Genomic DNA, 72,089 nt, shown 5'->3' on the forward strand with positions numbered 1-72,089 from the left:
CTGTACTTCTGAACGTTTGTCGTCGCACCGGTCTGAAAGCTCCTCACTGCGTTAAAATAATATCGTAGATGGAAGAATTGATGGCAAGTGAGCAATTGATGAGTACACTGTAAAGACGCGGACAAAACAAAACACAATCTCTGTGTCGGGAATCTAAGGAGCAATGCCGCGCATGAGGAGAGAAAGCGAGCAAAGCTGTGCATGCTACTGCAAACCCCTCCATGCACTCACATTCCCTCTCATGCGTTCATCGGTCGAGCGCTCTGGAATCACTAATTGCGCAGGGATTCGCTGAACAGAGTATGTATTGTGTGAGTCTACACGCCAGAGCCTTGTTAGTCTATAAAATGTCGGGGATGATATTGAAAAGCAGAGAAGCGGAGTAAACATCACAAAACAAATTACAGATCGCAACAGAGTTTCAAAGGCACTGCCAACACTGCGCCTCTTGATGCTGAGGGTTGCGGCCGCTAGAGAAGGGCATGCGCTGGGAGCGACGGATAAAACTTCCCTCAAAAGCGCCTGAGATGTAGTCTTCCCGTTACGCGACAGTGTAGGATCGGGTTGCCGACCAACAAGGCGCTATCCCCGCCACGCACTCGAGATGAGAACGGCGTTCTCCGTAGCGCCATCTATGTAAACCCCGTTCATCCTCAGGCGAATAGGATCATGGGTAACACGGCTCCCAAGGTGAAGGCCAAGGAGGCGGAAGGGTGCCCGAGGAGCGATTCGGAGAAGAAGTGTGCGGCGGAGCATTGTCGTGACGAAGAAGTCCAGAAAGAGCCAACGAACGAGAACGGCTCGCCGCGCTGCGAGGACGGTCCGCAGCTCTCCGAGGAGCAGAAAGAGTTGATAAAGGAGACCTGGGTTATCCTGGAATCCAACGTCGCCAAAGTTGGAGTCATAACCTTCATCAGGTAGGTGCGGAAAGAACACAAGGGTTCATTGATTTGGTTTATTTTCCTTCACTTTTCTGCCACCTTTGGCTAATCGCGAGGACTAATCATGACATGATGAAACTGACGAAGGGATACTCGCAAAAAGGCAATCATACCCAGGCCGGGACTCGAACCCGAGACAATTGGCGTTAGAGCGAGCTGTGCTAACCACTCCGCCGCTGAGGGTTTGACTACACTCTTGTGGTGGCGTGTACCTTTCCCGTAAGTACCCAAATGTCAACCACTCTATCCCGTAGTACACACAGGCCTCCCCGATGGCGCAGTGGTAGCGTCGTCGCCTTGTAATCAGGGGGTTGCGGGCAGTGGCGTAGCAACATATCGCGAGGCCCCCATCTGTTCTTTAATCCTCGCTTGGTAACATACATTTGACACCTTTCGCTGGTAACGGGGGGTTGGTTATTCGTCACCCCAGAGGTTTCCTAAACAATTGAAATATGATACACATGCCAGTTCTTTCTAAGTATTAACATATGATGCATTACTTTAATTATATTGCAATTTGCTTCATTTTTACAATCTTGAAAGTAAAATTAAATAACATTGCTCTTTTGCAAGCATTCATATACCACATATCTGTTTCGTGCTAGTTGGAGGTACTTGATTCTTAACATATTAAAATCGGGAGTGCTTTTTATTCAAGAAAAGAATAAATGCGTAAACCTGTCCAAGTAAGTTATCGTGAATTTTTACGTAAATATCCCATACGAGAAATACGACAATATTTTTTTACTTTTTTTCTGACCCCTTACTCGAAGGACCGGTACCCCCCGAAATTTGTTACGTCCTTGGTTTGACGTATACATTCAAATTATAACGTTTAGAATTTAAAGTCAGATAAAAACATGTTTTAATTTTTTGCCCAGAGAAATTAGCCTTTTCCATATTTTTTCTCACTTCAATTTTTTTACATTTTTCGTATCAACTCGCGAGGCCCCTCCAGCCGCGAGGCCCTGGGCGGTCGCCCACCCCTTGCTACGCCACTGGTTGCGGGTTCGAAACCCTGTGAAGGCACACAATGGTTCGGATCCTACTTCAAACTGTCCACGCCAATCAGCCTATCTGTGCATAAAAGTGGACTAAAACACAATCAAACGTGTTACACCCTGTACTGCATTTTGAAGACTAGCGAGTCTCTGGCGTCTGGACTCACAGCCAGTATAATTCTCTGTGGGCCTTGTGTTGTCTCTTTATCCATTTCATCACTGAACCTCATCGTCGCGATTAGGCAAAGGTGGCAGAAAAAAGCGACGTAAAATAAACCAAGCCACTCAAACCATACCGACAGACCGAAACAATGACAGTGGTAACAGTGAATTTGTGCCGCGTAGTTGCATACCTACAGAATGGAAAATAGCAATTTTGGGGGGCTCGTAGCGTCTAAACGAGGCTTCAAAGAGCAAAACGTTATTAAGTGTCGATCTTCCTGTCCTGTACAAGCTTTCAAATTCTGTCGGTGTTGTGCGGCGTCAAGTGTGTTAGTGGTCCACAATCGACCCTTCACCACTACCCATTTGGGAAGGGGTGGGGGGGGGGGTAATCTCTCCCTTGTGTGTTCACTATGTAACTTGGTCAAGTGTAGTAACGTGTAGCAGTTTTGTTTATGTTCAGTGGCGGAAAGATGGACTACCACTCCCCCAAACAACAATACCTTTAGCTTTCGAAATTCCGAGGGCTCTTGTGCACCCCCTCTCCTCCCCTTGCGTCATTCTGCCCCCTCCTTGGCCCCTCTTCTAAACTTTCCTGGTGTTGCTACTGTCAATGATTTTAAACTCCATGGAGCAACAGCCCCTAAGTGCCAGGGCCTGCCAGAGCGGCTACTTTCATTGGATGACGCGTGGTCAACGCATGGAGTCCCATCGCCGCCGTCTTCTGGCTTTCGAGACCGGACCCCACCGCTGCTTCTTTTCAAGCAGCTTGTCCTCACAACGCTGAGTAAACTCTGAAATTTTGGGGTCTCACATCGGGCTCGCCCCAAAGGCTGGACTAAATTAGGGTTAACATTGCGTTTTGTCTGTCACTTTCGGCCAGATTGAGGATGAATGATGATTACATGAAACTGATTAAGGAACGAGACTCGATCACTGAACCTTCTTGGCTACCAAGGAGACGTTTTGGTTGATTCCAACAATTAAGTTTTCCTGCACAAGTTTAACATGAGCTAATTTTTACGTAATCTGTTTTGTAATTCGAGGCGAGAACGAACCAGATTTCGTCACAAGATTCGTCTTGGTTCTGTCCTTTGTAATATTTACGTGACGTACTGTACATGTTAGCGCGTTTACCCAATGTTTTTCATGTATATTCTATACATTAAGCTTTAATATATGGGTAATTGCTCAAACTCCCACGCGTGATTCGCTCGAATATAGAAAACATCAAATATCATTTCAATGGAACAATAATCGTAGAATTATATGTGTAAAATTCGTGCTGGTAGTTTAAGCCCATAATCATCTATTCATTTTCATATATTGCTATGTATTGATAAGATAGGCTACATTACATTTTAACATGGAGATTATGACTATGTTCACTTTAGTTTAAATTTCGCTTCGTCTTTCACTTCACGAAGCATATTTGAAGGCCCACTGCCACAGACAAATTACGGTTTTACATGACTTACTGGGCTTCGAGCGTATATCGATCGTTTGCCTGTTCGAGCGTTATTCGCTCGAGCGAAGAAACAGTCGATTCCGTAAGCCATCTAGCGCCATCCGTGCTATTAGACGATCGAGTAAAAAAGCTTCCATCGCAACCTTCTGATGACCAGGCTTCCTCCACGGGAGATCGAGGGACCCGAAGCGAGGGGATGTTTAAAAACACGCGACCTGTAGCGTCAGTGTTACCGCTGCAAACAGCGTTGGCGGGAGATAACTGCTTGTTTCTTGCCGCTTTCTGTGCCGCGCTTGACAGAGGCAGTGTTGCTACTTGAAGGGATTTCCCTTGGTGCAGGGATATCTATGTAAAAATTTACGGAAAATTTGAAGTTGTCGCTTCTGTCTTTGTTTTACTGGCAACACTGCATGGGTGTTTTATTTCTAATATATCTAAGTAATATATAACAAAAATGTACAATTTATAATAATTGTTCGGGTAAATCAGGTCAAATTTTCAGAATACGCCACTGACTGGCTGAAGTAGGTTGATAATTGGCTCTGACGTCATCTCTCATTCTCTTTCAGTTTGTTCGAAACTCACCCCGACGTACAGAACGTGTTTCTACCCTTCAACGGAATCGAACTGGAGGAACTGAAGCAAAGCAAACAGCTGAGGGCGCACGCTTTGAGGTAAGTGAACACCACCATCCCACCAAAAGTTTACGAATAATTGTTGAACTCTGAAAAAAGGAACGGCTCAATTTATTCGAATCGTTAAAACCCAAGTTAGGTGCATAACAGGTGAGGCAATAAAGGATTTCGTCAGAGTCCGCTGTGACGTAGATTGTTCGAAGTTGCCATGGCGCCTAGTTCTGGTGTGTCTTGTTAATTATCAAGAGATAATAATAATTAAGTTTATCCACAGGTGGAGAATTAATTTAATGATTATGTAAGATTGAATTATGCAACGTCCCCCCCGGTTGCACACCAGTCGTCACAAAGTTAGTTGGCTGCTACTTTTGTCGGGAACATGAGACGCTTTTATCACTCCTCAGGGCTTGCTGGGTACAAAAGAAACAACACTGTTTTCAAAGTTAAAACGCAGTTTTATAATCGCGTATATTTCATAATCACTTACCAATAAAGCACTAGAACATTCAATACTAAAAGTACATAATTTTTTTTTTATAAAATATTTATTGGTTGTGGACAAAATCCATGCACCAGTTAACAATTTATCAATTGGTATTATATACATGTATGCACATAATATTTACTCACAATTATTCCTTTCATAATAAATAATTTCCAAATTTCATTACACTTTTACAGAATTATATTAGACTTATTAAGATATTTTACAGTTAGAAACTTTTTTTTTATATATAAATGTATATTTGGTTGTAGCTTTGCTGCTATGCACCAGTTACATTTGTTTTACATTTTATAATTTTACAATTTCATAATTTTACAATTTTATAATTTTACAATTTCATAATTTTACAATTTCATAATTTTACCATTTCATAATTTTATAATATAATATTTTCTCTCACAATATAGTTTTTAAGTACATATATTATTTTCTTCGTTGGGTTCTTCAAAAGTGCTGACAAGGCGTATGCGCCATTATATCCTGCTTCTTTTAGATCTCTTAAGAAACAATCACGCGTAGTTACATTAAGGCGACATTCAAATATAATGTGATCAGGTGTTCCTTCAGTTGCACCACACTGACAGATTGGGGATTGAACAATCTTCCTAGTATACAGGTCTTTAGGTGCTAGGGTGTAATTTAGCCGACATCTAAGAAGACTTGTTAAAGAGTTTCTTGAGAGGTTAATGTCTTGATACCAAGGTTCTTTTAGTACATAATTATTTGCTTACTTTCAACTTATCGGCAAGAAGAAAACTCGAAAACCCAAAAACTATGCTTCAATTCTCTCCGTTTCCAAGTTCTTATTATTTTTTACCTTCACCTGTTTTTCAAACTCAGTCTGTCGTCAGGTGAGATACATTCAGGTTGGTTCACTTCCTCTGCTGAGATGAGAAAGTGACGTCAACACGAACAGATTTTGATGTATTTATGAACATATATAAAAGTTCCAACTACAACTGTATCAGTCTAACTATAATTATCTGTGACAACTTGCACATTATTTGAAGTAATAAACATTTTAAAAATCTTAACTTGTTACAAATATAAAACCTTAAACTCTCAGGTTCGTTACAATTATGATTCTTTACTTTGACATGAACAATAATCGAAAAATAAGTGCAGAAATACATAAGTTGTATGTGAGCATTATCACCATACTATTACCGTGCAAATTGTCCATCACCATGTTCGTGCACTTTATTTGACCCAATAAGAGCTTCAAGAATTAAAAGAAAACTCAAAACAAGCTGTCGACAAGTTCCTCACCATCGCTTAAAAACACATAGGATGTAAGAGAAAAATTAATGACAATAGTCATGGACAATTCGCCGAGCAATACTAGTGGATCCCACTGTGCCATTTTCTACTGGCGGATAACCTTTCGTGCCAATCGCCTTACGCTGGAGCAGATGGCGATCTCAGTAACGCCATGTTGCCAAACTTAATCCTGCGTTTGCTTCTAGCTGTGTACAACAAATGTCCTTCGACCGTTATCCCTCAACAGAACCATCATGTGCCTCCACCGAGCATCAAACTCGGGACCCCTCGATTACAAGCCGACGACATTACCGCTACCACTACCCCGCATTTTGTATATGTTGTCAGCGTAAAGAATTTATAAAATATAACGAACTTACTTTGCAACTACAGTGAAATATAACAATAAAGGTTCGATTTGATTTTGCCACGTCCCGGAGAGGGTGACACAAGTTCGGCTTAGGCCAGGGTAAAACATGAGATTCTCAGGGCAACTAAAACTGATTGATAACTTATTTTAGAAAGGGAACAAAGGAAACAACTTGTTTAACCTACTACGGAAGATACAATGCACCGTATATTCTTAATTTTTAAATTTTAAAATTTATATACAGGATTGTATTTAAAGCTGTGTCTGTGTTCCTTGATCACATATATCTCTATTAAACATATTTCATCTACTGGAAGGCTTCTTCTATTTATGGATACGTGATGGACTTCTTCTTCTATTTGGCTAATAAGATTCTTCTTCCAACCTTGATTGGTTAATGGACTTCTTCTTCTATCGGCTGATTCGTCTATTGGTTAAGAGACTTCTTCTTCTATCAATTGGTTAATAGGCTTCTTCTTCTATAGATGAAATCATATGCCTCTCATATATTTATTCTTCTAGTAAATATATCCTTTATTTACAAAAGCTCCTATATCCAAATTCCTTCATTTATTAAACATTGGATTGATTCCCGTATCTTCCCTTCTTTTTTGGGCTTTGTCAAAAATACAACAATAATTCAAATCAATATTTTTCTGCACGATGGCTTAATTCAAGCAGAGAAAAGGGGTTAATCGAGGATCGCCGCCTGTCCCGTGCTCGACCTCGATCCGGGACAGCAATATATGCGCTACACCGGAAAAAAAAAAGCCAAAAAATGTCTAATAAAAAAGCTCGTTCATACTAAGACGGTTATTATTAGAGCCCGGAAGTTTGGCAAAATGCCTCTTTTTATCTACTGCATATATTGATAAACTTTTTCCGGATGTATGTTTCTTATGTTGTTTCGAATGTTTTGGAAGCCTTTTCATTTTGCCTATTTTGCCTATTTGGGACCCCACTGCCCATTTTTAATTATAATGCCTTTTTTTTGCCTTTTTCAATGAAATTTGACCATTTTTTTAAACAAAAATGTGTATACAAATTATTTTTCTCCCAAAAAACGTTGTTGGCATTTATTTTTCTTCCGTTTATTATGTGAATAATTTTCGCCTTATTTAAGTAATATTGAACTCACGCATGTTTCAACATTGCTGAAGGAGAAAAGTGTGAGAAAAATGTATTTCATGCTCAGTTAGGATATTGCCTTTTGGTTAACATTTCTTGTGCATGATTGACTGCTGAAGTGGACAGGTTGATTTCGAACACAAAGAAGATATTTCTCCCTCTCGAACCCGAAAATTTAAGTAAGTTGCATCTGAGCTTAGTTTACCTCCGCAACCAGTCTTGACCAGATGGGGAACCTGGATATCAGGAGCTATATATTATGCTAACAACCTTGAAAAAATCAGTGAGGTGATCGATGCTCTTCCAGAAAATGAAGCGGCTTCAATTCGTGAAGTGAAAAAACTCCTGTGCTATTCAAGTTTTTTTTTTTTTTGCACGTTATGGTGCATTGCCAGAGACAATTACAATTATAGCATCCATGAAAATCTTCGAGGAATCTATGTAGCAGATGATGGAAGTGCCAGGGGAAAAGGAGTCAGCTGTTGCGGAAAAGTGCAGACGGGTAGTGAGTGCAAATTAGGACCTGAAACAATTGAAAACAATTTGTGATATTCTAAAAGGTGAAATGCTGTTACCGAAATGAGTCCAGCTACGTTAGCTTGTTTTATGTATGCTCCAATAACTTCTGTCGAAGTAGAAAGATCATTTTCTATTATGAAAAACATTCTCTCTGACAGACGACTATCAATGAATGTTGAGAACTTAAAAAAACACCTTGTAGTTATGTGCAATCAAGACGGAGAAAATTGAAATGCTCTTCCCAATGTAGATTTTAACATTTAACATGTTGCCAGAGATTATAGATAAAAGTAAGCGACTTCAAAATGTGCCTATTTTCCACATTATAAATGCCTTTTTGCCTGCCTATTTTAACGAAAATAAATGCCTCAACTTCTGGGCTCTAGTTATTATAAAATTGTTATCGCTTTTTAACTTCATTGATCCTTACATACAACCACATATGCTGTTACTATAATCTGCGATCCTAATATTTCTTCCGCGTGCTACCATCTATGATTTCTTATTTCAGTCATTGGCCATATGGTTTACATGTGCGGGTACCAGGCGCGGTTGGCCCTATAGCGCACAGGATCAGTGAACCCCCAGTAATATACGATAATCACCTCGAGAATGAACAATGAACAATGTCTTTAAATTTTCACATTATTTCGCTAAAAATTCTACACAATAAGTCATGTATTTGTGCCCGTAACACGGCGAACTCTCTTGCTGAGAAGAAGAAACCGCGAATCGGCCGCCCTGATACAGACCCTCAGTTGAACCCCCACAGGACAGCTCGTGCCATTGTGAAAGCTTCGTGCGGGAGCAGAAGCGCGAGGAGGGTATAGGACAAAATACATGGGAGATGAGATTCCAGAACCTATGTCTCTACCCAACGGTCATGCGCAGTTCGTTCTCTCGCAGAAGCCGCGGGACAAGGCTCCTTTCTCGCTGCTTCCTCCCTTCCAGTGTTGCTGTGTGCGGTTCAAGTTTGAAGCGCACACATTACATATTCAATCTTCTCTTGTATCATTTTTGCACCGAACTTCTTGGAATAAATGCAAGATTGTGTCAGAGATGGATGAGTGGAAACAAATAGAAGCTGGAATTAGATGCGATGAATTAAAATAAAGGAGATACATTACCAAAATACCTTGTGCATGCATTCAGAGGTTTTTCCTTAAAGGTGGAAACACTTCGGGTTTGCGAAAGAGAAAGAATGGCGCGAAGACGTGACTCGCTGTCGCTCGGTGTCAAAGTCTCAAGTTTTTTAGTTTTTGAAGTGCTTGGATACTTGTTGGAAAGTATTAAGTGATGCTGCGAGTGAAACGAGGGATGGACTTTACCTAGGTTATGTCATTTGATGCAGTGTAGGCGTTGCTGTCCGCGCAGGTAAGAAATGACCGATAGAAATGCACATAATTAACGTAAACAAACTTCCTTGTCCACTGAAAAAAAGCGTGTGCTGGTCGACCAGCCCCAAATTTGAAAAAACCTGTCGCGTATAAATGAAAGGGTCTCAGGTTCGATTTCTAGTATGCGCATGCCATTAGTTGCCATTTCCCTTTAACAAATGTAGGACCAGTTCTGATTAGTCAGCATGGACGTCCGGAAGGGGAAAAGGGGGCCGCCCCCCCATGGAAATTGAATGTAAACTAAAAATTATATATTACACGCATATAATTTAATTTCAGTCACAGTAATTTTTGGTAATTATTATAAAAGCGTTGCAGTAACTTCAGACTGAAGGAGTGTTTTTTGCTCCTCGTGGGGAAAAAATATATTACTTGCCCCTACTTGAGGACGTCCATGATATTCCAACAAAACTCAACTTTTTTCATAAAGGCACAATTTATTGTAGTTTCAGCCCTAAATTTATTCGCACACCCCTACTACAAAACCTTATACTCCCAGATAAAAAGAATTCTTGACAAAGCTTTTAAACCGTCCCCCATCCTTTTGTTGGGCAAAGGAAGTATATTTTGCGGAAAGTGAATATATGTCACATCACTTCAGTGAACCCCCGGGTAAATAATGCACGAGCCGCGCCTGGCGGGTACGTAACAATTTGATCTTTGTTTTTAAGTCCACTTGATACACAGATAGGCTAATCAAAACTGCACCTACAGTTTAAAGTGAACCACTATGTATCTCCACCAGAAATACAAAATATATCGAAAGATTGCCACATATCAAACTCAACATTTGCACGCGTTTTTGTGAACGAATCTATAAGAAGTAACTCACGATCGCTGTTGGCTTGACTCTTGATTTAAGAACAGGCCTATAGTATGAGATGCGAGAAACAATGGATAGGAAACATTCAGCTCCCTCACCCCCTTATTCGAAGAGATATGTTAGTACTTTGTTGCAAGGTATCTCTAAATGGACAAGCTAGATAAGTATTTGCACAGATGCAACTGTATTTGCTGCTCAAGCTATGTTAAATGCAAAAATCTAATGAAGCGCCATTTGTAATCGGACGGGGTTTCGTGCACTAGCTAGTGTTGCGTATGCACCAAGGCGTATTGATTTAAATTAGGTTGATTTAAATAGTGATTTGAACCAATATTTAAATTAGTATTTTTTTAAAATCACTCATTTGAATCACTTTAAAGAAATAATTTGTAGATTATCGTACAAATGAAATTTCAAGGTATGAGATTCACTTTTTGTGAAAGTACATTAATCTTATAATCATTAAATAGTGTTTATTAGGTTCTAAGGATGGAAAAGAAAGGAAACAAAATATATATACTGATGTGGTGAAGCTGATACTAAAGGAAATATAAGATGTAAATCGTAAATACACTTAAATTTATCTTGATTTAAAATTCAATAAATTTTATAGGCAAGAAAACAAACATTTTGTGCAATAATATAAAAAAACACTAATTATGTTAAACCGTAAATAGCGTCAATCATTAAGCTGTAAACAAACATGGCGGCTGATACTTTGCAAACTTTCATTAAGGCGAGGAGGGATAATTACGCACCAGTTGGGTATTTCAATATCGTCGGATTGGGCACTGCTATTTAAGAAAGGGTTTAGTATGCAAGAGACTATGCATTTCTCTCCATGTCGAAGTGGAAACGGTTTTTGAAGTTGATTAGTAAGCTAGACACGATGTTTGAAAAATATGATTAATAAGTATTTACAGAATCCCATGTATTCCTTATGGGAAATCAACTTCAACTTCAAATTACGGCTAATCAAATGGGAGTTTCGACTTTTCCTTCTACTATGGCATAGTTCAAAGTGTCCTTTCCCGTCCATGTACTTTTCTACGTCATTGGATGTTTGATATTGCCGAGAGAAGGAATAAAATAATGGTCCCATAAACCTAATCTTCTCCTTCTCTCATAGGGCCATCCTGGCAGTGTTGCCAAACCTGATGTCCATAAAAGAGCTACATTTCACCATTAATAGAGCTAAAGATGACTTTCAAGGAGCTAGATTAACGAAGGCTGCATAAAAATTTTAGGTGTCAGAGGGATGGGGGCACTGCTATTACCGTTAGCTTTAAAGTGATGGCAATTCGTTCTTAGTTTTCACCACCTAGATCTGGCGGCATCACCCATCTCAATAATCCACTGATGCTCATATGAAATCGAAAATAAAGGATTCCAGGATAACAATATTGTCATCTTCACCTTAGCCAGGGCGCTATATTAAAGCAGCTGGGGAGGTAAGAGGGGATGGTTGACGCAGCCAATATAACAATATCACGTCACGTGCAAAATGTACACTCATGGCAAAGGTTGGTCTTTATGGGTCGGAGCCAGTGGTGGCATCATGGTAGGGCAGAGGGCGGGTGTCACAGTTCACAGCCAAACGAGTGCACGAGAGAGCCAGATCTGGCTCCAAAAGAGCGAATTTGGCAACAGTGATCGGCAGCTGCCGCAGCGAGAATAACGTAGGGGAAATTGTCCCTCTCCCCCTTAAAAAATCTCCAAAATTCAGCTACAAAGACAAAAAACATTAAGTTACAATTATATAGTACATAGAGAATGTTTTATTTTCACTGGAACAAAAGTTACTGAAATTATTATAGCTTCAATAACACACTCAACAAACATTTCCATAGTAGGTTCATATGTACAGTATCAGAAACTGAAAAATGTATTAATTTTTTTAATTGCTTCAATCAAACTGTTCAAATATTTAAAGGTCCGTTTATCAGAAAAAACCTTTTTATACAAGAGATATACGTATCTATATGCATAGTGCCAAAAACATGCACTTTTAAGCGTGTATTTTTCTTTAAATCGATTTAAGGGCATGCGATACAGTCTCCGCCTGGCTTTTCCCTCCGAGTCAGTGTTGCCAACTTAGCTCTCTTGGAGCCAGATCTGGCTCTTTCGTGCACTGGTTTGCCTGTGAACTGGGGCGCCCGCCCCCGTGCCTCACTATGATAACATCACTGGTTCCGGCCCACATAGATCAAGTTTTGCCATGATTATACATTTTGCACGTGACGTGATATTGTTATATTGGCTGCGTCGCCCCATCCCCTCTTATATCCCCAGCTACTTTTTTTTTATAGCGCCGTGTTGACGTGAAATTGGCAAAATATTGTTATCAGGAAATCCTTTATTTTCGAATTCGTACGACCATGAGATGGGTGATGCCACCGGATCTAGATGGTGAAAACTAAGAATAAATTGTCATCAAATTAGAGTAAACGGTAATAGCAGCGCCCCACCCCCTTTGCCAACTAACATTACTCTAGGAAGCACTTCGTAAATGTAGCTCCTTGAAAGTCAGTTTTAACTCCATTTAAGGTGAAATTTAGCTCTTTTATGCGCACCAGGTTTGGCAACACTGCCAGGAGGCAAGGAGAAATGCATTGGGCATATGGGAGTATTTTTTGATTTGTTATCTTGGGAATATCAAACTTTCGATGGAATAGAAAATGATATCAACGGGAAGAGGGCAGTTTGAAGAAGTGATTGCCCAGCAGAAAAGTCGAAACTCCCATTTGATTAGGCGTAACTTGATGTTGAAGTTCATTCCCCTTAAGGAATACATGGGATTCCGAAAATTCTTATTCGTCATATTTTTTACAGGTCGTATCTAGCTTAATAATCAACTTTGAAAAACGCTTTGACCTGCCGCATGTGGAGAAATTCATACTCTCTTGTACCTCCACGTTTTTCTTCAGTAGCATTGCCCATTCCGACGATATTCAAATAAATGCACACATGGTGTGTAACTGTATCTCCTCGCCTTAAATAAAAAAAATCATCAAAAAATATTTTTTAAATACAAATCATGATTGGTATGCACAGAGATGTCCAGACATATACGAATCTGATATAGGTACAGAGCCGGGTCGACAATAGTAGTTATCAACAAAATATCACGGGTAGTAATTTTTTGCCCTGTATATGCCGGAATGTCAAGTAAATTGTAAAATATTGGAATCCTTGCAGAAAAGGATACGGAATTTTTCCACTGGATATATCTCGATACCAGTGCAAGATATGAAAGAAACTGTAAGAATATGTTTTGTTCAGTTTTCAATTCTGAACAAAACATGTCTATGAAAATATGTCAAAAACCAATTCTAAAGGAATTATGATCGATTTCTTTTGTTGGTGCGTGAAGCGGCGGCCATCTTGAATTTATGGGCCGCTAGAAAACTTGGGCCCGATATGCCAGATGTCTACCTGATATTTTTTTCCTTTCTTTAGACATGCCCTAACAGGATCAAAAGAGAAAATTCGTGCACCTCAAAATTTCTGGGGGACTTACGCCAGGGACCGGATTATTATGGGGCCTGTAACCAAAATTCTTAGTTCTGAGAAAATCAGAGATTTTCGTTCCTTGGTCAGAAGTTTAAGTGCACTATAGAATCACATTATACACATTAGTAAAATTACTAAACAATTTATATATTTCGTTTTATTGCTTAAGAGCAATGAGAAGAACAATAATTATACGAGGCTAATAAAAATGTCTACCTATCAAAGTGACAATTTTAATAAAATACAATAGCATTTAGTTTACTTTTCATTGTTTTTTTACTGTAGTGATTTTTTTTTCATATAAAATATAATTATCACTTGTAACAGTCGGATTGACCATTACTGGTTTTGGTAATATGTTTATTAATTGCTGGCCAACTACAAGGTGTAGTTTTAGGTAATATGTTTCCATGAGTGTACGTTTATGTTATTATTGCATGTAAGTGTATGTGCTTATTGGATTATGCCTTGCTGGATGTTAAATTCCCCTGTAAAATTCCCCTGTATTTTACCTCCCCGGTTGGGGGAGCTAGCTGTCTTTCAAAACACCGCTGCAGTGGAATTTTCCAACGGTACGGGGTCCACGTCCACGGACGTTTACTCCGACTATAAAAAAGGCCAGTGGGCTTTAGCAAAAAAACAGTTTTCCCCATTGATCGACGAAAGAGGTACGTCTCCTCAAGTTTAGTCCACTTATGGTGGCTAAACTGGATATAATAATGTAGCATCTGGTTAAGCCAACCCCTGTTGCTGTCCCAAGTCCCCTATTAGAAAAAGCTTTGGATATGTGGATATTTCCGTATTGAATAATTGATGCCCAAAAGAAGGAGTGAAGGCGTAAGGAAACGCATTTGTAATGAACGGAATATCATTTAAGCTGAGGATAGGCCCACAGAGATAGTTATGCTAACTCTGCGGTAAAGGAAGTGCCGATGGTTATGCCATAGGTGCGCTATTATATTTATTTAGAGATTTGGTAATTTGGTCTATGCAGACACACATGGAAACGCTATGTAAAATATGTATATATATAACTACGTATAATAAACCAATATATCCTACGAGAATGTTATGATTTCAAGAACTACGGTACTGTCCATGTAACCAGTTGTATATTCACTTTCTGTACATGTGTAAACGAACCAGGGACATAAAAATATAAATTATTGTGTGAAACCCCCCTTTCGTAATTCCGGCACAAATATAATCTGCTCGCTTGGCACCCAGGGTGAGGTGGAAGGAGAGATTCAGGGATTAAGGTAGGAAGCAATCCAGAGGGCCGGATAGAAACGAGGGATAGGGGGGCCGAACTTTCACACACTTTATGATTTCATTTTATAAACGAATAGCGTATTATTTTTGAGTGAAATATTTCAACAGGATTTTTTATGTAGTGCTTTCTTTAGAATATGGTTTCAATAATTTCGGATATTTTTAAATACAGTAATACCTCGTTAATCCGGATCCCGATAAGCCGGACTTCGCTTAATCCGGACAGGCAAAAGCACCACCCCCGCCCCACAAAGCAGAATGCAAGGTTTTAAATGTGGCTGGAAGTCAACAAGAGAACTTCCCAAAGAAAAGGCAGTCAACCTCTGATGAAATTCTGTTTCCTGCAGACATTGTACTGTACTGTATAGTGTATTTAGGCCTGTGCCCTTTAAATACACCATAATAAACGTGTTTTGTTACTATAAACGGAGTTTTAATGCATTTTCTACTGTTCCTTTAGGTTATTTCAGTTAATTCGGACTGTCGTTAAAACTTATCCCCCCATTAGTCTGGATTAACGAGGTTTTACTGTATGTTAAAACAATCCATGAAGTCAGATGGCATAATTTGGGACACTACTGTAGCGTCCTATAAACTTGTAATAACAAGAAATTATTTTATCTGGCGCGGTGCTTCTTGAAGCGCGGTGGCCTCAGACGAGTACCCGAGTCACCCTGGGACCTGCTCAAAATTGAATGTTTTAACCTCTGGAGAGTTGAACATGTTAAAAGTAAGTAGTTATAGAGCGGGCACGAGCAAACACCCCCCCCCCCAAATCTAACAATTTAATAGTGAGCTCTCTTAGTGTAATTTAACTGAAAATCATGATTTTAGCTGATTTTCCAAGTGTAAAAAATTGAAAATTTGTTTTACGCAAGAGCTTAAATTTCAATTTTATTGTATAAAAATTCTAAGATTTAGATAATTTCCCCTATAACACCCAATTTTTTAAAATTTCACTTTTTTAAATAACTAAAGCGAAATCCATTACTTTTTTAACTGTAAAAAATAATTGACTCATGTGAGTCAATTTTAATTTTTTTTACAAAATACCCCAGTATACATTCGGTCCATTTATATCTGAACCGATGATACCGTACTTTTCATCAGGCATTATACTAGGCTAGATAGGAACACAATTATTCAGGATAGCATTCACAGGATATCTTCTGTACGTATTTTTAAAATTTACTTCCTTTATTATTATTATTATTAATATTATTATTCCTATCATTACTGCTATTATTGTTTCTATTTTTGCTGTTGTTTTTATTATTATTATTACATACATTAATATTACTAATAATAGTACATGTGTTTTTCTTTAAAATTACATACATGTGTATTTTCCATATTCTGTATATCAATACAATTCGCATAACTGAACTTAACATTAATTCATGTAGGACAAAAAGCTGTTTTTTATAGTTAGATAATTAGTGTAAAATAGACTAAGCTTAAATGTAACCCTACTTCAAATAATAATAGTTGTTTATTTTAAAGTACAAAGAACAGTTAAGATAATAAACCTTATACAGAACTATGTCACAAAGAGTAATATCAAAGGATTAACTCATAATGGTTCTTACAGTAAATCTCATCTTATACCTAAAGAAAATATTTTAATGAAAGTCATAGTTAAAATCATCAACTAATATTTTTATAAAGTCACTACCATTTTTCAAATTTACTGATAATAATGATTTTTTTCTTGTTTTGTATTTTGCAATGTTATATACTATTGTATTTATAAAGTATTCACTATCAATCCTATTTGACAAAATGTTTTGTAATAACAATTTTATATTTCCTTCTTGAACTCAAGGTTGGTAAATTAAGTATCTCCAACCACTCCATATAATTTAGTGATATGTAAATGGTTGCTGTAACTTACGACCTGTAAGTCACAGAAAAAAAACAATATTTTTTGTTCTAAAATATCTCTACAATTTCACCATTCTAATTTCATTACCTCTTTCCAGAAATCTCAGGGGATACAATATGTGGGCAAGCTAAGAGTCTTTCTGTAAGTTTGTAAGGGATTATAATTTCTAAGAATGAAAATGATTGGTTGACTTCTTCCGTAACTGAAAAAAAAAACATGACAGGTCACTAACAAGAAAGAAAATATGCGTATTAAAAAAACTCTTATACAGTCCTAGCTTCTTTAATAAGAAATAGAACTGTACTTGTCTCCGAGGATGAAATCAACATACGATTGTTAAAAGCTGAGTCTGTAAAGGGGCGCTCAGCCAAAATAACGACATGACCCCCCCCCCACACACACACAGAGGACTGTCCTCACCAGGGGTCCAGGCGCAGAACGGGCTTTGGTTACCCAAACTTCCACGAGGCAATAGAGGAAAACACAAAAACACCCTTGCCCAGGCCGGGATTCGAACCCGGGACCCCTGGCACTGTAGCACGCTGTGTAACCTTACTAAGAGTTTGATAACTATACGTAGATGTGTAAGAAATGACCTGCATATTCAACCTTGTTGTCGAAGCAAATACACAAAGGGTAAAAATCATTTCTCACTGTCGTGCAATGGGCTTGCTTTGTGCTCACACACGTCAAACTGACCTTTCAACCACGAAATTAAAGCTGTTTGATTTCCTGAATGGCCCAGCATGCATCATGTACGACAGGTGCATATCTCGCATTTCGCACCATGACAGCTATTTCACGCATGCATAGACGCGCGCTATGTAAACCTCACTTTTGCGTGAATCCTGCACCAAAACAATATAGGTGCGTCACAATACCAGCAGGATTATCAGTCGTGTTTCTCTACGCTGCTTTCCTCCGACACGACGATGCTTCTCCTCATAATCTGATAATTCCGCCAGCTGACAAAGCAGGATTATGAGCGAACTGAAATCAGGGAGAAATCTGTTAAACGTGTTAAATTTCCTGCATCGACATGCTCCCATGAAGTCATGCCGCGGTTTCAAATTCCGAAAATATCGAACGGAAACATAGTAAAGCCATGATATCGACACTGAATTGAACAACAATGCAATTGTGCTGTAAAAGATAGGAAAATATACACGTTAACATGTTGTAAATAGAAGGTAATCCCGAATGCTATGGATGACATTCAACTTGACGTCATCGCGCAGTGCACTCTGGGAAGAATTCAGGCAAACAGATTCGCATGTGTTAAGGAAAGCGCATGAGAAGTCTTCTTACAGCGAGTAAATTTGCATTTCGTCTCTTTACACACTTTTCACAGTTTCTGTCGGACTTCGGAAAAGGTGAAACGAGTACATTCCTTATATGATCACGATAATCATATCTTGAATCGCTCCGGCAAGGACCATACGCTTACACGGAATGTTTTCAACGCAGGATCTGATCTGTTTGCCCGTAACATGGCGCAATGAATTGTGGGGGAAGTTTTGCTGACTATCATCCATTCTATCCTGTGCAAGAGGACGACTTAAAAGCGGAGCGTTATAGAAAGTCATCCAATTTTACTGAAAAAGATTGAATGTAGAATGTACTGTTTACAATATTTATTGTTTTAATATACAACCATTAGAAACCATCAATTAGGATACGCCAAGTTCAGATTTACCATGTACATGTATACACACACATAAACACACGTTAATTTTTCATGTTTTGTTTTCAGTATAATAATTAACTCAGGAAATGGCTGAACTTCATATGAATATGCTCTTGATAAAAATCGTAATCGATAGCACGTGTACGTATTTTATTGACATGCTTATAAAGTAATAAAACTAAAGCGTCACATTTCGCTTAGATATTACTTTCCAATCTGCTACGATAGTCCATTGTTACGGTCGATATGTTTGACTAAATCGCTAATTATGTTTACACCCCCTCGTTTCGACTAAAACCGTTTCCTTTTCACAAGTTTCCAGCACGTTGGCAATTAAGTGATCATTCGTTGATTTAGCGGACGCTCGGCAACGGGAATCGAACCAAAAATACCACGAAATCGATAATCGCATCATGTAATCCCTCCCCCACCCCTCACCATCGAAACTCCCTGTGCATTTACTAAAATTAGCATGTGCGGTTTTGGGCGCTGTGGAAAATGCAGGCCAAAAAAAAGGAAGTTTCGAAATCAACGATCGTGCGGTTGCAATCTGGAAACCAATTAAATCCGTTTATTAATTGCAAACGCGGTGTTTCGTGACGAAAATCTGAAGCAAAAACTGGAAATCTCTCCAACGAAATGTGTTGCGGGTTTTTGTCACAGATTAATGTGAATGGAAATTCAAGTTCGGGTCAAAAAGAAGAACATCTCACTTGCAACCGTCCACCAGATGGCAGATCAGTCGTTTAAACTGAGGAGAAACATAACCTATAATATAACTTAATATTGACATTCAGTTGTCTTCAAGGTTCTTGACAGTACAAAAAAGCTGTCACTTGGAACAGTCCACCAGATGGCAGGCCAATCGATTAAGCTTGAGAAAGATACACATATTATTGTTTAAAAGTAACATCGATTGAGTCTGTTACAGATGTGATTGTGTAAGTGATTTGTTGCAAAGATAGTTTTGTGTTCTAAGTTAGAATTTGAGACTTTATAGTTTACTGTTTGAATATTAGTGTCGTTCTAAATATATGTACGACAATGTGAACATTAATTCATGAAAAAATCTAAAGGCCGTAAAGCCAAATTTGCTGGTACAAAACCAGCTGAATCCAACATGGACACGGACATTAGTGCCATGGAACTTTCCAGCAACGTGGAAATCATAACTTCTGTAGAAGAAGTTAATAAGTTGAATTCTCAGTGTAATAATATAGATTACACCCAACAAATAAGTAAATCAAGTTCCAAAAAAGTTTATGAGCAACAGGTATTGAATTACAGAAGTAATCATTTAGGTCCGTATGAAATATTTGTGAAATCTAAACATCAGGATGCCTCAGGTGGAAATGGCAAAGGAAACATTGGTCAACTTCACATTTTAAAATTAGGCCAAATAGTCAGCAAAGAAAATATTATAGGTTTGAAAGAGATAGATAGCCTTGGGAAAAATCTAGCTAGACTTACATTTACGACATGTAATTATGCAAATGATTTCCTTTCGAATCCATTACTGTTACAGAATAATTGGGAAGGTTTTGTTCCATCACACCGAGTACGAAGAATGGGAATTATGAAAGATGTACATCAGTCAATAAGTGAAGATGAAATTTTGCAAAATATAAATTCATCAACAGCCAAAGTAATAAAGGTAAAACGCATTGTGAAGTATAAGTACGAGGAGGGTACTCGCGTTGCTGTTCCAACTCGAACGGTAATTGTAACATTTGACTCGCAATCCTTACCACAATATGTCACACTGTTTTACAAAAAGTTTGATATTGATAGGTACATTCCCTTGATTAAACAGTGCACTAATTGTTTTTATTATGGGCACTTCAGGGCTAATTGCAAAAGTAAATTAAAATGCAAACGCTGTGGTGAGAATCACGAATCGTCCTCTTGCACAAATAAGATCAAGTGTTTCCATTGTAATCAGGAGCACACTGCAATTGACAAAAACTGTCCTGAAAAACAACGCCAAAAGGAAATAATCAAAATTATGACAGTTCAGAATGTTACGTTTAACGAAGCTATGAAGAAAGTCCCAAAAATTAACTATATGTATGGATATGAACAGATATCTACTGGCCATGTTCAGGAAATAGAAAAGACAGTAATGCCATTTACATATGCTTCGATATCTAACAATTCGAGTAGCACCTCATATCATAATAATATAACACAAGATCAATACAGTGTATCTAATAAAAGGCCATTGTACAGTTCAAAGAAAGCTGGAAAATATTTGGAAGAGACTGAGTCTTCTCAAGGAAAACGCCAGAAATCTTCTCAAACATTGAAACCATTTGGACAAAATGAATATAAAAAGAGAATGACAAACCCTGATTATTCTTTGTCAGGATCTCGAAAAGACAATGCTCCGGATTTGTCGACAACATGCCAACAAAATAAATTATTTGTTCTTGCAGAGGCGGCTCAAGCTATCCAGCCAAATCGGGCACAAGAACAAAATTCTACAAAATTCCTAAATAATTTTTCATTATTTATAGAACAATTATGTAGCCTAGCAGGGACTTCGACATTGAAAGTTAACCAGGACTGGACTTGCATTGCTACAAGTATTTTACAATACTTATTTCAACAACCAGCATGCCAGACAAAGTCTTGAAAATATTACAATGGAATATACGAAGTTTAATTCCTAATAGACATAATTTACAAAATATTTTATCTTATTTTTCTGCAGATGTCCTTCTTATACAAGAAACGTGGTTGAAAACTGACTCAACATTGAAGTTTAAAGGTTACAATTGGATAAGAGATGATCGTTTAGATGGATACGGTGGTTCAGCTATAGGTGTTAAAAGAAATATACAGTATGACATTATTTTGTTTCAAAATATAAACAGTCAAATTCAGATTACAGGTGTTCGGATTGCTGATACGTCTTATGTATCAATTTACTGCCCTCCCACAGTGCACCTCCCTGTTACAGTGTGGCAGAATATCGTTGGGCAGCTTCCACCAAACACTTCATTTGTGCTGGCAGGGGACATTAATGCACACCACCCTATGTGGGGCTGTTCTCTAACTGATCGATCAGGTAAAGATTTGTATAATTACTTGCAAGATTCCTCAGTTGTATTACTCAACGACGGAACACCTACAATAATCTCAAGACCTAATGAACAGCCGAGTGCTCCAGACATAACTATTACCTCAAATGATATAGCTTCAAAAATCCATTGGAGTGTATTAGAGAAGTGTTACAACAGTAATCACATGCCAATTATGATAACCTTTCAACATAATAAAAATATAACGTGGTTTACTATGCGCTCTGAACAAAACAATAGTCAATATATATCAAGAAGGGTTGAATGGCAGAAATTCTCCGGAAATGTAAACAATGCAATAAAGAATGAATTGCTGAAACAAGAAGTATCGTATGACACATTGGTGTCTCTCATTCGACAAGAACAAATAAATGCAACAGTATCTAATTTTGGATCTAGAAGAAAAATGACTCCGTGGTGGACAACGGATTGCCAGAAATGGGTAAACGAACGACAAAAAGCATACATAAATTATAAGGAGAATCCTACCATCAATCATTTTATTAGATATAAAGTAATTGCAGCAAAAACTCAGAGGTTCCTAAAGAAATCAAAATCATACTTTTGGAAGTCATTTTGCTCTACATTAACTAAAGATTCTTCTATTTCAGTGACTTGGAAAATAATAAGAAGTATGTCCAATAATAATACTTGTCATTATTTTGGAGGAGATATCAATTCAGCCTGGATAAAAGAATTTCACCGCAAGTTGACACCAGATACGGTTGAAACTAATCTTTGTCAATTGTTAAACTCTATGAAATATCCAGAAACATCCACGTTAGAATCGCTATTCACTATGGATGAATTAGAATATGTTGTTCATAAACGAAAGAAAACGTCTCCGGGTTTATATGGTATTACATACGAATGTATTCAACACTGGCCTTTGAATGGATATGAAATTTTACTAAATACTTACAATTCAATATGGAATAGTGGAGAAATTCCATCACAGTGGAAAGAAGTGGTGATAATACCCATATTAAAACCAGGTAAACAATCAGGAATACATACGAACTATAGACCTATTGCAATGTCATCATGCCTTGCTAAATTATATGAACATTTAATACTGAACAGACTCACATGGTGGGTCGAATATAATCAGAAATTACCGAAACATCAGATGGGATTTAGGAAAGGAACTGGAACAGTAGATGTATTAGCGACACTAATTTTAGATATATGGCTATCTTTCATACGGCGAGAATTTTGTATCGTAGTTTTTCTCGATCTAAGTAGCGCCTATGATTCTGTCCTTCCAAATATACTGTTACAAAAATTGGAGAAAATGAACGTTCCACGTAATTTTATAAAAAGTATTCTTGGATTATTATTGGCACGTAAGTTGTACATTCGATATGGAAGACAGTTATCCACCGCACGTTATACACATAAAGGTCTACCACAAGGCGCAGTGCTGAGTCCCATGCTATTTAATATGTACACGGCAGATTTAGGCTCAAAAATTCTTCAACACACTCGTCTATTACAATATGCAGATGATATTGTTATATACACTAGTAGTAAAAATATTCAAGAAGGGGCTCAAAAAATTCAAAAATCTCTGGATGAGTTATCATCATGGTGTGATATCAATGGAATTGAAGTAAATCCAGATAAGTCTTCGGTGGTAGTTTTTAATAAGAAGAGATCTCATTCATGCATATCAATAAATATAAACGGAAAACCTATTAGTCAACAAAGAAGTCATAAATTTTTGGGACTTATATTAGATGAAAAACTTAAATGGAAGTCACAAGTAGAACTGGCACAATGTAAGGGATCTCAAGTGTTTAACATAATAAAAATGTTGACAGTTAAGAAAAAGTGGGGTGCTGATCCTAAATTATTACATCAGATCCATAAACAGATGCTAAACTCAAGACTAGAGTATGGTTCCTTTATGTACAATGATAATTTAAGTTGGGCTTTTAACACGCTATCTTCTATCCAATATAGCAGTTTATCCAGGATTTATGGCCTTTGGAAAGGAACTCCAAAACAAGCAACTTTCGTAGAAGTGGGAGATCCACCATACAAACTTAGAGTTAAATATCTTGCGAGCAAATTTTTACTTAAGAAAATTGCCAACACGACATCTCCGATCATACCAAAACTTCAATTGTTAGACTCTTTGATGCTCAACAGACGTACAGCAAAATATAAATCCAGATTACCTATACTATATTATGCTTATAAGGACATTAATAAATTTCAAGCTAATATTATTCGTTTACCTAATGCACCATGCTTCATGACAGACTACTTTAATATGATATCTCCCATGAGGATTCATTTTCCTGCCTACCCAAGTAGAGTTTTCAGGAAGACAATCCCTACAATTTCAAATAATATATATCAAGATTACATACATTCAAAATTACAATGTGAATATCACATATATACAGATGCTTCAAAATCAACGTCTGGAAAAACAGGAGCAGCATTTTACTGTGATAATTCTGCAGAATTCAAAATTTTTCCTTTGCCATCGTATCTGTCCATTTACACTGCAGAAGCTTTTGCAATACGACAGGCATTGCTTTATGTACAAAATAAGAAGTTAAATTCAGTTCTAATTGCAACCGATTCAGCCTCTGTGCTAAATTCTTTACAGTTTGCATCATGGTCATGTCATACGGAATGGTACATTGTTAACATAAGAATACTCACACTGAAATTAACGAGATTGGGATATGATATCAACTTTATTTGGACACCTGGACATTCTTTAATAGAAGGGAACAATATAGCAGATACTTTGGCAAAATATGCAGCGAATCAAACAATCCAACGGCCGCTTTCAATAAAGATTCCGTCCGTAGTTTTGGAATCACACACTAGAAAAATACTATTTACTGACTGGCAAAGCTTGTGGACAAATACTGGCACTCAATGCGGTAAGGCCTACTATGCTATACAAGAAAGAATTCCAAAGGAATGTTGGTTTAAACAGATTCAACTCTCCCGGAGTTCCCTCACAACTATAATGCGCTGCAGGTTAAATCACACTATCGCCGCAGCTCACCTTTACAAGAAGAATTTAGTGACTTCACCAGCTTGTTTGTGCAATGAATATACTGCAACTCCAAACCACATTATATTTCAATGCAAACTTTATGAAACTTACAGAGAACCATTTTTACAGGAATTGTACAGGAGTGGACATCAAGCGCCACTGACACTGCCTTGTTTACTGACTTCACCTTCATCCTCGGTAATTTATATTCTTACAAATTATCTTAATAAGTCTAATATAATTCTGTAAAAGTGTAATGAAATTTGGAAAGTATTTATTATGAAAGGAATAATTGTGAGTAAATATTATGTGCATACATGTATATAATACCAATTGATAAATTGTTAACTGGTGCATGGATTTTGTCCACAACCAATAAATATTTTATATATAAAAGTAACATCGAATTATCTTCAAACAGAATTTGCGAGATTATCTTCTGCATTTCATTCGAAATTATTGTAGTTATTTCCCTACTGTTGGAATTTATTTTAACACTTTTACTGTGCAATTTCTGTGAGTTTAGTTTTCTAAACTCCATAAAAGAGATCTAGAGAGATATTTTCGCGACTTTCAGAGATTTTGAACATTTATAAGCGTAAAAACAACACTTAATTCAAACCTCTTCATCTATGTGCTCTTATCTACATGGTTTACGAGCTCCAGGATACCATCTACATGTAAATATTTGTCCGTACGCTGGATAGAAAAGCCTGTTTCACTTTGTTACAACTGCTGAAATTCTAGCCTCGCAAAAAGGTCCCAAGAAAAGGCGTAAGTCTCTCGGAGAAAAGAGGGGAACTGTAAGGGAAGAATGCGGTAATATTTCCCACCGGAGTTATATTGGAATGTGCGGGCATTGTTCCGCAGGAAGAAGGCTGACCAAATCAAGCCTTATTTTTCCAACAGAACAACATTAATGTGTGCTGCAAGTAAATAACATGTTATCCGTCAGGCGTTCTGGTACGTTGTATGCTGAACGTTCATGTGACCGGCTGTTATGAGCTTGCAATCATAACAGCGAGTATTGTCACCCACTCGCTTTCTCGATATCGTCTCGACAAGTATCGAAGGGTAGTCTCGTTATCGTCATAGTATCAGTACTACCAGTACTCGACTAACCCTTTGTAAAAAAATACATTTTAAAAATAAGTACAGTATGTAACATTATTATTCGTACACACGGATTTTCAAAGAAAATGCTTTAATATCTGAAAGGAAATAATCTCTTTTGAAATTGTTTCTTTACAATTCAATAACTAATATCATTAGGAACATAAAATCTTACCCAAATCTGTATAACCAATGACAATAAAAAATTAAATGAAACTGAAAGAGAGACATGCCATTTTTTGTACAACTTTTGTATTCGTACACTTAATAATATGAAAGAAAAAAGTATATTCAGAGAAAATTGACAGACAGTTCTAATACTTTGATGTGTATCCTTTGGCTTCAATTACTGCTTGACACCTGTTCTTCATAGAATTAACTAGTTTCCGACATGTTTCGGAGCTTATTTTATTCCACTAGGCTTGCACAACAGTTTTCAACTCTTGTTTGGACTTGACGTCTGCTTTATGGACTCGGCTCTTCAAAATTGCCAATAAATGCTCAATGGGACTTTGAGCTCGTGTTTGTAGTAGTTTGGGCACATTCCATATTAGCTAATGCATGTTAACTTGCGCCTTATGCTTACTGTCATTGTCTTGTTGCAATCTGTAGATAGGCGGCATGTCCATTTTGTGGGCACTCTGCTTTACATTGTTCTTCAATATGTCCAAACAGACATATGAATTCATGATACCATCAATAAACTGGATGGTACCAACACCTTTGGACGACATACAAACCCAAATCATTAATGACCCACCACCGTGTTTAACTGTTGGAACTGTGTTAATGTGATCATTGTCTTTATTTGATTTTCTCCAGACCCTGTTTATCCCATCTGACCTGTATATATTAATCTTGTACTCGTCTGACCATATGACACTATCCCAAAATTTCTGGTCCTTGTGGATGTGCTCTTTCGCGAATGAAAGTCTCTTCCTGCGATTCACCTTATCTACATACGGCCTCTTTCGTGGTATTCTGCCATGATATCCATGCTTCCACAAGGCACGTCGGACAGTTTGATCGGACATCATCTTGCCAGCAACATTTTCTACTAACGGTCGTAACTGGGGAACACTTAGTCGGGGGTTTTCTCGCACTCTTTTTAAAATGAAGCGTTCATCACGTTTATTCAACCGTCTCTCTTTTGGTTTTCTCTGCACATTCTGTGTTGAACCTTCCTCTCTAAATTTGTTTACTATGTATTGAACTGTGGAGTGTGATTTATTGACTGTTTGTCCATTTTTTCTTAACGAATAATCTCTAAGAGCCAAATTTATAATAACATTCTTCAGATCGGAACTAAGTTCCTTCACCTTGCCCATTTCGAACACGCTGATAGATTGACGATAGGCCTACAACAATACCTACGTCAGCATTCCGCTTGACGGGGAGCGCGCCTGCATTTTCAAACTTGTTAAGAAGTTGCAAACTGCCCGAATATCGGTGGCGCTGTATGCGAGGAAGATTGAAACTCTTGCCTGTACGAATAACAATGTTGCATGAAACAGCGTGTTTTTCTCTTTTCACACAAATTATATGCTCTGTTTATACACTTTGAACATACATTTTTATTGACATTTGTTGGTGAAATCTTCATTAACATTAATTTCCAGGTACATATGAAAATGATTATATTTACTAGTAGATATGACATATTTTCCTAGGAAATTCTATGTGTACGAATAACAATGTTACATACTGTAACTGTAATTCAGTTACTTTTTAAGGTAACGAGTGTCGAAATTATCCATTCCAGTTACTTTCTTGTTCAGTGATGAACAAAATTATGATTTGATTACGAAATTACATGTGAATCTTTGTATATATGTTTATTACGAGGAAATGTTTCGCGCCAAGCACTTTTTCAGCACAAAGGTTTACCTTGAATTAAACATACTATTATTAATATTGTCGTGTGAGAACCAGACGGACGTAATTCCATTTACATAACACATTAACAGAAAGGCACATAATGTATTCTTACGAATATGTCTGGCTCTTTCAAACAGTCAGTATATTGGAGACATGTGACTCCATATTACTCTTAAGGATTAAAAATGGAATAGAAATCATCAGAGGAGTTTATTTAAACGAAACTGAAAACAGGTTCTTTGGAGCTACGTTCCTCGGGTTTTCATACAACGATATAATTTTATGATAATTAATGTTTTTTTTTTTTTATATATAACTTTAGATGGCCATTGGTCAAAGAGACAACCAGTAGTTCCTGGATGCAAAACGTCTACGGTTCAAAGCTCATCTAAAATAATTAATGCTCAGTTGCCGTTTAAAGGAACAGTGACTGTATACATCTGTGTTACTTTTCAGTTTGAGTACTTCTTGACAAAGTAACTTTTCAAACTGTCACAAACCACACTGCATGCAATACTGACACCGTCTTCTTCCATTTCCAGGGTCATGGCTTTCGTCCAGAAGGCAGTGGCTCGACTGCACGAACCGGAGAAGTTGGAAACACTGCTCACTGACCTGGGGAAGAAGCATTACCACTATGGCGCCAAGCAGAAGTACCTGGACGTAAGTGACACTTCTTCTTACTCTCAAATCGTCTCTCTCTCTCTCTCTCTCTCTCTCTCTCTCTCTCTCTCTCTCTCTGTCTGTGTGGATCTGGGTTCGAGTCCCAGCCAGGCTTGGTTGTTTCTATGCGTAATTTTCACCTAATCATCCTTAATGTCTCGTCGCAGCGATTTAACTAAAGAGACAGAGAATCGACTTTATGCCAGCGGTTGTAAAAATTGCATCTAGATGCTCAATTTTTATTGCCTGTGACGGTACAAAGAGGGTGTAGGCGTTCAATTTTTATTAAAGGTGGTTGTACAATCCGATATAGCTGATCGATCAACTGTTATTGACGTTGACTGTACAATCGGATGTATGTGTTCAATTTTTATTGGCGGTGAGTGTACAATCTAATCCAACTGTTCAATTTTTATTGGCGGTGTGTGTACAATCGAATCCAACTGTTCAATTTTTATTGGCGGTGAGTGTACAATCGAATCCAACTGTTCAATTTTTATTGGCGGTGACTGTACAATCAGAAGGGCGTGTAAGGGAAGGCACTTCAACTAAACTGCTCGCCATTAAAAATGCAACACCCAGAAGGAGTAATCGGAATCGGACGATATGTGCACAGTGTGTAGAGGAGAGGTGCAGAAGAAAATGATTAGGTGTTCAAGGCCGTCATGCGTCATGTGCGCCTGCCACGCCATCTGGTAAGTGGTACCTGTAGCAGGTCAGATAGGTGCAGAAGAGCAGTGAAAGTGCATGGTCGTGAGTGTAGTGTGTTAAAATCGGTCAGCAATGCCACGTCGTCGAATACGGCAGCGATTCCAGCAGTTTCCCAGTTCGATCGCGGCCGAATTGTCGCATACCGTGAATGCGGATTATCCTACCGTGAGATCGGTGCCCGTGTAGGACGGAATGCATCCACAGTGATCCGTGTATGGAACCAGTGGGTCCAGGAAGGCACTGTAGAGCGACGTAGAGGTTCACAACGTCCGGGTCGGACGACGGAACGAGAGGACAGACGTCTGATACGCATGGCCCTTACAGACAGAACCGCCACGTCAACGAGGATTGCGCATGAAGTACGGGATGTTTTACAACGTCCAGTGTCTCCACGAACCGTACTTCGTCATTTGGCGAACGGGGGAATTTTTTCCCGGCGCCCACTGTTGCGGATTCCTCTGACGCTAGAGCATAGGCGTTTGCGTCTGATTAGGTGCCAAGACCGTCGTGCATGGATGGCGGAGTGGAATGCTGTAGTGTTCTCTGATGAATCCCGCTTCTGTATACAACATCATGATGGACGTACACGCGTGTGGCGGCACCGTGGCACTAGGCTTCATGACGCCTGCATCATGCATCATCACACAGGGCCTTCATTGGGTATCATGGTATGGGGTGCCATCGCCATATGTGTTCGTTCGCGTCTCGTACGCATTCAAGGGACATTGAACAGCCAACGGTACATCACACAGGTTCTCACCCCTGTTGCTGTCCCATTAATCCATGCACTGCATAATGCCACTTTTCAACAGGATAACGCGCGCCCCCATGTTGCAAGGAATGTCCTCGAATTTATGGAAGCTAACCACGTGCCCCTGCTTCCTTGGCCAGCAAGATCGCCGGATGTGCCGCCAATTGAACATGTCTGGTCCATGGTGGGTCGCTGGCTGGCCCAACTCAGGTTTCCGGCACGTAATGTTGAAGACCTTTGGCACCGTGTGGAAGCCGCTTGGGACGCCATACCGCAAGCAGACATCGATAGACTCATTCTGTCCATGCCTCGCCGTGTTGCAGCAGTTATTGCCGCCCGTGGAGGCTGTACACGCTACTAGCTCCTTGGGGTTATGCAACCATGTTCTACGTGTCACATGTCACACCACCGAGCTCTAACTGTAATCATTTTCTTATTTTATGATGAACTACATATTTGCCAAGTTTCGTGTTTCTATCTCATTTCCTTCTGGGTGTTGCAATTTTAATGGCGAGCAGTGTACTTCTGGCAGGGCAACGAGGCTCTGGCGTCTGAACGTACGACCAGTATAATCGACTGTCTCTGTAGGGCTGTGTTGTGTTGTCCTATGTTTTATCCTGACGTATGCTGACTGCTGAGTGTCCCATTATAGCCTCAGCTACTAACTCATGTAAGGTTATTTGAGATATCGGAGACGTGTTATTTCAGTTATGGTAAGGGGGCCACATAATGTTACGGGTGCAAAATAGCCTAAGTGCTGACGGACCTACAATTTTCGATTTCATCAGTCAATCAATGTACAATCAGAATCGTGGATTGCATGGTTTAAATTTACAAGTTATCATATTTTCTGAGTGGAGACTTTCTGTCACAATAGACATGTTTTGTAGTCTTTGTCGATCATAATCTAGCCTACAAGCTTTAGAAGTGTGTTGGTATGTTTTCACATGGGACAGCATTTGATTAGCTGAGACATGCTCAAAATCGTATCGTACCCAAGGTATTGGGTAAGAAGTATAAAGGTTTAGCATAGCAGGAAGCAGAGAAAGGAATGCAGAATAAGCAATTAGGCAAACGTTAGGTTATTGACTTGGGAGACGAGGAGGCTTGGAGAATTGGAATTGACAGGGAGTGTGATCAGTTGGCGAGAATACGAGAGAGAGTAAGGTCTCCGGATTGTGAGAGAGAAGCAGAGTGGAGAACGATTATTGGACGATGGTGTGTGATTGAATCCATGTCTGACAGGGAGGTCAGACAACTGCATTTGAGAGGACAAGTATAGCAATAATCTTCATCTATTTGTAAGGCAAGTAATATCCTTTTCTTAACCAATCCATATCGGTTCAGTCATGGAGAGTATAAAACCCATATCTAATCTAAGTTAATTTCTATCGCCATTCCTTTAAAAGTAACCTCTTGCATTTATCACATTTAGGCCAAGCGAGTGATAACCATCTGAGAGATGAATGAGGAATAACTACATCACCCAATTCAATCTAGAGGTTCTTGGTTCGATCCCAAACGCAGCGTGGGAGTTGCGTTACGTGGTGGAGGTGCGGGGCAGATATCACATCCCGTCAACACCCTTGCGGTCGGATTCCCCTGGTCCGTGCCGGTTCCGAGTCGACCGTTCGTCGGCGGCCGACTCGAGGGGAGGCACGTTTCCTCGAGCACCCCCGAAGGGGGCAAGGGGTTCGGTGCGTTCCCCTCAGAGAGCCCAGGGACGCTCGCGGAAGTCCGACGCGCGGTCCACGCTCGGGACAAGGAATGCCTGCCCCTCGCGAAGACCCACACCGGACCGAACCCGCGGTGGCCCCCCGGGGCCCCGACCGGCCCCGGTCCCCAGAGCCAATCCTTGTTCCATTACCCACATTAGTCTATCGTCAAGAGGCTCTTTACCTCGGAGGCCAGATGCGGATTCGGGTACGGCCAGGCCTCGGGAGACCTTGTTAGGTGCATATGCATATAGTTAAACACTACGAATTGTTAATTATTTTATTATATACACAATTGTATATTATTTTCTTTTAATATTCTATCATAACAATATCATTATGGGAGAAAGAGTCAATAATGGACAACGAGATTTCGTATTCTTAGAATATTATCTGATGTATTTCAATTTATGTGGATAATATTAGCAAGTGCAAAGGAAATTTTACAATTAATCTTTATTAATGACGATATTTTATCAATATTATACAAACAGAAGGACGATTGATCAACACATTGCCTTTTAGTAATATTTAAAGTATTTCATTCAATTCAATTGTTATTTATAAAAATTTTCAGTCAATATAAGCATTCATATATTTTCAGAAATCAATTATAATTTAAATTTTGCAGTAGTATACAGTATACACTCATAACATCTTCAAGAGTATTTACAGCATTACATTCCATTCATATGTAAAGTACAATTTGCTTTTAGTAATTATTAGTAGTTATATTTTTTTCTCGTCTCAAGATTCTAATTATATTTGGTGTGTAAAGGAATGGCGATAGAAATTAACTTAGGTTAGATATGGGTTTTATATTCTCCATGACTGAACCGATATGGATTGGTTAAGAAAAGGATATTACTTGCCTTACAAATAGATGAAGATTGTTCCTACACTTGTCCTCTCAACTATCACTTGTCTGACCTCCCTGTCAGACATCGAATCTATCACACACCATCGTCCAATAATCGTTCTCCACTTTGCTTCTCTCTCACAATCCGCAGACCTTACTCTCTCTCGTATTCTCGCCAACTGATCACACCTCCTGACAATTCCAACACTCATTCCATACCCGTCTCCCAAGTCACTCACCTAACGTTTGCCTAATTGCTTATTCAGCAATCCTTTCTCTGCTTCCTGCTATGCTAAGACTTTATACTTCTTACCCTATAGCTTGGGTACGATACGAAACAAATGAATGTGGCTCGGAAGTTGATGATAAATCATCTCTTTCTGTGAGCCTTGAAGACAATGCTAACTCGACATCAGTCCGTTTGCCTTCACTTAGAACCAGAAAACATTACTATATTAATTTTGCATTTTTATCTGTTTTTTGGCATCTTTTTTGCATTGTTCTTCATTCTTGAGGTTTATTTTTCTTCTCTCCTATTGTTTCGTGAATTTTAAATGCATTTTCTAGCATAATTTATGTATTCAAATTTCCTGACATGGTATTTTTAGCAAGTTCGCCATTATGGTCAATGGAAATGCACAATATTATTTTAAACTGAAAGTTTGACAATGGATTAAATAATTAATTGTGTACCTTTGTTTATCCTCCAGCACTAAGAATACTTTGTATGAAGCTTACTTTGAGGTTTGAACCAGTTTCCAAATTCAAATAGTTAGGAGTAATATTAACAAATGAAAATTATATTAAAGAGGAAATAAAAAGTAGGCTTAATTCAGGAAATGCATGTTACTTCTCTCTTCATAAACTTTTGTCTTCTCGTTTAATATCTAAGAAACTAAAAGTTAAAATATACAAAACAGTAATTTATATGGGTGTGAAACTTGGTCCCTTACATTGAAAGAGGAACATAAATTAAGAGTATTTGAAAATAAGATCCTTAGGAAAATATTTGGACATAAAAGGAATGAGGAGACAGGTGAGTGGAGAAGGTTACATAATTTGTATTCATGTCCAGATATTATTAGAATAATGAAATCAAGAAGACTTAGGTGGGCAGGCCATGTGGCACGAATGGGAGAGGAAAGAGGAGTTTACAAGATTCTTGTTTGGAAACCTGATGGTAAGAGACCTGTAGGAAGGCCAAGACGAAGATGGAGGGACAAAGTTGAGATGGACCTAAGGGAAATCGGTAGGGATGGAAAGGAGTATATAGGTCTTGCTCAGGATAGGGACAGATGGAAGGCCTGTGTTGCTGCAGCCACGAACCTTCGGGTTTAAGAAGGCTAGAGAGTTAGTTACTTTGAGGTTATCTTGCTGGCCACTATAATTTGGTTTAATCTTGGGTTTTAGTCACAATACAAAAACATTACACTCTAATGTACGCGAAACAGAATTACCGACTGCTGTATGGTGCAAGCCAACTCTGAAAGGAGGTGAATGACTTACACAGAAAAACCTTCAAGTAATGTAAGGAAAACTACATAGCACTTAATTGCTTTTCCCCTTTGCTTCAGTAGTTTAAAACACGAAACAATGTCTAATTATTCAACTACTCTGTTGTAATTTATGAAAAATAAAGCTTTGATTTTAAGAGCAAAAATTACTTGTAGGTCATTTTTTTAAATAATTTAAGGTCATTCTGTGGGTCAACTTTGGAGCCATAGCAATGAATAATCAAGAAGGAATATGGAGAACTTCGTACAAACCTGCCTCAAGATAAACGCATCCTTGAAACTTTGTATAAATCTTTCCCCTGGGGGTAAAAGGGCCAATCAAAGATGCGCGTGTTTTCCTCAACAACATTTTCCAACTAAACTTGCCTCTGTAGCATATTTGATACAATAGTTTTGATGGACGTCATACTCTCTGACGTCATTCATCTTCGACAATCGATATCGCTGTACGAGCGTTACCAGAGGCTGGAACTTTTGAATTTAATTATGTTTACTTACAAAAGGCGAGTTGGAGTTGTGGTTACGGCAGCATCGTTCCCTCCGCTAAGTTTATTAACTGGAATTGGTATGGTCCGTAATGTAAAGATCAAATTAGCATAATTGAATTACAAGATACCCTTGTACTCAGACTGATTATGCCTGTCATGCACACGGGTACAAGATTCTTACGGGAGCTGGTAACTCTTGAAGATGCGAGAACTGCCATTGGGTTGTTGAAGGTTTGAGTCCCATCGCCGCTGTTTTTATTTATTTAATAGAAGATTCCAAATACATCGTTAGCCATTTTACATTGGAACGATTTTATAGAACATAAGGACAAACATAAGAACATAATACAACAAAAATAATAACATAGAAAAATTACATGTGGTTAAGAGACTTATATACTTTTAGTTAACTTTATTCTAAAACGGTCCAAATTTTCAAAAATGCCTATTTGGCTTCCTAGATTATTGTATTCACTGGGCAGTCTATGGAACAGAGAGCGCTGGATGAGGCACAATCTCGGCTTCTGAGAAGCAAAAAGTAGAGTGCTTCTTGTTGAGCAGGGAGAGGCACGCGAAAGTGAACTTCCTGAAGAAGGCGGTCACTTCTGATGTTGCCATTCACTATTTTATGTAGAAATATATGGTCAGCCAGTCTATGTCTCTCTTGAGGAGTTTGGATATATAACATTCGTAGGGGGATGGACTTTTGCAAGTGTTTTGTGGAGGGAATTCGGCGTCGAACAATGGTCAGGAAGAAATTTAGGATGGAATTTAGTCTATCTGAACTTGAGGGGCGCGCCATAGACCAGATCGGAGAACAGTATTCAATTTTAGGTGACACAAAAGATTTGTAAAAGGTGCTGAGGGCAGTCAAGTTGTTTATTTCCGTGAAACGATAGAGATGACTCAGCATACGAGAATCTGCGGGGCAAGGTCGCGCATAACGGTAGAGAAGGGGAGAAAGCGAGTAGGCGGAGCAATAGCTGGTAGCTCCATCCGCATTTTCCTCTTCGTGCACTCTCACGCGTTCATTGGTCGAGCCATCTGGCGTCACTACTTGCGCAGAGGAGTTGTTTTCGTTCGCTTGCTCCAGAGGGTCTCCCCGATGGCGCAGTGGTAGCGTCTTCGCCTTGTAATCAAAGGGTCCCGGGTTCGATACCCGGTGGAGGTACATAGTGGTTCGGATCCCACTTTAAACTGTAGGTCCAGTCCCGATTAGCCTTACTGTGCTTAAAGGGGACTTAAAACACCAAATCAATCAAATCAAATCCTTTCAAGGTAGCTCTACGATTGTCCTTACCGTATTGGGACCACATTGAAATTTTGAAGTTCGAATTGGGATCTATCGCGGGACCATTCGCACCAAAGGCGAGAGCGTTGTCCATTCACTAAGCCTCGTTATTCTGTCAGGGTAGACTTTCACTCCGTAATATCAACCAGAATTGTCCACACAGCCCGACCTACCCAAATTTTTAAAGGCATGCGTCTGACTGCTATACGCGAGACTAGGGTTCGATTCCCTGCACAGGGCGGCTCTGGGGCTAACCCAGCTTCAAATCAATGGGTACACGGGTGGTACAGGAGGCCGGGGCTCGAGAATATGCGGAGCCACATCCCCGTCCCATCCCTCGTGTGCTTTCATGGCACGATGGTTCGTTTGATTTGGTTAATTTTACTTCTCTTTTCTGCCACATCTTGGCTAATCGCGAAGATGATGATGAGTGATGATGTGATGAAATTGATGAAGGGAGGCTCACAAGAAGGATCCATGCCAAGGTCGGGATTCGAGACCAGAACGCCTGACGTCGTAGCGTGTGCTAACCAATCCACTACGAAGGTCGGTTCATGGCAGGATGGGTTGCACGGGGGACACCGTTGCCTTTATTACCCTTCTGTACTTTTCGATAAAGGTCTAATTCATGTTGTTTTTCTACTCTACAGCACCTCTTAAAATGTTGTTACCCTCCCAGAGATTGCAAAATCTGTATAAACCGCCGATAAGAAAGAAAATGTACACTGCATGCACTAAATTTAAGTAACGCACATGCATTTCACTTTTTGAAGCCAATTTTCTATATTTGTGACCTTCACATCTTAAATCAAGTCTACAGTAAAACCTCGATAATCCGGACTAATGTGGGGGGGGATAGGTTGACCGGATTAACTGCAATATCCTAAAAGAACGATAGAAACTGCATTAAAACTCAGTTTATAGCAACAAAACACGTTTATTATGGTGTATTTAAAGGGCACAGGCCTAAATACACTATACAGTACAGTACAAAGTCTCAGTGGTTGACTGACTTTTCTTTGGGAAGTTCTCTTGTTGACTTCCAGCCACATTTAAAACCTTGCATTCTGCTTACTTTGGAAGGGGGGGGAGGCGACTTTTGCCTGTCCGGATTAAGCGAAGTCCGGTTTATCAGAGTCCGGATTAACGACGTTTTACTGTATTTGAAATGAAATGAATTCATCTTCTTTTAAAATTCATTGATTGAAACAAAAGCAAGTGCGTGAACGCTTGGACAATTTGCATCCGTCACATTATGGGGCCAGGCACATTACCATCAATAAAATCAACACGTGTCTCTGAGGAATGAAATCTTCTTACTCAGGTTAAAAGCTGAGGCTGCTAAGTGACACTCAGCGAAGGACAAAACACAGTCCTACTGATTCACATGGAGCACCATAATTAGCCAACATTGTTTTATTTCCTTACCTTTTTCAACAAATTAAAAAAAGAGTGAATTATTATTTCATAACATCATTTTCTAATCTTTTATAAACTTTCCTATATTACTAATCTGATAACATAATTCAAATTATATATATAAAAACCATAATATAGAATTTTGAAATAACTATAACTGAAAGATAGTGAAAACAATATTATATGTGAACACTATCACATATATGCATTACAATCTGGTCTCAAAATCTAATTATGCTAAAGTGGGCAATGTACCTTCTCGGATACGTTCAATTTTTATTCCCTAAATTTAGCCAAATATAATGGATGTAGCCATATTTTTATCTTTTACGTTTTTCAGCATATTTCTATTAAATATCCAACAAAAAAGTACATGAAAATAGCATATGGAAATTACGAATGAAATAAATCTACATGCATGCTACAGCATGCTTTGTTCTTGTACGTCATCTTGCAACTAGTATCTAATACTTCCTTGTATGTTGTACAAAAACCCAAAGACTTGTTATATAGTGGCTATTTCCTTGTACAGCCAACGGCAAAGATAATAGTAGGCAAATTGTCCATCACTATTTATATTCTTTTCTGTTCTATATCCTGTTTGTTTTAAGGAATGGAATCTTAATTCAATATTGTGGAAAACGAACTGAACGGAAATAGTGATGGATGATTCGATACTATTACTTTTGCCGTTGGGTGTACGGAATGTCTGTCCTTGCTTCGATTCCCAACTACTTCGGGATCCGCATTAAACTACAAAGTCAGTCTCGATTAGTCTATTTCTACATAAATCTTTGTAAATTTCGCGATCTTTTTTATGACTTCGTTAACGTTGTAACCTTATCTTATTTCGTATGATCTATTTTTCACCATTACGTTGCTAGCTTGTTATTTTCGTCCAGAGCAGACTTCCTAGAAAGTGTTTAATCTTGCCAAAGGAACCTTTCTATTCCGAACTAGACGCACTCACAGTATTAAGCCCAGTCACCTTCGCTGACGAATATTAGATTTCGCCAAAGCATTTGATGTAGTGTTGCATCTCCCCATAAGCCCACCCCTTGGCGTCGCGCGTCTCGAATTCGTCTGAAAAGCGAGCCTCGCCTTCGCTAATTACGTGTTAATTGCATGGTTGCATGTGTTTTCCCTGCACGAGCGTCATCTGGGGAAAATCTGATGCCACTCCACATATGCGTTCGGTACCGTATGTGCATAATTAACATACGATTGACTCTGAGACGTGAAATCTGTACATGCAATCATGTGAAAATTTCATGCGGAGGAGAGGGAGTTGAATACCACATGATTTTAATCGGATCCATCCCCGAAGAGTTGAGCATTATGAATGATTGTCTCGAACAATTACAGTGTGACGCTTCCATTGGAAAGTCCTTCACAGTGACGAAGCTAATGTTTATGTTCATGGGGAAGTTAATAAACAGAATATGCGCTACATTGGGCAGATCCTAGTCGAATGGTTGGTGCTGGCAAATTAATGGTGTGGTGTGTGTGGAATGCGATTGGTTGGCCCATTTTTCACAAATGCTGCCTATTTGAATTTGTTTAGTGAACAGATTCATCTTTGCTTACGGGATATGGTACTTATTCCAGAGTTTTTTTTCTCAATACGACGCAGCTTCACCACACTGTGCAAACGTTGAGAGACAGTTTCTGTCCAAACTGAGTTATCAGATGAGAAGTTCCGCATATTCAGTTCATTTACTTCACCACAGGGTTGATAAAAATCGTGACATTTATTTAAAAAATCATTTTTGTTGATTAAAATAGCATTTTCTTATTTAAATCGATTTTTTTGAATTTTTAAAGAAAACATGTTTATAATTGCTTGTAGAGTTCTTGGCAGCAGTCATATAGATACATGTTTTCTATAGAAAGGCTTTTGTAGCAGACGACCCTGTAAAATACAAGAACAGTTTGATTAAAGCAAATAAAACTTTATATGTGTACATACATTTTTCTGTTTGTGATACTGTACCTTACTATGGAAATATTTGTTGAGTGTGTTAATGAAACTAATAATAATTTCAGTAACTTTTCTTCCAGTGAAAATAAAAAAATTCTCGATGTACTCTATAATTGGAACTTAAAATTTTAACTTAAATATTTTTATATTCTTTGTAGCTGAATTTTGGAGATTTTTTAATGGTAGTTTGCAAAATATCAGCTGCCATGTTTATATTCAGTTTAATGATAATGACACTATTTATAGTTTAACATGATTAATATTTTGTTTATTTTTCTACATAAAATGTTTCCTATTTTTGCCTGTAAAAATTATTGAATTTTACACCAAGAGAAATCCTGTGTTTCCATTCCCCTTCGTATGAGCTTCACCAGTCAGTATATGTATTTTATTTCCTTTATTTTCCTATCTTACAGCCTAATGATCACCAATAAATGATTACCAAAAGTGATTTTAGTATCTACAAAATCCTTATGTACATTATTCTATAAATTATTTATTTGATGTGATTTTAAGAAAAATCACCTGGTTTAAATGAATCCACATTACTTCACCATGAACATAAGCATTAGCTTCGCCACTGGGAAGGCTTTTTCATTCCAAAGGAAACCTCGCACTGTAATTGTTCGGGACAACCATTCATAATATCCAACTCTTTTGGGATGTATCCGATTAAAATCGTATGCAATGGCACGTGAAGTTCTCTCCCTATACGTCAATATGAAAAGGAGGAAAGCATTTCGTAATAACGTTTTACTGGTTAAAGATACGTCGAAAGAAACCTTCACCATTGCATTTCTCGTAAAATTCTAGCCTGATTTGATATATCACATCACCCCCTTCCCATTTAAAAAAAAATTAAGTTGAATTCAATATGGCGAACGTTCGCGGCACACCCTGAAACAACATGTTCCATCACGGCTTATTGGGGCGCAACTCTTGCCAACACTCAACACAAAGGCACAGCAATGCGGAGGCGAAGACTCGAACTCGGAACAGAAGTGGCGAGATCACGAGTGCAATCGACGTTGCAGAATAATCCAGACGGGTCGAAACATTTTGGACAACCCTCGTATTTCGCCGTGACGGTTAAACGTACCGTGCAACGCATTCACTGGAAGCAAGATCATCTCATGCGTGACATATGTTTGTTTAATGGACACCCACCCCTCCCTTCCCCTTCCGAAGAGCCCGGCGACACAACTTTTGCTCTTCCGAAACGAACACATGTCGGACTCTTTTTCCTTCCCCTTTTGTTAAACCACGCTCTGCGCTACGGCCACGACAGAATTTCATTTCCGCAAAATTCACCCACCTCTCTTCCTCTCCCCTTTTCGCATGTAATTTTTTCTCATCTTCGTCCCGATCCCCCCTGTCAGATCCATCCCGCACCGACAGTCGCTCTCTCTCCTGTCGTGTTTATCCCGTGACGTCACGAGGCTCTCCATCCCGAGGTTTTTGTTATTGGAATTTGGACAGAGAAATTTCATCCGTTGGATTTTCAGTCGGCGCCGCTGCGGAGAAATATGAGACGGGGTCCCTAATATTGTCAGTCATTTCTTACGTCTGCATTCTCCAGTAAAGAACGAAATGGCGTTGTCACGGCGTGCACAAGGGAGGGGCAGATGGGGACGAAGCCCCTACAAGTACACGAATAAGATTTTGATAGGGGAAATGACAAGTACACTCACCGGAAAAAAATGTGTTACGTACCAAATAGGACCAAGTAATGTAAATAGTTTGCCAAAGAGGAATAGAGATGGCAGCACCAGGCGTGCAAGATTATGAATTAGCATAATATATGTCAATAACCTTATAAATAAGAACATAGCAAATTGGAAAGATGAAAAACAATAAAATATATTATAAGAAGACAAAGAATAAATATAAAAGAAATAAATTAATGTATATACTTGATACATCAAACTATTGATCATATGTAAATTGATCAGAAAACTAAAGAAGTCAAAGCACTGATACAAATTTGTGTCTGAACAGATCTTAAATCTGTATGATTTCATATACCTTTCCAATAGCGGAAATTTTGTTTGCCCCAGTGGCGGCGCGCTCCAGTCGACGCCCCACAGCACTTTTGGTTGCGCGTTTCAGCCGTGGCAACTACTTGGATGCGCGTGTCAGTCGTTTGGCACCAAGTGCACCCTAGGTTGGACATATTTAGTGTTGGCGCGTTCCAATCGCAGCCGCATGGGAGGAAATTAGTATAGTTCCCAAAGCCTAAGGGGAAAAGCTGTAAGAAGAATAAAGTAATCCCCAAATCGTAGAAACATCGGAAATAGAAAGAAATTAAGAAGAAAGTCCATATCCAAACCATCTACGAAGAAGGAAGTCCAGATCCCGATATTCCATTAAGAAGGAAGTCCATATAGAAGATTTTTCAAATCGAGAAAAGAAATAATAAAAAGTATATTGAGATGAAAATTGACTGTGAATGAAAATTACAGAAGAATGTACCTTATTATGTAAATATTCTGATTCCATGTATTCTGTGTTCAAATAATCTATACGTTTAAACGTCTCCATTGGAAGGCATCCTGTCTGGTTTCGTCGTCTACAAAGATCCCTACTCTGTAAATATTCTAGCTGAGGTTTAAAATTAAGATTTATGTACCCTGCACCAAATGGAGGTAGAAAATGGGACACCTAAATCCTGAAATACTCGCTTTCCTGTGTGGCATTATGTGTGTTGCCTATCTCTACGGCGGTGGTAGAAGTTGCCATTGTATTTCAGGATATAGGTGTCCCATTTTTGCAAGTGAGTGTACAAAGGAATATATACGTCTTGGAAAATACCGTATTAATAATTGAATTTGAATTTAAAATTTTGTGAGCGTCAGCACTTAGGCTATTTTGCTCCCGTCACATTATACGGGGTCCAGCCCCTTACCATTACAAATAACAACTCTAACGTTGCATAACTAAAAATTGTAAAACCTTAAAATGTTCTGACTTCTGTTAAAAGCTGAGGCTGTAAACGCGCACTCAGCACACACAATGACATAAAACAGGACAACACACAGAATTATACTGGCCATAGTGCCAGTCGCCAGAGCCTCGTTAGTCTCTTGTCCATGGTGCACTACGTGGAAGTGAGGTTGACTTTTGGGTGCCTACGTGGAAGGTACCCCTTACACCCCCCGTATTAATAACTATGGCACGCTTATTTAGTAACTAAAGCACGATATTTTTTATGAACACAAGTTAAAAAACATCCTAAACAGTTGAATGATTGATTTAGTTTATTTTACTTCGCTTGTCTTCCACTTGGGGCCAAGATGAGGATGAGTGATGATATGATGAAGCGACACTCCCAAACGTCCATGCCCAGGCCGGGATTCGAACCCTCGATCCTTGAAATCGTAGCGCGCTGTGATAACCACGGAGGCCTGCGAAATATGAACGTGTCTCTCCACAGCAAACTGCAATACCACTAGGGCTGTAGAAATGTATTCTTTCTCCACTATTTATTGAAAACAATTCCCATTTATATGGAATTTAAATAACTGTACATCGTGCCTTTGTGATGGCGTAACGGTAACGTCGTCGCCTTGTAATCAACGGTTCCAGGGATCGATAGCCAGTGGAGGCACATGGCACAGTGGTTTGGGTCCCATTTGAAACTGTACGTTCAGTCCCGATTAGCCTTTCTGTACATAAAGTGTAATTTAAACAACAAATCAAACAAACTAAACGTCACGAAAACCATTTTCATTTTTGTCAATTCTTTTCTGTTTATATTACATTATATATACGGTATGCGCCAAAATATACAGTACTGAAACTCGCGCATGTCGAACACGTGGTTGCTCCAGCTGCACGTGTTCGCAGTAGTGAAGAGGAAGTTGTGTTGTGCAGTTGTTGTTGGAAATGGGTCTCTGGACGGAGGAAAAAGTATTCATAGTTGAGCATTATTTCCGCTGATACGGAAGCGGTCGTGAAGGTGGACCGAATTTGAAAAAGGTGACTGGTCTATATGCAACCCAAATGACAATCGTCCACTCCACATGCCCTAACCTAACCTAACCTTAGGTTAGGTTTCCTGACAGTTATGCAACCCAAAAGGCACGATTGTTATTTGGGTTGCATATAGACCAGTCACTATATTGTAACATGTCTTATACTTTTGTTCATCTTTTCCTTTCAGTACTGTATATTTTGGCGCATACTGTATTTATAATATGTGTCTATATTTTCTTTATATATTGTTTATATATAGTGCATTCATATAGCAATTATTTATAATAATTACAAAGGGTACTATCATAACCAGCTAATTAAAGACTAAATGACATAACTGTGAACACACATCCGGAGGGGTGGGGGATGGGAGTGGCTGACAGGCCCACTCGTTGAATTTTGCCTTCTATGTAGGTTATGTTGATAATGTTATGAGTAAAATAATACAGAAACTTTGTTATATTGGAAACAATGTAATTTATTTTCAATTTTTGATAAAAATGTTAACAGTTGAAAAATCGAAAAACGAGTAATCTAGGGTTAAACCCAAAACTCCATAGCTGAATTTATCTTCTTCTGCACACTACAATATGCATCTCTTGCACTAAACAGCACTTTTCACAATATTAACACAGGTGTATCATCTTTTCACGACATTAATTCCTACTCCTTACTTTACACATCAATCAGCTAATGCTAATCCTCTGAAAGCGAGCAGAAAGCCGAGATATATCTTCCTGCACGTCAATGCTTGTCCTCACTCCAACTGAAACTAAAGCGAGGTTCGTTCCCATAGCTACCCGTTCGCAGAAAACTAATCAAATTAAGAGAATATTCGGATCCAGAGAAGGAGTTTCTACAAAGCAACAAACACGAAAATACTGGTTGGTAATCCAGTGACAATGGAACTGGAAATAAATCACCTTTGGACTCAATATTTTTCAAAAACAAAAGCAGGTTTCTAAATTCTGGGAAATTTAAAGCATTCAAAAGGAATGCTCTTTTACCTGGATATAGGAAATATGGTTTTGGAGAGATTGGAAAGGTTTATGAGCAAGTTAAAATATAATTTTCGAGAAGTTCTCTCCCGCGTAGGTCTAGCCACTAACATACTCCTGTCATCGATAAATGGACATCGATTGGAACAAAACGCACTGACCGCTAGACCGAGTAGATTGGAGAGCTCGCAGTGTTGAAAAATAATATACAGAAAATAGTTTGTTTGTGTGTGTGTCAGTGTGTGTGGGTGTGAAAGAGAGAGACAACTCCGGTCTATGTCCAAGGTGACATTATAAGTTTGTTTTGTACGTACAACGGTGTACGGGCGGCAAAGTTTATGCATAACTCGAATGTGAAACAATTAAAAGACAGTGTCGCAATATGCAGATATTAAGCTCTTGAGCAAGAACATTCTCAAGGTAGAGATGTTTGCCATAGACCATGTAAAATGAAATGTGTAAGTCAGTCACTAGCGCCATCAAACGGTTGGACGGAAACTTTTAGTCACACAACCTTGGACAACTAATAGGCTTTTCAGATTAGTGCGCCGCTGAAATGAATTTCAAAGTTATTTCCTAAATGTCATCAAATTACTCTGTGGGGTTATATTGTAAAACACTGAAGCAAAAATTTCCGTATTGGTCAAATCAAACATCGGGAAATAGTTTACAATTCATGTTATCCACCAGTATGTCTCATTTATCTAAAACCAGAAACTGGGCCTCCCCCATGGCGCAGTGGTAGCGTCATTGCCTTGTAATCAAGGGGTCCCGGGTTCGATACCCGGTGGAGGCACAAGTGGTTCGGATCCCATTTCAAACTGTAGGTCCAGTCCCGATTAACCTTACTGTGCATAAAGTGGACTTAAAACACCAACTCAAACCAAACTAAAACCAGAAACTAAATTGGTTCATTGCTTATGAAGCAAGAAGCAATAGTCATCAGGAAATGTGCATTTTGTAACTCGAGTTCGTATGATCAGTTGTCTGACATTTTTTTCTCTCTGCATATTGCAACACTAGCGAATAGATATCGTATTCGTCTCGTGGATAATTATATCACAAGCAAGCATCGCTCCAAGCTTTACGCTCCTAATGACCTTTGGAGAAATCCTAGTGCGAGAAAGGGTGGCAGTTAGAAACAGGAGAATGAAGTTAGAGATAAACACACGGAGAAGGAAAGAGGGGGGATTGGATGAAAGAGGTAAAACGAAAAAGACAGAGAGAGAGGGAGAGAGAGAGAGAGAGGACATGAAAGGAACAGAAAAAAGAGACACAGCATAAATGATCGTACAGGGAAAGAAGAAAATATAGTGAGTGAAAGAGGGACAGAGAGAAAAGTACATATATGAATAGAGAAGTAAGAAAAAGGGGGGGAAACTTCCAAAAAGAGTGCCACATCCTAACAGATATGCAACCCATTTCTTACTGCCGTTCTGTGGGTTGCCTACGAGTTCAGACTCTGGATTTGATTCTTAGCATGTGTTACGACCTTACTTATTTTGTAACTTTGCATTGCCGTGTTAAAAGGAAAAATTGATATAGTGTTACCTCATGTCCTTGTTAATGTCCGTGATACTACATGTTGTGACGCAAATATGAACGCGCCAATCAAGGCGTTGTTGAACTAATGTATTCACCTTTCTGTAACTATCTAATGAAGACAGCTCGCTTAAGACAACGGGCATTTATTATGATGTAAATATGGATTTGCCAATCAAAGATTATCCATGCTTGATGAAGTAACCTAATTGTAATTAAATAATGGCGGAACATTTAAATTTGTATATTTCCAAAATGTAAGATTTTATCAACGTTAAAGAAATAATTGTTAACTCGAATGAATATGTAAACTTTCTTTGTAAATTATTAATTGCCAAACTATGTATTTTTCAAATATCTTTCTGTTGTAATTTAGAGAATTGTAATAAGAAATTACCTAAAGACAGGTGTTCGAGGCTGGAACTTTGGGTACAAATACGAAGGAGTTTGGTCCGTAAGGAGGTCTGTTCTGGTGTCAGTCTAGGAAGAAGTGAATAGGTGCAAGCCGCTCTTCTGTAAAACCTAGACTGGCCAAATAGGAACGGTCTAATCTAGGAAGAAGTGAATAGGTGTATACTGCTCTTCTGTAAAACCTAGGTTAGCCGAATGGGATATAAGTTCCAATTTAGGAAGAAGTGAATAGGTGCAAGCCGCTCTTCTGTGAAACCTAAATTGGCAATCTCGGGTGATAACTCCAAGTCTAGGAAGAAGTGAATAGGTGTATGCCGCTCTTCTGTAAAACCTAGGTTTGGGCCACCCTAGTTTGACCTTTCTAGTAAGTTCCAAATTATCTATTAACAATTGATCTCCAAGTTCCAGTTATGAATTACCTAACCACTGGCTGTAAGTACTCAAGCAGTAAATAAACATTTCATTAAAACTTCACGACGTTGGTTGGATTTGTTCTGCACCTACCCTGAAGATAGGTTTCAGTGTAGACCCTTAGAACCTCAATGCTCCCGGCTATAGGAGTAAAGGTGAGGAAAGTTACTAGGAACGTAACACATGCATAGAATTCTCCACGACATACCGCTGTTTTAATTAATGTTATCACTAGACCTCTGATATTTAGTTTCTAAAAAGTGTGCTTTTAGGCAGGGTTGTTAAAGGTCTAGGAATTTTAATTAAATTCAATTCCGGTCCAGGAGAGAAAATCTGCAAGCGTAAATGGGTTCTGGACCGTAAAGAACCCTTTTATCTGTAAGGTATTTCAATTCGGTCCAGGAACCTTTTTTCCCGATCAATTTAAATAGGGTCCAGGAAACTTTTTCTCCGAATCAGTTTAAATAGGGTCAAAGTTCCGTATTGAAATGAAACGATACGCAACTTGGATCGAATACCGACCAGACGATAAATAATTATCCACTTGTGAGCATGAAAGACTAATCCAGATGCTGGCTGTCTCGAGAATCTAAGGTACAAGGTAGAAATGGGCGAAACGCAAAAGCTGGAGTCACGTTACCCCTCTCCATGTAGTCCCATTCTCTCGAGCGCGTTCCTTCACTTGGTTGTAGCAGCATTGCCGTTGCCTGTTGCAATATCTGTTGGGAACACAGCAGCCTCACGTTACCTCATCGACGGCTCCTATTGGCTGCGGTTCCCGGATCGGATGCCGGAGCAACACGTGACGGGTTTGTTTGAACTCAATGTGACGCCACGGTAATATAGTCCATTGCGTTATGTACAGTAACTCTTCGACAAGGGAGTTTTTGAACCTGGCCCACGAGAGAACAACAGCGTTTTGATTTATTCCCTGCGCTACGTTTTCTACAACAGCAGCGTGACATTCCAATGTAAAACGTACTCGCGGACATTTTTAGAAGGCAACTTTTGATTGGTCAACCCTGGTCCAGGAATTGGAAATAAAATCAATCCCGGACTGGGAGAGAAAATCAGCAAACGTAAATGAGTTCTAGACAGTGTATAACCTTTTCATATTTATAGCATTTCAATTCGGTCCAGGAACCATTTTCCGGATGAATTTCAATTCGGTCCAGGAACCTTGTTTCAATGAAACAATACGCAACTCGTACCGAATTTAAATTGTGCGTGAAAAACGGTTCCGGTCATGCAGCGGAACCCAATAGAACCTTTAACAACCCTGCTTCCAAGTTTCTAAAATAGGTTCTAAAAATCCAAAAATAGGTTCTAAAATTCCTCAAATGGGTTCTAAAAATCCAAAAATAGGTTCTAAAATTCCTCAAATGGGTTCTAAAAATACAAAATAGGTTCTAAAAATCCAAAAATAGGTTCTAAAATTCCTCAAATGGGTTCTAAAATTCCTCAAATAGGTTCTAAAAATCCAAAAATAGGTTCTAAAAATCCAATAATAGGTTCTAAAATTCTTCAAATGGGTTCTAAAATTCCTCAAATAGGTTCTAAAAATCCAAAAATAGGTTCTAAAATTCCTCAAATAGGTTCTAAAAATCCAAAAATAGGTTCTAAAAATCCAAAAATAGGTTCTAAAATTCCTCAAATGGGTTCTAAAATTCCTCAAATAGGTTCTAAAAATCCAAAAATAGGTTCTAAAATTCCTAAAATAGGTTCTAAAATTCCTTAAATAGGTTCTAAAAATACAAAAATAGGTTCTAAAATTCCTAAAAGAGGTTCTAAAATTCCTCAAATGGGTTCTAAAAATCCAAAAATAGGTTATAAAATTCCTAAATTGGTTCTAAAATTCCTAAAAATAGGTTCTAAAATTCCTAAAAATAGGTTCTAAAATTCCTAAAATAGGTTCAAAAATTCCTAAAATGGGTTCTAAAATTCCACAAATAGGTTCTAAAGATCCAAAAATAGGTTCTAAAATTCCTAAAATAAGTTCTAAAAATCTTAAATTAGGCGCGAAAAATCCTGGAGTAGGTTCCAAAAGAAACTTAAAATTCTTCTAAATTCCTGAAAAATACTGATTAGGTACATATTCAAAAACAAAATTTAAAGAACCGCAAGAAATTTTAATAGCTATATGAAACAACCAAATATTAACTTTCTAACCAAATTTTCATTTGCATACATCATTTTCAAAATTATCCATAAATTATTGTAATCCTATGTTTGTGTTGTTAGCAAAAGTTACTTGTTGATCTGAAGAATGAATCAAGTATCTATGATTTGTGGCACAATACCAGGGTGGATAGTCACTGGGAATTCCTTGAATTCCGGAAATTGTCCGTGAATTATTGGCTCCGGGAATTCTGCGTGAATCTTTCTGCATAGACTTGAAAAATTCCAACTTTTATTAATCAAAATCTCATTGAATTTATACCTATTTATAAATGCCCTGACCCTCTTCACAGTGTAGCTTTTATTTGTATCGAAGAAGGAAAAGAAAGCTGCCTGGAAAATAAAGGGAGCGAAATTGACAGAAAATATGTTTCAAACACATTAGTCATTGTTTTTTTTTTTGGTATGAAACCGAGCAAATGCCTCTGTGTGACATAAAAACCCTGAAAAACCTTTATATAATATATAAAAAACCTAAAAAAAAGGTTTGATTTAGGCGCATAAATCTAAAATAGGTTCTAACAAGCAAAATAGGTTATTTTAGGCACTATAAAGCTTCGTCAGTTGTTGCGTATTTTAATGAAACGCTGACATAACTTGTTATTTCTTATTTACCTGCAAAGGAAATACATAGGTTGAAAACCTAATATCGGAGGTCTAGTTATCACAGATAATGATACTCTTTTCTGTTGGTATTGATCTGGAAGGATTGAAAGAAGGAAGGGGGCCCTACCCTCACATACATAACATCTCCCCCTCCCTTTTTTTGGAAGGGAAAGGACATGGGAAGATAACCGGAGAGAGAGAGAGAGAGAGAGAGAGAGAGAGAGAGAGAGAGAGAGAGAAAGGTTTCTTCTTCACCTTTCTCTTCCTTCTTCACCATCTTTTATCTCTTCCTTTCTCTCTTTCCACCTTTCTCCGAATTATCTTCCCTTTTCACCCCTCTATCTCTCTCTCTCTCTTGCCTCCACCGGGGATCGAACGAGAGAGCCCCTTCTTTTATTTTCTTTTGAGAGAGAGAGAGGAAAAAAAGAGGCAGAAAAAAGAGAGAATGTGGAGGCAGGAGGGAGCAACCAGTGTGTGTGTGTGTCTCTCTCTCTCTCTCTCTCTCTCTCTCTCTCTCTCTCTCTCTCTCTCTCTCTCTCTCTCTCTCTCTCTCTCTCTTTCTCTATCACTATCTATCTCTCTCTTTCTCTATCTCTATCTCTCCATATCTCTCTCACTCTCTCTCTATCTCTATCTCTATCTCTCTTTCTCTATCTCTATCTCACTCTCTATCTTATTCTCTATCTCTATCACTCTCTCTATCTCTCTCTATCTCTATCACTCTCTCTTTCTCTATCTTTCTCTCTATCTCTATCACTCTCTCTTTCTCTATTTCTCTCTATCACTCTCTATCTCTCTCACTCTCTCTTTCTCTATCTCTATCACTCTCTCTTTCTCTATTTCTCTCTATCACTCTCTATCTCTATCACTCTCTCTCTCGCTCTATCTCTCTCTCTCTATCTCTATCTCTCTCGCTGTATCTCCTTCTCTATCTCTATCTCTCTCTCTATCTATCTCTATAATTCTCTCTCTCTCTCTCTTTCTCTCTTTCTCTATCTCTATCATTCTCTCTCTCTCTTTCTCTATATCTCTCTCTCTATCTCTATCTACCTCTCTCTCTCTATCTTTCTCGCACCTTTTTCCTTCCTTTCGTTTCCAGTGGGGCTGAAGGGGTTGTTGCCCCCCCGCACATGCACTCCTCTCTCTCTCTGTCTGTCTCTCTCTCTCTCTCTCTCTCTCTCTCTCTCCCCTATTTCCCCCACTCTCTCTCTCTCTCAAAACAAAATGGAAAAATTGAAGGAAGGAAGGAGAAAAGGAAGAGAGGGGGTGGAGGGGAATTCCCCCTGTCCCCCCAAAAAACCCTGCCCCCGCTAATCCCCGCCAAGAGACGACGAGGATAAAATGACTAGACAGAACAAACATTAATATGCAATTGGTAGTCCGTGGCTGAGTGTTTAGCACAGCGCGCTACGACACAAGGGCTACGGGTTCAAATCAGAGCTTGGGCATATGAGAGCCCTTTCATCAATCTCATCATATCAGCAATCTTCCTCATCTTCGCGAGTAGTCAAAAGTGGTAGAAAAGCACAGTAAAATGAACAAAATCAATCAATCTTTTCAGTACGTCTGTACAGATTTAATTGGATTTTTGTTACTTACCGTCCCTACTTTGCTACTTTGGATAATCGCGACGATGGGAATGAATTGCGACATGATAAGATTGATGAACGGACAAACAGAAATGGACGGCACAACACAATTCCTTCCGAGGCGCCAGAGCCTCGTTAGTCTGCAAAATGCAGTCCAGGGTGTACTACGTGCAAGCGAGATTGACATTTGAGTGTCTTGAGTGACAAGGTCTCGACATATACTTACAGATATGGCAACACTGCACGAGGATTAAATTCCTTTCGTACCCCGTTCACACTTGAACGTGCCGAACATGTTTATGGTTGCTTTACGAACGTAATCAGACACTCTGCTCGCATTGTTGACGCAACAATGTGCGAGGAGTTGATGAACACTGTGGGTGGAAGGATTACGAACCCTGGGCTCAAGACGTAAACGGAATTTTGGGCACGACGGATCCTGTCTTGTGTGTTTAACGTCGCTCAAGTAGTCCGCTTTAGATGTAGATGAACTTGGAGGAGATGTTTGGCTTCGAAAATGTGACAAGGGTGCTTGCATTTCGTCGGAAGTAAAATTTTAGCAGTTTCAGCCCAGTAACATGAAATACATTAGTGAAAGAACAAACAAAGCTGATTTTTTTGCGGAGATTTTCACAATGTTTTACTCAGTGTAACATACCAAAGTCTCCACGAAATGTGAGTTGAGCTATCGCCGCCATGTTGTAAAATGGCCGCCAATTATAATTTCTTAGCTCGTAGTTTCGTAACAGCTGGAGTTACTGGGGAAAGGTTCAAACAAGAATTGTTCTACTTGATGAAATGTTTTTTATTTGTTCTTATATTATTTTTCCTTATTCTTATCGTTTTTATCTTACGAACCATTTTACATAACTGATCATCTCATTTCCTTGTAGAGTTATGCTGAATTTGATTTCCTCTTTCAGCGTGTAGTTATTTATATTAACTGAATTAAGTGAATGTATACTCTGTCTCAGGAAGTAGTGCCTCGAGTGGGTTCGACCAATGTACACTTGGGAGAGGAACTGAGTGCATGGAGGAGAAAACGCGGCTGTAGCTATCAGCCGTTTGCAGCAGCGCGCACTATCTTGCTGGTAGTGCTCCCTTCTCTACCGTTATGCGCGGCCTCAGATTCCCTAGACAGAACCTAGAAACACACATATTCTACATTGAACCGCAGACCACCAGCAAAGGGAAACATTCAGAGGCCATTGAGCCTCCCAACAGGAGTGCTGCAAGGTTTGGCAACGACGGCGGCCGGTTCGACAACATGGTTGGTTTTCGTTGACCCCCTACTGTAGTCTGCTCTTTATGGCAGGAAGCCTGTAGAGTTATACACCTTCCCCTTTAGTTCGTTTATCCCTTTCACTGATTCTCGTTTGTTCCCTGTTTCCCCGCAGCTGATTGGCCCGCAGTTTATCCAAGCCATTCGCCCGTCGCTGGAGGACAGGTGGTCGGAGGAGCTCCAGATGGCGTGGATGCAGCTCTTTCGATGCATGACGCACGTCATGAGGGACGCCATGAACAAGGAGCAGCAGAACAAATGAAGAGCGGCGAGAACACGAGGTGCACGGACCAAATTGTAATTAATTAAGTGTGTATATATATGCGAGTGTGTGTGTGTGTGTTAGTGTGTGTGTATGTATATATGCGAACCATTCAAAGGACCTAGTTTTCAGAATTCAAATTTTCAAAAAAAAAAAAAAAAAAAAAATCGTGCTACATCGTGACGATGAAGGTGGGTGATGATATGATTAAACTGATGAAGGAACATTCAGAAAGAACATCCATGCCCAGTTCGGAATTCGAACCTGGAACCTCTGGCGTTGTAGCGCGCTGTTCCTACAACTTCGGCACTTACTACTAACAACTGCTTATTGTATATTCATTTTGGTTATTGTACGTCGCTTTCTGCCTCTTGGGCTAATTGCGAAGATGAGGATGAATGATAAACAGAAGAAATTGACCTTTCAACTCTTTTCACATCTTATTTTTCATTTTCTTGTTTTCAATAAATCACTTTTACTCTTTAATTTTCAGCAAGACAGAGAAACACAAACATCAATGTTTTACCAGGATTCGAACCCGGGTTTCCTGGCGCCAACCAACAGAACTATCGCCTGATTCTCCACTTCAGAAGTGTGACCAGTCACAATGTGTATACTGTACGTACATCTCGACGCTGAGCGATTCTAGTCACCGCCAACGTCATCAGTGCTTCAGAAACAACATATAAAGTTGCGGTAGCACTAACAGACAATTCCAAACACGTTTCCCCATTTAACAACCACAATATGGCCAACAACCAAGTAAATAATCCTCAACTTTCTGAACGGCCCTCGTATATTGCAAATTTGTCATTCTTGGAGATTTAGTGCCATGACGTTCTCATGTTGATTCGTGTTTATATATTAATAATATAATTTATTCCAGGTAAACCTTCAAAACCAAGAGTTTATACTATTAGAGAAATTGACTAAAAAATTGACTCTAAACCTGTGAGCAAGTTCAGTGACAGCTTATGTAAAATTATACATGAAAGCAGATATGTACAGGAAGAACAACGTCATAAGCAAAACATTCTATTGTCATTGTCATCAATGTTAATGGTGTTATAATCAAGTGGGAAGTGACTCAGATTATATATATTGTATAAACACATCGAGATTGCACTTGTGAATCTCTGTTGGTGGATTTTGTGATTGTTAAAACTTCAAGATATTGAAACTTGAAATGTGCCATTCCGATGTTTGGTTGTGAATAAAAAAAGATAATTCTTATAAAAGCAACTCATGTGGAATTTATTTAACTAATTCTAAGTTGACATGTTGATTTTCTGTTAAACTGTATTTCTTTATTTTGCGCAATTTGTTTTCCTGTCCACATATTAGAATGATTAAATCAAGAAGACTTGAGTTGGCAGGCCATGTTCCACAAATGGGAGAGGAAAGAAGAACTTATACAAGATTCTTGTTGGGAAACCTGATGGTAAGAGACCTGTAGGAAGGCCAAGACGAAGATAACGTTGAGGTGGACCTAAGGGAAATCGGTAAGCTTGGGAAAGATTGGATTGATCTTGCCCAGGATAGGGACAAATGGAAGGCTTGCTGCAGCCATAAACCTTCGGGTTTAAGAAGGCTAGAGAGTTAGTTCAATAAATATAACTTCTAAAAGAAAAGGTGGCCGCGGTGGCTCAGTCGGTAACGCGTCTGACTACCATGCTCAAGGTCCCGGGTTCGATCCCCGGCCGGTTCAAATCCGGGAACTTTTCTAACGGTGGAAGCGGCCCCGGCGCCCACCCAGCGTCGAATAACATGGGTACCTGGGGGAAACCCTGGGGGGTAAAGGCGGTCAGGGGCGTGATGCTGATCACATCACCCCCACTCACGACCGGATCAAGAAAGTGTGGGGCGTTACCCCCACACCCCCTATACGCCTTCATGGCGTGGTGCTATGCACAGGGGAACACTTTACCTTTTTTTTTTTTAAAAGAAATCATAAGGAAACTTCGTAAATTAAATTGTGCATACGATTCATTTTACTTCACGTGTTTGCTTTAATAAACTTTGATTCTTCTCTAATTGAAAATCTCTGTGTTTTATGGATAATACAGTCTTTTGTTTCCACAGGCAGTTCTTTCCCTAAGCGTCTTGCGTAACAAATTTTCTCAATTTCCCTTCGGATGGTTATGAGAAATGATTATGGAACCTTCTCTGTTTGCCCTTCGTGCTTCCTCCCTTATTAGGGGCATCGAGGCGTTCCCTTCGAGCGACGGGGCTTAAGTTTTTAATTTCAGAGCAGATGGTGACGGGTGGGCGCGAATCTCACCATCATGGGGAAATTAATCGTAATCAATATTAAGATAAAATTGCATCGATAAGCTTTGACAGCTGTACTGCAGGATGTTAATTGGCGGAAGAAATAGTCAGTCGGTTCATACGCTTCGGCTGAGATGGTCTACAGGTCTATAGGTAGGTGTAGAGATAGTCTGCAGGTCTATAGGTAGGTGTTGAGATAGTCTGCAGCTTTATAGGTAGGTGTGGAGATAGTCTGCAGGTTTATAGGTAGGTGTGGAGATAATCTGCAGGTCTATAGGTAGGTGTTGAGATAGTCTGCAGCTTTATAGGTAGGTGTGGATATAGTCTGCACGTTTATAGGTAGGTGTGGAGATAATCTGCAGGTCTATAGGTAGGTGTAGAGATAGTCTGCAGGTTTATAGGTAGGTGTGGAGATAGTCTGCAGCTTTATAGGTAGGTGTGGAGATAATCTGCAGGTCTATAGGTAGGTGTAGAGATAGTCTGCAGTTTTATAGGTAGGTGTAGAGATAGTCTGCAGGTTTATAGGTAGGTGTAGAGATAGTCTGCAGCTTTATAGGTAGGTGTGGAGATAATCTGAAGGTCTATAGGTAGGTGTAGAGATAGTCTGCAGTTTTATAGGTAGGTGTGGAGATAGTCTGCAGGTTTATAGGTAGGTGTGGAGATAGTCTGCAGCTTTATAGGTAGGTGTGGAGATAATCTGCAGGTCTATATGTAGGTGTAGAGATAGTCTGCAGTTTTATAGGTAGGTGTGGATATAGTCTGCAGGTTTATAGGTAGGTGTGGAGATAATCTGCAGGTCTATAGGTAGGTGTAGAGATAGTCTGCAGGTTTATAGGTAGGTGTGGAGATAGTCTGCAGCTTTATAGGTAGGTGTGGAGATAATCTGCAGGTCTATAGGTAGGTGTAGAGATAGTCTGCAGTTTTATAGGTAGGTGTAGAGATAGTCTGCAGGTTTATAGGTAGGTGTAGAGATAGTCTGCAGGTCTATAGGTAGGTGTTGAGATAGTCTGCAGCTGTATAGGTAGGTGTGGAGATACTCTGCAGGTTTATAGGTAGGTGTAGAGATAGTCTGCAGGTTTATAGGTAGGTGTGGAGATACTCTGCAGGTTTATAGGTAGGTGTAGAGATAGTCTGCAGGTTTATAGGTAGGTGTGGATATAGTCTGCAGGTTTATAGGTAGGTGTGGAGATAATCTGCAGGTCTATAGGTAGGTGTAGAGATAGTCTGCAGGTTTATAGGTAGGTGTGAAGATAGTCTGCAGCTTTATAGGTAGGTGTGGAGATACTCTGCAGGTTTATAGGTAGGTGTAGAGATAGTCTGCAGGTTTATAGGTAGGTGTGGAGATACTCTGCAGGTTTATAGGTAGGTGTAGAGATAGTCTGCAGGTCTATAGGTAGGTGTAGAGATAATCTGCAGGTCTATAGGTAGGTGTAGAGATAGTCTGCAGGTTTATAGGTAGGTGTGGATATAGTCTGCAGGTTTATAGGTAGGTGTGGAGATAATCTGCAGGTCTATAGGTAGGTGTAGAGATAGTCTGCAGGTCTATAGGTAGGTGTTGAGATAGTCTGCAGCTTTATAGGTAGGTGAGGATATAGTCTGCAGGTTTATAGGTAGGTGTAGAGATAATCTGCAGGTCTATAGGTAGGTGTGGAGATAATCTGCAGGTCTATAGGTAGGTGTAGAGATAGTCTGCAGCTTTATAGGTAGGTGTAGAGATAGTCTGCAGGTTTATAGGTAGGTGTAGAGATAGTCTACAGGTTTATAGGTAGGTGTAGAGATAATCTGCAGGTCTATAGGTAGGTGTAGAAATAGTCTACAGGTTTATAGGTAGGTGTGGATATAGTCTGCAGGTTTATAGGTAGGTGTGATGATAATCTGCAGGTCTATAGGTAGGTGTAGAGATAGTCTGCAGGTTTATAGGTAGGTGTGGAGATAGTCTGCAGCTTTATAGGTAGGTGTGGAGATAATCTGCAGGTCTATCGGTAGGTGTAGAGATAGTCTGCAGTTTTATAGGTAGGTGTAGAGATAGTCTGCAGTTTTATAGGTAGGTGTAGAGATAGTCTGCAGGTTTATAGGTAGGTGTAGAGATAGTCTGCAGGTCTATAGGTAGGTGTTGAGATAGTCTGCAGTTTTATAGGTAGGTGTGGAGATACTCTGCAGGTTTATAGGTAGGTGTGGAGATAGTCTGCAGGTTTATAGGTAGGTGTGAAGATAGTCTGCAGTTTTATAGGTAAGTTTGAAGATTGTCTACAGGTTTATAGGTAGGTGTAGAGATAGTCTGTAGGTTTATAGGTAGGTGTAGAGATAGTCTGCAGGTTTATAGGTAAGTGTGAAGATAGTCTGCAGGTTTATAGGTAGGTGTAGAGATAGTCTGCAGGTTTATAGGTAAGTGTGGAGATAATCTGCAGGTCTATAGGTAGGTGTAGAGATAGTCTGTAGGTTTATAGGTAGGTGTAGAGATAGTCTGTAGGTTTATAGGTAGGTGTAGAGATAGTCTGCAGGTTTACAGGTAGGTGTAGAGATAGTGTACAGCACAGGTTTGTATGTACTTATAGTAATAGTCTGCAATTTTCAATGGAACCATGGTAGGTGTCATATAGTGACAGATTGCGCAACAAACATAAAACGTATCAAATGTTCGAATGTGAATGCAGATTAATGAATAAGTTGGTAATGATGTCAAAATATATTTTTTTTCTAAAAATGGGGCCATCATGATGCAGCCTGGGGGAGAGGGGATCCACCTTGACCCGCCTGTAGCCCCGCCACTGACAACAGAATTCATCTTGGTAAATTAGCTCCATTTCACATCACAAGGAAACATGTTTTTGTTTGTTCTTTGCTGAAAACGTGGTTCTCATCATTTGACAAAAAATTATATTTTTATCAGGAATTAAAAGTTTCATGGAAACGAACTGTTTATACGCGATTGTTCAAATATAGATATATTTAATCTCTGAACTGATGTTGGGTCGTGAAAGAACTTCCATCAGATAAAATCAATTACATTCGACGGGAGAGCTACGTTTGTAAAAAATTCGGAAGAAAAAGAACTTCCAATCTAAATTTCTGTCCTAGGCCAGAGGATATTCACGGACCCCTTTGTCCATTGTATGCCGAACATTTTAACCGAACTGTGTTCTGTAATTGGTTTGCCGTTGGGAATAGTCTGTGCTCCGATTCACTCGATTCATTGGCCCTAACAAGAACGAACATCCAGTACACAATGCTGGAATCAATTTGTAGTCGCCATTGTATGGCACGAAATCGATTTCCGGTGTGTGGTGGTGAAGTTTGAGGAAGGAACTTGGATTTCTCTTCGTTATTTGCTCTGCAACTTCGATTCAACTCTACGGTTCTGCTCGGTTACGTAATTGCGCCGATAGATGGTGCTAGTGTTCTCTGTTCCAAGAGATTTCTATATACCCGGCGATAGGGAGTATTCGAAAGGGTTTTTAAACTGTTTAATACACGATGATAACTACGCAAATTTTGTTGTAAGCTTATAATTAGACCGTTAGACGTAACATTCAAAAAGTAACTTAAAATTGAAGTCAATTCTGATTAAGATCATGAAAATATAACAAAATGTCTACGTATGTACGCAATGTCATGGCCGTCAATCAAGTTGATGTGTTGTAGTCTAGCTTTTAAAGATCACTAGCCTCCAAATGACGTCAGAATAATTAAACAGTTGCTAGTTCACGAATCCGCTTGTATTCACTTGAAATTCTGCGGTTCAAATTTAACTCGACTATGAAATCGTGTTAAAATTATTTTTATTAAAGCTTATCATAAGATTAGTTGAACAATTTCCAAATAATAACAAAATGGTAGCATTTCTGCACTAAATTATAGGCGATTTATATATCGGATCGTTAAGTTTCTGTTAATTTTTAACTATAAATTCCGTTATGAATGCCCCCGTGTATTGTTATCCCAATTTTGTTTTTTTAAGAGTCGAATATTCTAGGGATTAGGGAATTATGAAATTAACTTATCTGGGTTGTATTAGAAAAGGCACCAAATCAAGTTTTGATATATCAATTTTTATCACTATGTCCCAACACTGTTATATTTTGTTACGTCAATGTTGTCAAACACATAAACGTTATGAAACTCATTACAGATAAAAGAACACGCTATTGTACGTAGTACATTACTGAAACAAGAGGTTCAACCCGAAGGGTTTCAAGGCTAACCACAGTTTGTTTTTCGAATTTTTGACTGTAAATATTCTTATAAAAATTGAAAATATATTACATTGTTCCATAGGGTGTTCATAATGTTTATGTAATAAATGGTGCAAAATTCTTACGGTGGGCCACCTTGGGATGCATGTTCCGACATAACACTCGTGCCTGTAATGACTGTAATCTTTGTAATTATTATAATTACTGCGATAAGTGCACGTATAAGAACAAAAAAACATGCATCAATGCAACATTAATATGTTTTTTTCTGAGGTTTAGTGAATGATCAAATATTTGTATCACACTCATGAAATATCAAATTGGTTCTTATTTTTAATTAATGAAGGAAAGTTCTGTAATTATTACATAACTGCAAGTACCGGGTGGCCAGAATTAAAGTTACCCAACTCAGAGCCCCTTGTAGCCTGTTTGAGGCATCGTAGAACTCTGAAATTTGGTGAATCCACTATGCAGACCATGGGGAAGAGGATGGCGATAAAAAATAGTTACATTTTCCGCTACCAGGTTGAAATGTGGCGCTGTAATATTGAATATTGAAAAACATCAGTGATTTAGCTGAGTTATTAATTAGAAAGACATTTGTAGTGGCTGGAAGTTGCGAGAAAATAATCTCTCGTTTATTGCAAGGTAAAGACAAATTCATAACCAATTGGAGCAGCTTACGTCATTATTACAACCCATCATGGAAGTACAACGCCACATTTCAACCTGGTGGCGAAAAATTGAACTTTTTATCCCCATCCTCTTCCCCATGGTCTGCATAGTGGATTCACCAAATTTCAGAGTTCTACGATGCCTCAAACAGGCTACAGAGGGCTCTGAGTTGGGTAACTTTAATTCTGGCCACCCGGTATATAAACAGCATATGAAGCACAAGTTCTAATCCAGACCCTTCTGGTGTAGTTGCACAGTGCTCCAAGTCATCTAGTCAGACTTCAGTCAGTGCAAAACAGAGTGCTGTGGATAACAGCAGCAGCAGACAGATACATACCAAATGCAACGATACGAGATGTCCTACAACAGGAGAGATTATATGATTTCATGGTGAGGGCAAGAATGAAGTTTTGGGCAGCACAACCACACCATCCAAACCCAACGATCAATATGATTGTGCAAGCCAACCCCAGACCTCATATATTCAAGCTTCCTCGTTTGTAGAATTGACTAGTCGTCGTTGTCGACGCAACCTTATTTCGCCACCGTATGCTGTGGCAGTCGTCATCATTGCAATCGTCGTCGATATCATTGATGTCAGCGTCGTCTTTCCTCATGATGTAATGAGTGCATTCGCGGTCCACGGAATGACGTATCGTTCATACCCCGGCACGGGACCAGATGTCATTATGGGTACGGGAAACCGGTCGTGACTCTTACGGTCCAGGTTTTCAAGTTCGGTACTGGGACGGTCGTTTATTGTCGTGCTATTGCGAGGCGGAGATAAATACCTTGAAATGTTACACTGTTTTGTTTACCTTAGATATGTAGACTCGAACAATATTAACACACTAATAGCATAATACTAGATACCTGAAAAACATCAAATAATAACACTGACGAACGGTAAAAAATGTGAATATATTGAATCAACAAAATAGTATTGGAATCAACAAACTGTTTACATCGCCTCCTCAATCACTCACTCATTCCCTCGGAAAGCAGTTATATAAAACAATTGGGTCTGCTTGGTTAAACCTTTCGTTCGAATGAACGCACGCATCAAGTCGTAAGCACGACATTTACCAAGTTTCTCGGACGGGGTAATACACACAAGCCTCTCTCGTCCATTGAGAACAACCACACCATTACATAGTGATGTAAAACTTAATCGGCTCCAGCTGCCGGAATACACAAATCAATCGTCGGCGCGAGCAAAAATTACATCAAAACCCACTATGCAATTAAAGAAGACTACATTCGCACGACCTCCAAAAGTAAAAGACTAATCGGTCAACTATTGACACGCTAAATGACGCGACGGAGCGGTCGGTTACACAAAAATGGAGCACACTTTGACAATTTACACGAAAAATTAACGTTATGTAATGGAGCTTCTAACTCTGAATGCAGACAATCAAATTATACATAAGAACATGAAATGACCTTTAATATAACATTACAAAAATATCAGACACGGAAGTTAGGTTCGGGGTTCCTGAGTCACTTCGCAAATAAGTGAGACTTCGGCGTTTACGGTACGGCGCTGATACAAACAATACATGCTTACATGGAAGTAGACCGTCTGAAGAATACTCTACCGGACTTTGTTACATCGTGTGATCGTTCGTCTTTCCTGGATGCCGGACTTGCACACGGTCCCTTTGCGGCGAAATTGTTCTCGATCGCGGCGAAGGATGATTGCGGCTATATTGGGCACTTTCACTTCCTTAGAACGTCGCGTGTTCCTCTCCTCACTAGCGTCGGCTGTACGTGGTCAAGCGCCGGTCCGGGCATCAATCAAGCGTCGTCCTGGAATCATCTCTCTCTGGTAACGGGCTTCGGTTGGATGTCAGACAGGAAACGTCCTTCCGGGCGTTGGGCAATGGTTGGCTTTGATGCCGGCTTTGGCGCTGGTTGGCTGGCTTCACCGGATGGTGGTGGTGCATTGTTGCAGGCGTCGGGGAAGGCGACGGCCTCCCTTCTCTATCTTTTTTAGCCGCCCATTTTTATGTAGTCCACGCTTGGTAAAAACAAATCACCGCGTAATGCTGCACCAAATAAGGCGCACTCTGGTAAACTCTATCGGCAATTCGCTCACGGTACGTAAGAAAAACAAAGTCCACGCAGACAAAACAATAGTCACGCGAGAGTGTAGGGCGGAGATGCTATCTCTACAAAATCCGGGTATAACTGTGTCTTGGACTCGAAGTACTGCCGATTTATACCACTTTCAAAATTGTCCGTTGAAAAGCATGCTAGAGTGGCTTGGCTTTGGTTTCCGAAGAGATGGAAATGACCTCTGTCCATTGTCTTGAAACGCGGTCACATGGCGCGTCCTCTGTTCTTGCTAGCTTGGGCTCCAGCTGATTATCCTGGTCATACGTGAAAAATAGGTTCGGCCTCCCGTGGCGAATTCTCCGTGGGTCCCGACGAAAATAAGTCTTCCCTTTCTAAGTGACGTCCCGTGTTGGTGCAAATATGCCATGTACTAGGCCGCGTTGACAGTTCGGCTGTCACTCAGGAAAACCCGTCTCCCAACTCCCGACGTCTGACTCTGATACAAATTTATCCACAAAATAAATCGAACCTCACACTTTATATTTGAACATAAAATGAATCAATAAACTAAAATGATTAATATCGAACTGCGTTTTTCACATGTCACTGGATACCGTGATAATGAAGACATCCGGAAAGAAAGAAATTAATCCGCCGGAGAACGAACATCGTGAAAATCAAGATAGTCTGGATCTTCAAATGTGAAGCCATCGACTCCAGCCAAGAACGATAAACGAAATAGTCCATTACTGAGACAGTTGGGGGAAGGACACGTAGAGATACGAATAATTCAACTCAACATGCCATTTACAAATACAGCGTGTTCAAAAAGTAACGCAACCTTATGCTGGTTATTCAGCATCTATAACGAAACAAGAAATCTCAATAATCTTTTGGAGATTGGAAATTATTCATGAGATTATATGGTTATCGCCTCCAGACTTCTCCTTCTGGGGTTATCTTAAGGACTCCATCTACATTACTCACCCGCACAGTATTCCGGAATTGAAAGACACTATTCGCAGCTGTGTTGGTAACATCTCACAGATAACATTGAAAAGGGTTTTCAACAACATGGTTCGTCGTGTCCACTTGTGTGAAGAACAAAACGGCAGTCACTTCCAGCACTTAATGTAAAACATGTATTAAGAAATGTTTTCCCATAAGGTTGAGTAACTTTTTGAACACCCTGTATTAGATCACTCTGAGTCAGAGTCCTATTTAAACGAATGACACTCCCTAACAGACTTGGTGATTCAATAACAAAAATGGTTTCTTGAATATTTGTGATAAAAAAAAAACGTGTGGGCCTCTGAGCCTCCCCCCGTAAGCACGGCACGGGTAAGCTTGGGGTTAAAAGAGACCTGAATGTAATATTTTAAAGTTACAATTGAGTCATAAGAATCATTGATTTGTGTTGTAATGGAGAACGGTCATCAAATCGATATAGGTCGGTACCGACTGGGTCGAGATTGATCTCATTCATAGATTAAGGTTAAAAAAAGCAGCTCTGGAAACACCCAGCCTCTGTCATTCAACGAAATTGCTCTTCGTAACAGCTCTCCTTACCTTTCCCTAGGGCCTGTCGTATTCGTTTACATACGTTTTGTGCTTCCCGCGGCCGACAAGCATATTGGAACCACAGAGCAGAAGCAGACATACGAGAAACCGCAAGGACCTCTCGGCAGAACACAAACAAGAACTTGTTGCAGAAAAAAAAGAGTCCCAGTTGGAGGCAAAACCACTGCAAATAATGTTCTCAGGTTTCCAATAAAAGGGAGGCGGCCCCTTTTGAAGCGGAAGTCCCTTCTACCAACACGTGCATATGTCAAGACCATGTGACGACCTATTTACTCCCAGTCTGAGCTTTCGGAGTGGTGCGTCGGCAAGGGTTTCGCAATTTCAGGATGACACTCACAACTTAGCAATACGAAGGATAGTGAGTTTACTCTATACTCTATCCCGGGAATCTCTAGAGCAAGGTTGCGGAGAAGGTTAGGAAGGAGGCGGAGCTAAGCAGTACATGCTGATACAAACAGGTGGGAGCGGCAGTAGCTTTCCCCCTCCACGCATTCCCGTTCCCTCCCAGGTGTTCATTGGTCGAGCCCTCTCGAGGCACTACTTGCGCAGAGACTTGCTTTCGTTCGCTCGCTCCAGAGGTTCCCGGGACACAGTATACATGGGCTCAAAATGGCCAGTGGCGTATTCACTATATCGGAAAGGGGAGCCAAAGACTGTGTCCTTACTTGTGTAAATTTGTGTCTTCAGTCCGCAGTCGCGGGTTAACTGCCATTTCTCGTCGGGGACGATTAGCATATGTTAACTGTAGCTAAAGTGGAACCAGAACGGGATCGAACCTGGAAGCCTTTGATTACGAGGCGACAGCATTGCCACTACATCAACCGGGGAGGCTAAAATTGAGCTAAACGTCATTAAGAAATGTTCGTTTTCATGTTCTCTACGCCCTGTGTAAGTTAAGGTAACATTATAGTATAAGGGTGACGGATTTCTTCAAATTTACAGGAGAAAGTACTTACGCAAATCATTTGCTGTAGCGTTGTTGATGTTCGGGAATGTAGTTTTGATCCATTTTAATGCGAATAGACGTTGTTTTCTGAAAAAATCTCTGTCCGACACGCTGTTTCTGCTGCCGCCATTTGCTTTCTGCACGAGAGCACAATGTTCCGTGTGTTAAGATGACGTAACCCCGTAGTCAGTGTTTGAACCTCGCCGTGTTTTCACTAGAACATGACGTGTCGAGTATTTTTTTTTAAACTATGCTTGCCTAACCTAACTTAACCTAACCTAACCTTACCTTACGGAAAATGTTCTTTGGGGCTAACGTGAATGGTTTGTGGGGCTAACGTCAATGGTTTGCGAGGTATTAGCATAATTTCAAATCCGGGCACGAAAGTAGGTATTTTCCGGTGAACGAGGTTGCAACACTGCATAAATTGACAAAACACTCGCACAACGCGCCCTGAACCAGTACGCTATCGCCCGCCATAATGTGTTACAGAATCAAAATAACAAGTAACAGTAAGTACTCTTAAATGTAAGAAATAGACATTATCTTAGTTAGAAATGCATTATTTCACCATAGGAAATGTTCCGCATTCCAAAATAGTATGTTAGCAATGTAAAAAAGTGCGAAATGTATGATTTTTAGGTTTCACCCCCATACTATAATAGTAAAAAAAAAAAAAAAAAGTAAAGTGTTCCCCTGTGCTTAGCACCACGCCATGAAGGCGTATAGGGGGTGTGGGGGTAACGCCCCACACTTTCTTGATCCGGTCGTGAGTGGGGGTGATGTGATCAGCATCACGCCCCTGACCGCCTTTACCCTCCAGGGTTTCCCCCAGGTACCCATGTTATTCGACGCTGGGTAGGCGCCGGGGCCGCTTCCACCGTTAGAAAAGTTCCCGGATTTGAACCGGCCGGGGATCGAACCCAGGACCTTTAGCATGGTAGTCAGACGCGTTACCGACTGAGCCACCGCGGCCACCTATAATAGTACCGAAGTTAATAGGCATTGCACGGCAAAACCCTGCATACCAGAGTTTCTCAACCGCCGGGCCGCGGCTCGGTATCGAGCCCTGACGTCAATTATACCGGGCCACGAGAGGTTGTCCTGAAGTTTGCGACTTGCAGTCCGAGCTGGTAACCCACCTGGAAAGATGGCCAAAGAGGAAATTGTTTTCGCTAGTCCTGGTAGGATTCAAAGGCGCTGAGAGTGGACTGTCACCTGTGCAGCCCCGAAATTTGAATTACTACCGTGGTGCCGTTCTCAGGTTAGGGCCGGAAGGTTGAAGCGACTTGCAGCCCGAGCTGGCATCTACCTGGAAATGTGGCCTTTCGTTCGGGTGTCTACTGCTTTGGCACTCAATTCTCTCGTGACAGTGGCGGTGAGCGATCGAACGATCTAACCAAGGAGGGGGGGATGTGTGTGTGGGGAGGAGGGGGGGTTGCTTCTCGCTTCCAAATTTGGAGGTTGGCGGACATGCACCACGGGCAATTTAGTTTGCGCAGGAATTTTCACTAACGAAAATATTGAAGTGGAAATATTCTGAATAATTAGAATTTTTCTGTGTCAGAAATGGAATATTCCCATGAAAATCAGCACTTATCAAATTCATTTAATGATATTGGCCAGAGGAAACTAAAATATTCCATTAGATCCTGCCGTTAACTAATTTAAACCAAATTTTATATTTGACAACAAGCCTAGACATAAACTAACTAATACTCTAAATGATTATGGCATAATTATTAAGTAATACATAAATGTCAAGAGAGACAATGAACTAACATATAAAGTTTAAAAAATAGAAAGCAATTTAAAAGTAAAAATGTCGGGATGGCGGCATAGACTTAAAAGACGAATTTTCCGGGCTCACGAAGGTTGAGAACCACTGCTGAATACACGCCCCATGCGTGTTCGTGCACACACACACAAATGCACACTTCATACTTTGTTTCTTTGTTTATCTAATTCGACCTTTATTGAATGAGGATGCTCTTAAGAACGTTGTTTTGAATCAATCTCGGCACATTAGCCAGAGAGCTGTGTGGCTAGGACTGAAACAACAACACACTAATTGCGTCCATTCGACAAAGACATAGGGGACTGCTTGTTTCCATTTGTAAGAACCAGGTCTGCTTCGCTTAATGTGGATTAATAGGGTTCTGTGAAAATGTCCATTGGAGAGTCAGGCCAGAGTTGCCAGATCCTACCAATACAATCCTCTAATACTGTGTACAAAGGAACTAGCAATCTAGGAATCATGGAACAAAAAACAGAGGACGCTCCAATACGATGATATTACATAAGTTTCTATTTAACGAATTTGGAAGGTTGTCAATCACTACAACTATGTGGTTACATATTTTGTGTAAAATATTCTTCAGAAGGATATCATGTGCTGTCGCATATTAAATAAGTTAATCCACACAAACTTATTTCGCACAATAAGTATATTCAACTATTGGTATAATTCGAGATATTTCAAATAAATTGTGTATCATTGGTTTAATGCGTATGAAAATTTGCTGTGTATTACGCGTTTCATTAAAAGCAATGCTAGTTGTGAGTCGTAATGTCTATGTTGTTTGACCCCTGTCTACGTCATCATTGGAACCAACAAACCTATAATAAGATAGAGGTATCAGTCATTCGGGAAGATAATTTTGCTAATAGGAACTGTCGCCGTTTATATCCCGATCCAATCGTCAAAAGGCAGATTATCTTTGAAACATGTCGTTCCATTCTGGAAAATTTATCGATTGTATTCGTCGTTCGCGGCGCTCTTCCATTTTTTTAGAGGTAAGAACAAAAACACGTATTTTTCTAATTAGCCTTATAACATCGTTGCAGATGCGACTTTATCAGGAGTGACCTATTTTCACGACAAAGAGGAGCTAGGAGATTTGCAGGGCAAGGCAAAATAATTATGCTTGCTTTTGCCAGGTGTTGAATGTTTTAGAAGAATGAATGTCCAGTAATAGAAGAAATTGTAATTTCCCTGCTGTGAGAAATAAAATGCTTTTAACAAAACCGTCCAAGGCGCAGACATGCAAGTGAGCACAATGTATACTTTGTGCTTTGAAATTGGAGGACCTCAGAAATTGGTGAAAAAACTATTCCGCTGATGTTTTTCTTTTAAATGTGGTTTTCCAAGGTTAATGCAACGAAAGATAAGGTTATCTACCAGTCAAGCAAAAATCAGGATCGTAAAGTAAAATATAAGACAAAATCATTCACGGAAATATAAAGTGTTAGCAAATAATATGCAATTGAACATTCTCATTTAAAGAAAAATATAGCAGGTATTTAAAAAATATTGAGTCGAAACTTATAATTAATAGTCAATACTATACTACTACACGTGTTTCCTGGTGGTACTTTTGTCTCCAATATTACTTTTGGCGAAAATATAATTGCAAATCTCTGGACAGCAGTTGGAAGTTAAACACTTATCACAATAGTTCAAACCACTATATTCAATGTTGCCAAGCTGGGAGTAATAAACCCCCGGAGGAAGTAACTAATTCCCTGTTGTTTTTTTGTTTCTCTTACTGAAAGAGACATGTCTAGAAAAAGTAAGACATCTGGTAACTGTAGTTAGAATATGTTTCTTTTCATAAAGGATAAGTTACAATGCTATAAATCACATTTATAGCATTTTCGTCAGAAATACAAGATCCACTGTGTGACGTCAACTGTTCGTTGATCATGGACAGATCCACCTATATAAATTCCACCTTGAACAACTGCAGCGTGTTGCAAAGAGATGTGGAATTTTACGGATTTATTTTGCAGAAATTTGTCAGCAGTAAATTCCATCCTTTTACTTGAAGTCACGTAATTGGATTTTTTGTTTCTCTTGTGTCATTCAAAGGGGGAAGAAGCCAAAAGGCATCTAAAACAGAGAAAACAATTTCCCGCCGGGTGCTTGCCGTCTAGTCTCGAACCCAATCTTATTGCTACGCTTAATCTCAACACCAAAGTTTCTTTCATTCCTTTTGTTTGACTTCGCTGAGTAGGTCACACGTGCTGGTAAACTCGACTCTTGTTTTCGTTTCAAAGTGATTTCTCCTCGGAATTCTGTCGATCGGGACTGTTTTCTTGGGAAGGAAACTGCTTCCACGACACTTATACTTCCTCAAGCAACCAGTGTTGCCAACTCGATAAAAATGTTACTAAAGTTAGTCGAAATCCTAGATTGATTTTTATATTGTGGGCATATCAGCACATAGGCTATTTTTTTTACAGTCATGCAAGACGGGGATAAGATCCTTAACTAAAAAAAACTGAAGACAGACACCAAAAAAATAATTAAAAAATGTCTGTTAGGTAAACACTTCCTTATTCAATTTTGAAACCTAAGTCATTCTTTCATTACTTAACAAGAACTAAAACTACAGGTGGGTTTCATGTGACGTCAGGACTGGCACAGTCGCCATGTTTACGGCCAATGTTATTTGTGGCTTGCAAGGAAATATGCACCACGTAACGTTCGTTACATCTGCACCAACTGCACATTTGTTTTAAATCACAAATGTCTGGGTTAGTATCTTCTGCCCGCCCACTTCAATTCCGTACGCTTACAACTGGCCTCAATTATGACTGCTCGAAGCCACAATGCAACAGTTTGTGACGTAGGTGGAACACACATATACTTAAATCTATTTATCGAGGTTAATAGCTCAGGCTGCAATGGGGGCACTTAGCACACAAAAGGACGAACACAGGACAACTCAACTCCACAGAGGATTATACTGACCGTGAGTCCAGACGCCAGGCCCTCGTTAGTCTCCAAGAAGCAGTTACCTGGGTGTACTACGGAGAACTGAAGTTGGACTTTTGGACGCTTTACCAGAAAGTCGCTCCGAAATCCTCAGTTGAAGTGATGTCATTGAATCAAATTTTATTTACACTTTAAAGACTAGATTCTATAGAGTTTAATAGACTTGCGAGCATAATTGCAGCAGATTGACCGTGTATTTTGATAGTATATGAATATATGGTGAGTCAAAATAAAATTAAGGGGGGGAGGACCCAACGCCTTCTTTCAGGGGTAGGCGCTTATGTCCTGGTGCCTTTAAAAATACACAAGGACGTCATTTCCATTGTATCACGGTTGCCCCGTTTATTTTGTTTGTGTAAACGTTATTGTTTCAAAATAATTTAATTACAATAGTAATACAATAATAGTAGAACATTATTTTTGACCAAGCTTGTTCTTGTTTTCAGGGCAGGTTTGGTTTACATAGTAATTTGTATATTTTTTATTATTTTTATTATTATTAGATGGGTGGTGCAAGAGTATTATGGAAAATAAAAGATAAATAGGTTGGCGAGGAAGTATTAATTACTATAAAATGGATTTGAATTTGGAGTTTATAGATTTAAAGCTGAATCTGTTTGATTAGATTTGATTATGATGCGACGATTTGTCTACAATCGTGATGTGTAATTAGGATACCTTGCATTTATTGTTATCGTTATGTTGTGGAATCAAATGTCGAGATGGAATGTTTGTTGTAGTTGAAAGTCAGGTTACATAAGAAGTATTCCTAATCTTCTTAATTGTCCGTGATTGGTTCAATGTCCAGTTTCGTGGTGCATGGATCTGTCGCCGTGGTCCCGTTGAGTGGCCAGCGCGGTCTCCAGACCAATGGAATTTGTCCTTTGGGGTAATTTAAAGGCGCTCGTCCACTCAGTGAAGATTCAGAACATCCAGCATCTGAAGGAACGCATTGTGTAATGTGGAGACATGATTCTGCCGGACGTTCTGCAAAAGGTTCTGGAGAACTGGAAACGTCGCGTGAACAAATGCATTGATGTTCAAGGTGCACACATTGAAGATATACTATAAATCCCTATGTAACCTGACTTTTAACTCACCCTGTATGTATACTTAAATATGCGTCTATTATATGATCCCCTCCTTATAAATCTTATGAAAGTAGTCTCGATAGAATTCAAAAAAGGTTTCTAAGATATTTATATTTTAAAAAATATAATAGATCACCACAAATGACAACGACCTACAAAGATCTACTTCAGGAATTCAATGTCGAAACTCTTACTAATAGGCGAAAATTGTTAGATCAATTGTTCCTGTACAAAACAATAAACGGCATATTAGATAATAGTTTATTTCTTGGACGAAGTTTAATATAAGGAAGAATAATTTACGTTGTAGAAATATTTTCATCCCCAAAATTCCAAAAACCCAAAAATTTAAGAGCTGCCCGATTAATAGAATTTGTGATATGTATAATGAAATTATGATTAATAATCATTCCATAGATTCTCCAATGCCATTCTTGAATTACAAGAAATCATTAGTCAATTCTGAAAGTACGAATATGTGATAGTTAATACATAATAACTGTATTTATACTCAAGATTATATGATTATTATTTTTTCCCATATTTTATTTATAAACTGTTCTGTATGTCTGTACTTATGTAATGAATACAATTTGTGACTGGATTGCATATGTATCTATTGTAATTGTAGTTGTATTGTAATTCTGTAATTACTCTTCATTAGTATTGGTATTATTATGATGTACGCCTTCTGTCATTGGAGAATATACCTCTGTTGAAGATGATAATAATACATGAATATCTGTTTCTACAATAGTCTGCTTTGTGTGAGCACGTGGATTTGTACTTCTCATTTTATTGTAATTTTGAAACGAACTTGCGCCTATGATAAAAACAGTCGATTCCAAATGAAATGGCGCATTTGCAGATAACTCGGGCTCGTTTTCATCCTCTTAAATTAGTTACCTGCTCGTGAAACGCCCTGTATTTGAGCAGCAAGCCCGTGAGTCGATCTTTGCACGTCGATAAAGCAAGCGGGAATGAAAAATTCGCCTCACATTTCACGAAATTTATCGTCCAGCTCTTTGGGCCGTCGTGATGTTGATCTACGGGGAAACTCTGGGGCCGGGAGAATGAAGTGAAATTTGTCTTGTCTGACGGGAAGAAGCTTTCTTATTTCACTTTTGAAGCAGCTCTTCCTTTCCGATAAATCCGGACACGAGACAGGCGTCGTCGCTTTGGGAATTCGAAATCAGGAAATGCATTCTCGTTGTCGTGTTCTGTGACGTGGCGAGGTAATGCACCACGAAGAGAAAATGTTATGTCCATTGTCACAGTAACACGACTATGAACAGAGTGTCGGCGCTGGCTGTAGGCATCAGAAAGCGCTCCTGCATTTGCAAGCAAGTTTCCAAATATATATCTTCCGGATATTAATTTCATAGTTCTACCAAGAATAAACAGGATTGGTCACTTCCTATGCTTTCCACGTAAGTTTTACGAACACTACGACGTCACAAAATGTAGCGTGCAGAGCCACCTGGTAGTTGTAGTGAAAACTAGTTCGTTGTCATGCAACCTACTTGCCAATCAGATCAATGCGTTCGAATCGTTGTCACAGTAACCAGGCCACCAATTGCGTCCTACTTCAATTGTGACAGTTGAAGGTGTTCCCGCGTAATACCCGCCAGTTCTCGTCCTATTCTCGATATTTTCTAATAATAATTTGGACATTTCTCGCAACTTTAACACGGCATATATACAAACACAATAGGACTAAATCGAACAATGATGATTTTTAGGCACCTATCTTATTTTCATCTTCAGTCACTTACGACTTGCTGTGTTTGAGCAAAGAGAACATCGGAAGTAACCGCAAGAAAAAATGCCTACGTCATCCAGTAACCCTTTCATATTCCATGGTTCTACGTTTTGCTGGATAACTATCTTCAGAATCCTAGTAACAAATATAATGGGAATTTGTTATACTTGTATCAAGAAGTACACTCAGCCCTCGCTGTTATTCAAAAGGTTTTGCAAGATTCGATTTAAAAGTTGCTTCTGGCTGTTTATTCAAATTAAGAAAACTTCCTCAAACAAACCCCTAATTGAGCTTTCATTTATCTTCAGGAAAGAGTTGGGGAAGGTATGCATCCTATTTCAGAGGGTTGATACTGTCAGTAACTTCTAATTGAAATTTTAATTCTGTTCAATCCCAATTCTTTGAATAATGTTTTACT

General features: G+C 39.3%; 1 protein-coding gene across 2 annotated transcripts; it reads left to right on the forward strand.

Annotated features, from left to right (window-relative positions):
- Positions 1 to 585: 585 nt before the first annotated feature.
- LOC146000224 (neuroglobin-like) lies at positions 586 to 53,321 on the forward strand. Of its 2 annotated transcripts, none has more exons than XM_083137625.1 (5): positions 586 to 917; positions 4,142 to 4,246; positions 28,208 to 28,328; positions 52,165 to 52,330; positions 53,198 to 53,321. In XM_083137625.1, exons 1-4 carry the CDS (start codon positions 670 to 672, stop codon positions 52,309 to 52,311), a joined length of 621 nt encoding a protein of 206 aa, XP_082993751.1. In that variant the 5' UTR covers positions 586 to 669; the 3' UTR covers positions 52,312 to 52,330; positions 53,198 to 53,321. The 2 variants fall into 2 exon arrangements, with proteins under 2 accessions (XP_082993751.1, XP_082993749.1); XM_083137623.1 differs by lacking the exon at positions 53,198 to 53,321 and adding an exon at positions 52,805 to 52,865 and having other exon boundaries at positions 52,165 to 52,358.
- Positions 53,322 to 72,089: the final 18,768 nt, after the last annotated feature.

Source organism: Lepisma saccharinum, chromosome 16, assembly GCF_977018435.1.
Source record: "Lepisma saccharinum chromosome 16, izLepSacc3.1, whole genome shotgun sequence".
NCBI lineage: Eukaryota > Metazoa > Arthropoda > Insecta > Zygentoma > Lepismatidae > Lepisma > Lepisma saccharinum.

Excerpts from the sequence above, each read along its gene's own strand:
- LOC146000224 (XM_083137625.1), top strand. The coding sequence starts at position 670 with ATGGGTAACACGGCTCCCAAGGTGAAGGCCAAGGAGGCGGAAGGGTGC. Across the intron at positions 918-4,141 it reads GGAGTCATAACCTTCATCAG|TTTGTTCGAAACTCACCCCG; the intron begins GTAGGTGCGGAA and ends ATTCTCTTTCAG. Across the intron at positions 4,247-28,207 it reads CTGAGGGCGCACGCTTTGAG|GGTCATGGCTTTCGTCCAGA; the intron begins GTAAGTGAACAC and ends TTCCATTTCCAG.